Below are 71,018 nucleotides of genomic sequence, written 5' to 3' on the forward strand. Positions count from 1 at the left end.
GAGTTCCAGGCTCTGCTCTGTGACCATGCTGGCTGGGACCTCGGAAAGAATCCCAAGACCACGGCTGCCAGAGCTGGGTGGGCCCTTCCAGCTGATCTGGTTCAACCACCATTTTACAGAGGTTATGGGGGCTAGGCTGCCCCCACCACCAACACCCACCCACAACTTGGACCAGAACCTTCTGCCCCTCGAGTCCCTCCCCTCTCTGCCCCACAGAGTTGATGACGGCACCAGGCCCCCTGATAACTAACACTGGGCCCTTCCCTTTATCCCAGGGAACCCCCTACTCCCCACCCCCACCCCTACCCAAAGCAGTTTCTCCGTGGCCCTGGCTGAAACTGTCAATATCCCCCATGCATCCATGTTTAAGTTCCTCAAAGTCATCTCTTCTCCCTGAGCTGCCAACCCACACTGGCTGACTCCAGGGTGACAGATACAGCCCTGGAGGGAACTCATGACAGGAGCACCCAGGACCTGACTCCTTCATCTACTGTCAGCTCCCTCAGACCCCGGGACTCTGGCCTCTCTGTGGAGTAGGAGAAAGAAAGGCATGCATTTGAACGCCCGCTCTGCCCTGATTAGCTTTGTGCTCTGGAAAATGAGATAATGGTTACCTTACAGGGTTGTCGTGGGCATTAAATAACACAGTCCCTGTAAAGCACTTAGCATGAGGCCTGGTACGTGCCAAGTGCTCAGATTACGTGAGTTTTCTTCTCTGCCTCCGGGACGTAGCCCCCAGACCTAGCACAGACTTTGGCATGTGGCGGACCCTCAGTGCTGGGGACTGAGTGGCCCACCCCAGCCAGGACAGGGCTGTACAAGCCAAGCTGGCTGATGGAGGAGCATTCAACAGGCTTCGGGCAGATGCTTTCCAGGAACACCGTTCTCCTCGGCCTGCTCCCTGGGACACTTCTTAGTCCCCACTGGAGCCTCTGAGGTAGACCAGAGAGTATCACCCTCCTCCCTGGGCCTCTGGCAGCCTCGTTATGTCCACATTCTCCTCTCCCACGCACCGTTAGCTTTCGGGGTTTAGCTCAGTCCCTGCCCATGCTCCCTCAGCTTTACAAACCATCGGGAGATCGCAGGGCCTTTGCTCCTCTCCAGCGCAGACCTGCCCCACATCTTGGGCCCTTGTCCCTACCCCATGCTTCTGTAGCCCCTTAACCCCGTTTCTTCCCTGCCTCCCAGTCATGGACCAGCCTCCCTCTAGCGCCGTGGCCAGAAGTAGGGTGAATATTGTTTCTAACCAAAAGCCATGTCAGGGAACTATAGTTCAGAAGCAGCAGAGCCCATGAGGGCCCCTCTCAGAGACCAGGGAAACCCAGTATGGTTGGAGATGGTGAGGACTGAGCTGGTGTCCAGATGGGCCCAAGGATGTGCCTTCATGGGGCCGAGCGGGGATGGACAGGGGAGCGTCAGAGGGTCTCTTTGTACAGTGAGCCACAGATGTGAGGGGGTAGAAACTAGAAGGAAAAGAACATGGGAGGCACGATAGATGTCTGAGTGAGAGAAGACTGGGGGCCAGGCAGGCGGCAATGTCGGTGTGGATGGAGAGAAAGAGAGAGGTGTGTGGAAGTCTGCAAGGACCGCAGAACTGAGGACATGGGAGGTGGCTGTGCTAGCTGTAGTGGCTGGGCCCTGGGGGGAGGGGAGAGGGGGGGCCCAGAGGTGGGGGCGGGAGCTGGTTTGCCGAGAGGAAGAATTAAGTGGTGCTGGCCTCCCTTACTTTCCCCGAAGCAACATAACTCCAGAGGGTCCGAATTTTCTCCTGTGAACCCATGGGACTTTCACGAGCCAGAAAAAAATAACAAAAGCTGTTTTCTAGTAAAGAAACAATAAAAGGAACATCCTTGGCCCTTGTTTGCTTATATATATTATCTACGGAATGTCTAATACTCACCAAAAATAAAAAGCCCTTGTGGGCTTAGGGAAGAAAACGGCGAGAGGAGAAGGTGTTCTATCTAATTTGTAAACACCTGTAGGGTTGGGGAGCAGAACTGGGGAGCCTCTCCCTTCCCCACGGTGGGTTCCCCAGCAGGGTCAGCAGACCTCGGGCGTCCACACTTGCTCTGCCACTGAGCTGTGCTTCACAGAATGTGAGTCACGAGTCCCAGCTGTGGCCAGCTGGATGAGAGCCCAAAGTGGCCAGAGATGTGGGTGGAGTCGTGGCCTCATGCTTCCCCGACATCAGAACTCCCCATCCTGGGGAGCGGGAGCCACAGACTGGGTCTGGCAGTGCAGTCAACACTGGGGTCCCAGGCCATACCAGGGGCTGTGAGAGCAAGGATGGAACCCAGCCTTGGGGCTCCGGGGGAGGCTTCCTGGGAGAGGGATTCCCAGGCTGGCTTGTGGGACAAGTGAAAGGTGACTGAATGAAGAGGGTGGGGCTTTCCAGGCCATGGTGACCCAATGGGGACAAGGCGCTGAGAAGTAAGACTTTGTGGCAAATGAAACTCAGGCAAATGAAAATGGCGGTGGTTTGGCTTGACTGGTATGTGGGGTGTGTGGGGATCTGGGGCTAACAGGGTCAGGGAAGGACCTGTCTGCTGGCTAAAGACCCCAGGCTACCCAGGTAATGGGAACCCCTTGGTGAAGTTTACCGGGCAGTGAGGGGCTGGGAGTACTGTGATTGGTTTCACACTTCCAGGAGGTCAGGGCCACGGCCCTGAGCTGTTTTCTTAGTGTCATGACCTACCAGACGGTCAAGATGAGTTGGGTGTGTGCGCTCGTTTCCTACGGCTGCTGTCGGAACTTGCCACACAACCAGGGGCTTCAAACAATAGATACTCATTCTCCTGCAGTTTGGGAGGCCAGATGTCTGAACTGAGTCTGACACAAGTTGGGGAATAGTGGTGCCTAAATCAAGATGTTGGGGGGTGTCTGGGTGGCTCCGTCGGTAAGCGTCCGACTTCGGCTCTGGTCATGATCTCACAGTTCATGAGCTCGAGCCCCGCATCAGGCTCTGTGCTGATGACTCAGAGCCTGGAGCCTGCTTCAGATTCTGCGTCCCTCCCCTGCTCGCTCTGTGTCTCTTTTTCTCTCTCAAAAATAAATAAACATAAAAAAAAAAAAAAAAAAAAAGATGTTGCCCAGGCTGGTTTCCTCGGCTCTCCCAGCTTCTGGGGGCCCCATGCATTCCTGGGCTTGCAGCTGCGACCCTCCAGTCTCTGCCTCCATCATCACATGGCCTTCTCCTCTGCCAAGTTCAAGTCTCCCTCTGCTCCCATCTTTTAAGGACACTTGTCACTACATTGGGCCCACCCAATGTCCAGGATCATCTCCCCATCTCATGGTCCTTAACTTAATCACATCGGCAAAGTCCCTTTCTAAAGTAAACTTCACAGGCTCTGGATCTCCAGAGATTAGGATGTGGATGTCTTTGGTGCATTACTTAGCCAGCCAGAGCACTGCCAGTTACCAGGTACGACTTGAGTGTCGGCCTCCAACCGCAGGGGATTCAGCAGTGAACAGGCAGGAATAGTGCCAGCCCACATGGAGTCCCGGAGCTGATACAGGACCTGAGATCAGCCTCGTGTGTAGGAGTAGGATATGTCCATGGCATGCTCCCCCAGATGGTTCCTTGGTCACCTGGGTCAAAGGCATGCTGTTCCCACACGCTGGGGAGGAAGAAGAGTAGCTTGGGGTTTTAAGGACTGGCCATAGGGGGGATATTCGGCTGACTTAGAGGGCTGTGGGCACTGACACTGACCAGCCAGAAGAGACTTGGAGCTGGACCCAACTGTGCCAGGGGTTAACTCTCCAGTTGCTACAGCGTGGGGAGGTTTTGGGGTCCCGGGGAAGAGGCCAGGGCAGGTGGGTTGGCTCAGGGTTATCCATTAACCAATATGAAAGTATCTACGTATTTAAGTACCTAAGTAAAAATGTAAATATCTTAACCCACCAATATGGCTCTACTGGGTATCTACCAAGTAGCTATCAGCTCTGGGTGGGGGCATTTGGAAGTTTGCTTCACACTTGTTGGAACCGAGGTGGCGGCCAAGCTGCTGAGTGGAGCTGGGCAGGAGGCTGAGAACAGAGGTTTCTAGCCCCGGGGGGAGCAAGAGTGCACAGAGGAGAAGCTGGCATCCCATGCCCAGCCCCCACCTTATCCCCCTCCTAATACCTGGAAGAGTGCGTCATTGAAACTGGTTTTTCTTAGGCATTGATGGAGTGTGAACAATTCCATTGCCTTCCTTTCTCCCCCCCCCCACCCCTTAACTTTCCCCTAAGCACTCTGTATTTTTCTTAAAAGCCCTTTTATTATAGAATAAAATGTACTTGTCATCTAACTGCATTTGCTGGAGCCAGCTCTCAGGACTGCAGATCTGCCTGCTCCTGAGCCGGCCCCTTTGTCCCTCCACCTGGGGACAAAGGGGGCCGGAAGGGGGCCTCAAGCCCCAAGCCCCGGAGGCTTTGGGGGTGGGGGGAGGGAGGCTGGAAAGGGAAGAGGCAGGGATGGGAATACCAGACTGAATTCCCCTGGAAAGGATGATGGATGTGCCGGGCTTCAGGAGCCAGGCAAAACCACTCCCTTTGGAAGTTTCTGCCCATTTGTTGCTCTGTAAACTGAGACCAAGAGCTGTGGACGTGACCAAACACTCTAAAGCGTTTGTAATGAAGGACGGTCTTCTGGACCACGTGAGGTGCAACCTCAGTGTCCTCTCTCCGTTTGTTTATGCCTTGTGTTCATTCGAAAACCCATCTGAGCGGGGCGCCGGGGCGGCTCAGTCGATTAAGCGTCCGACTCTTGGTTTCGGCTCAGGTCATGATTCACAGTTTGGGAGATCGTAAAATAAAATACGGATCGTAAAACAAAATACATGTAAGTATGTGCAAGGCAGCCTGCCCGCCGTAGCCCCAGTTCACACACTTCCTTTCCTTCATTCTCAACTACTGTTGCACTGACCCCAGACTGTACGTGACCCATGGGCAGAGCTCCCAGGTACATTGATACAGCCTTTGTCACACTGATACAGGGTGTGAGCCTACAAGCCCGTGTCCCCAGCACACTGGAAACTAGCTCCTGGGGAGAGAGCTCATCTTGGATCCTGGGACAGGGCCCTGCACCCAGGGGGCACTCAACATGCATGCTCACAACAGGCATGAACAAGCGCCTCTTTGCAGTAAGACAGGAAATAAAATACAGAAGCCAAGTGCCTGCCCTTCTAGAACTTACTTTCTAGTAAGGGAGACAGACCTTAAGTGAAGAAGCGGCAGTGTAGGGATAAGTGCTATGAAGAAAACTACAGCCAGAGAGGGGATAGGTGGGGAGGTCAGGGAAGGCTTCTCTGAGGAGGTGACATTTCAGTGGACACCTGAACAAAGTAAGGGAAAGAGCTACGATAATACCTGGGGTGGGGAGTCGGGGGGAGAGGGGAGGAATGTATTCCAGAGGGGCAGCAAGGCGAAGGCCATGAGCGGGAGAGGGCTTGGTCAGCTACAAGACGTCAGGGAGGCCAGCGTGCCCAGGAACAGTGAATGAGGACAGAAGGCCACAGAGGGACAGCTCCAGAGAGCAGAGATAACACCATGAATGAATGCATGAAGGAAGGAAGGAAGGAAGGAAGGAAGGAAGGAAGGAAGGAAGAAATATGGAAGGAAGGAAGGAAGGAAGGAAGGAATAAAGGAAGGAAGGAAGGAAGGAAGGAAGGAAGGAAGATGGAAGGAAGGAAGGAAGGAAGGAAGAAATATGGAAGGAAGGAAGGAAGGAAGGAAGGAATAAAGGAAGGAAGGAAGGAAGGAAGGAAGGAAGGAAGGAAGGAAGATGGAAGGAAGGAAGGAAGGAAGGAAGAAATATGGAAGGAAGGAAGGAAGGTAGGAAGGAAGGAAGGAAGGAAGGAAAGAAGGAAGGAAGGAAAGAAGGAATAAAGGAAGGAAGGAAGAAAGGAAGGAAAGAAGGAAGGAAGGAAGGAAGGAAGAAAAGAAGGAAGGAAGGAATAAAGGAAGGAAGGAAGGAAAGAAGGAAGGAAGGAAGGAAAGAAGGAAGGAAGGAATGAAGGAAGGAAGGAGCCTCCGTTTGAGCCTCCGTTTCCTCAGCTGTAAAATGGGAATCACGGTGTCTGCCCTGCCGATCTCAGAGGGCTGTAGTCCGATCACTCGTCACGGCCCATATGGGGATGGTTTGCATGCGGCACCTGTCGTGCAAATAGAGGGGCTTGCTGGACACCGAGGGCCTAGGCCGACCTCTCCCCACCCCCTCAGCTCTTCCTGGGACAGCTCTTCCTCATCCATCCTTGTCCTCGGTGTTCTCTACCTCCTCTTTGTTCCTCAGCCTCTGTGCCCTGCACCATTCGCAGACCCCACTTGCCCTGTAGAAAACGGGGCGCCCAGTCCTTAGGGGAAATGGGAGCCACCTTGCTCTCCTCCATCTGCCCTCCCTCCACACTGTGTCCTGAAAGATCTTTCAACACGGACGCCTGACCCCATGTCTCCCCTGATTCCAACCCTTCCCTGGCTCCCCAAGCCCTCAAACAAACAGCTCAGCTCTCTCTCACGTCCCACAGGCCACTGGCCCTCACTGAACTTTCCAGCCCCCCTCTTGCTGGTCTCTGGCTACAAAGAACCAGTTTTAATTTCTCTAGATAGTATATGTCATTTGCCTTGCCTGGAATGTCTTCTCCTGTGCCACCAACTCTTACCCAAATGCCTGGAGAGCTCCTATTCATCCTGCAAAACCCCATAGAGGTGTCTCTTTTGAAGGTAAGCTTCCTGGGATATGTCCATGGAGCAAGCTCTTTCCTTCACAGATGTCGGCCCTTCCTTCTGCTGTGCTCCTCTAGAGCTTGTACACGCTTCCCTGATTATCCTTACACCACGATGCCCTTTGACGTGTCTTGTCTGTCCTGTCCCTGCACCAGACCATACATAAGCTCCGTGGAGACCGCATCCAGGGCACCCCTGCTGCCCGCCACCGATCACAGGACTTGGCACACTGTCCAAGATGGTCACGAAACTCTTATTGAGAGGACATGAAATGCACCTGGGGGGGTGCACCTAGGGGCCACAGCCCCTCTGCCCTGAAACCGGAAGCGATTTAGAGTGATTCCTCGAAATGGTACAGGTGTGCGCTGGGTCGTCTTGTCCACCCTGCTCTATGCGGCAGCTCCGAAGTGAGAGGAAGCCCAGTCATCTACATTCTGAACTTAGTGAATATTACAAATGACCACATTAGTGAGACAGGCATTTTAGAGGCACCAGTATTGACCCAGGTAAGAAAGGCTCTAAATTTAGTGCCCCAAACACGGAGGCGGGTGAATTTGTAGCCTCACAAATGACCCACGTTGGGTAGGAGGCTGAATTCGATTTGCATGTCAGAGGAGCGTTATCTGGTACCTGATGTAAGCCTAATTTTATTATTAAATTATCAACACTGATTTACTGAGAAATACGGTACTGCCGGGAGCTATTTTTAACCTCCCCGCCTCAGCCCTGCTCAGCAAACAAATCATCCTTTGAAGGACACTGCATTTGCAAAAGTGAATTAGGTGAATAAATATCCATCTATTCATGAAGTTTCTTTATTGAGAAATAAATAAATAAACGGCTCTTGAATGCCTTCATTGTCCCCCTGGCAGGTTTCCGCCAGGAGGGAGGGTGAAGGGGCCACCCTGTGAGGCATGTGGGAGGGTGGGTGGGAGACGCAGGGCCTGGGGCCCAAGGGCTCTGGAAGGTTCAGGGCATCGGCCAGGGCTGGGGGGATTGGCCTGGAAGATGCAAGCTGGGACTCTGATACCAGCCTGTGGTGGCTCTGTCACTTACTATCTCTGCAACTCTGGGCAAGTTACTTAGCCTTTCTGTGCCTCAGTTTTCTCATACATAAAATGGGGATGATTCCTACGTCATTACTGGGTGGCTGAGAAACGTCAATGAAGTCACACATGCAAAGTACTTAAACAGTACCTGGTGGGGCTCCTGGGAGGCTCAGTGGATTAAGCAACCGACTTCGGCTCAGGTCATGATCTCGCAGTTCGTGGGTTCAAGCCCCGCATCGGGCTGTGTGCTGACAGCTCAGAGCCTGGAACGTGCTTCGGAGTCTGTGTCTCCCTCTCTCTCTGCCCCTCCCCCGCTCGTGCTCTGTCTCTCTGTCTCTCTCTCAAAAATAAATAAACGTTAAAAAACAGATACATAATAAAAAGAGGAGTACCTGGCGCGTACCAAGAGCCCAGTAAGTTGTACATATTGGCACAGTCATCGTCATTGTTGGGACGGGAGAAAAGTAGAGACGGAAGCATCCAGAGACAGTCAGTCCTCTGATGTCTTAGGGGAGGCCTTGGAGTCACAGCTGGGTTCCAGCTTCAGCCTCACCCCCACCCGGCTGTGTCACTCTGGGTAAGCTGCTCACCCTTTCTGTTCCTCGGATCCTAAATCGATGAAATGAGCGTCATCACGCCTTTCTCTGCAGGGGAAAAAAGAAAAAAGAAAAAAAAAAAAAATATATATATATATATATATATATGACATCACCAATATAAAGTCTAAGCATGGTACCGGGCACTGAGGAAGTGCTCAATAAACAACGGATGGTTAGAAACAAGAGGGTTACTCTTATCAAGATTAATGCAGTCGATCATCCCATTCCTGAAGTCTCAGGGCTCCAGTTTCCCTCTGCTCTCCCTCCCCTTCCACAACCTGGTGCTCAGCTGGGATAAAATGAGAATCAGGAATCCACCCTGAAGGAGAAAAGATATGCTCAGTGTCCTGAACGGAGGGCACTTTTATTGAACATGTTGGTATTGTGGATCGTGGATTGCATTGATTCTGAGGTTTTAAATAGTATGTTAAAACCATTATTTACCTTGATTGTTGAGGTTTTTCGGCACCTCCCCCCCCCTTACATGGGTGCCTCACCCTAGTCCTGGGCCTGCACGGAGGCAAGAAGGAGCCCTCATGTGGGGAACAGCATCTGGCTGCAACGGAAGGGGAGAGGTGCGCCATGAGGCAGTGGGGCTGGATCGTGATCCTCCAGCCCCACCAGCTTTGGGACTTGAGGTCACCCTATAAATGCCAGAAGACGTGGCAGGTTTACCAAGCGAGGATCCAAGAGTGATTGGCCGCCATTTGATCGGGCTTGGACTTCCTTTGCCCCGTCTCCTGGAAGGGGAATAAGGGAGAATGAATTAGAAAATGCTGGGTGGGCCCCCGGCCCCAGCAACTGCCAGTAAATAGTTACGAAGCAATGGCAGTAAAGACAGTTATTTGTTGTTTAAGGGCTGGGGCCACAGGGTCCCTAACCTGGCAGCCCCATTATTCCAGTGATATAAAGGAGGCAGCTGGCAGCAGACAGGGACCTTAGCCAGCTGCCCAAAACACACGTGTTAGAAACATGCTCTCACGCTCCTCCGTCCTGAAGCTCAGCTGTGAAAGTGTCTCCTCCTGTCTGCCGGCCTCGTGTGCACCAGGCCAGGTGATGGGTGTGCTTCTTCATTTCCACAAGAAGCTCTCCCCGTCCTCTTAACAGCAGAAGTAGAGTAAGACACAGTCCTCAGTTTCTCCTTCAGCAGCCAGACCTCCCAACACAGTGGTGACCACAATGTGAGACTTGCGACAGGCCCCTCCAGAAATGGGGGTGTGCATGCAAGCACCCCTCAGCAAAGGTGGCCAACTAAGCAAAGGGTAACAGCCTGCAGCCAGGAGCCAGGTGAGGGCTCACGTGGCACATGACACAACCAAACTCAAGGCAGGAGGCATGCCATGCCCCAGACTCCCACTATCCTGCAGAAGTGGTGGGAAGCACCTTGGGTCGTGCCTCAGGAGAGGAGACAGATCCTCAGCTCCCTCACATATTCATAGGAGGCTGATCTTGCCTTACGATTTTGGCCTCACTGCTCGGGAACTGCTTGTTCTTTGATGCCAGTTGCTTTGGGAGTAGACCCATCAGAGGCTATCGTGCTTCCCTGCTGGGCTGGGTCACTGATGGGAGAGCTGGGCTCTCTCCCATCTGTCTTGGTAAGAAGCTGTTTAGAGAAAGTGAGAAAGGAGTGGATGGAGGCTTCTGGAATCTCTGCAACTTGACTGGGAGTTCCATTGGATAGAGATCATCTCACCTCCCAGCACCCACACAGGGCCTGGAACACAACCATGCATTGAATGCATGAATGATGGATGGATAGATGACTGGGTGGGTGGATGATGATGGATGAATGATGATGGATGGGTGGATGGATGGGTGAATGGGTGGATGAGTGAGTGGATGGCTGGATAGATAGATAGATAGATAGATAGATAGATAGATAGATAGATGTGATGGATGGATGGATGGATGGATGGATGGATGGCTTAATAGACAGGTAAATAGATGGATGACGAGGTGGATGGATGGATGGATAGATAGATAGATAGATAGATAGATAGATAGATAGATAGATAGATATAGGTGATGGATGGATGGATGGATGGATGGATGGTTGGTTTCATAGATAGGTAAATAGATAGGTGGATGATGAGGTGGATGGATGGATGAATGGTGGATGAATGATCTAGTAGTTATATCCAAGAGGTTATGGGAAGGTTGGGGTACATGCATGAAAATGATCTGCTCTAAACGGCCTGGAATAGGGGTGGGAATCTCTTTTACTCCCTCTCCCCTCAGGATTACCGCATCCAGACCTCTCACTTTGAGCCAACAAAAGCCTTAGGATCTGATAGGACTGACTGGGCTGACTATTTACCAGCTGTGTGGCATTGGACCAATCACTTCATTCACCTTAACCTATCTTCATTACTGTACCTTATCTTTTACTGATAAATGGAAAAGTAATAGCTGATCCACCCAGTGCCCAGGGTCATTACAGAAATAAAATGGGAGGAAGCCTTCTGTAATCTCACCAGGCCGGAGTGTCACTACAAATGAGAGAGAAAACAGCTTCCAGCGCACCTGAGAAAGTATCCAGTGAAATAAAAGTGCGAAGCTGCTGCTGGGCCACATCCAGGTCTCCGCACCCGTGTTTCCAGGGCGTCGCGATTTCAGGTCCCTTAGGCAACTCCAGCCCCCATCCTGAGATACCGCTTCTCCCAGTCCCTCACTCCATCATGCAGTCCTCAGGCCTGAACCCCACCCCACCCTCCAGCCCACCCCAGATACGAACTCCAAACACATTTCAAAGAGAGGCAGCCGCAAGTCTACTATGCGTGTTGGCGACGAGGGGACTGAACCAATGGCATAAAGTTCTTTCCGTTGTGGCGTAAGAAGGGCCCAACAAAAGAGGTGTTCTGAGCCACATAGAGCACTACTGCAATTGATGCTGTTGTCCACACCCCCCCCCCCGATATACACAAGCACCCACATACACAGACGCCCCATCCCACACAGAAGCGTCCTGGCCACAATAAACCTCCAGCACATTCGCCCCCAACACCCATCACTTAAACCACATCTGCCTCAACATATACACATTCTATATGCACACATGCACAAACACACTCACACTCACTCGCACACACGCATCCAGGGACCGAAAGGCTCCATGAGACCCCTCCCGGAGGCGAGCCCCACACCCATGCCCTTGCCCATGCTGCTCCCTCCCCTCCAGAAAGAGGGACCTCCGGCTCATGCCAGTCCCCACCTCCATGTGGCCCTGCAAATGATGGAAGCCTGCATGCCTCTGCTTCTCCTGTCCTGGCCCTCCCCTGGGCCCAGTCACTCCCTCCTCTGTGCTGCCTCCTCCCTGCTCTGGGTGACAGGTTCCCTGCCCTGGGCCCTGGTCTGGTTCCTCTCCTTCACTGAGAGCCTCTGCAGGACTGAGTTGAGTTTCAGGACGTTTTATACCTCAGGGCCCGGGACAGAGCTCAATGTAGATAAATCAATACATCCTTGGAGAAGGAGTACATAACCGGCAAATCTTCAGTACGTGAGTCTTTTCCGCTCAACCCCATTGTAACCTCACAAGGATGATGGCTATAATTTCAATGGCAGAGCCGGAATCAGAGGTCACCCCCTCCAGGAAGCCCTCCTAATCACTTAAGTCCTTCACAGGTCCTCTCACTTCCAGATAGAGATCCCCTATGCCTAGACCTGCCATCTTAGGACCCTTTCCCCTCTGAGCATGGTCTCCCCACACACCCCAGCATCTCTGTGGGGCAGAGGAGGGGCTTTGTTGCCACAGAGATCTGGGCTCGAACTCGGGTTCCATGACTTCTTAGCCGTGGGTCTGTAGTATAGGTCAGTTAATTAACTTCTCTAGTCTTAGTCCCCTCGGCTGTGAGATGAAAAGAATAACACCCACCTTGCAGGGCCGTAGAGCTCTAAACGAGGTCACGCTAGTCACTCGCACCTTCCAGAAGGTACCAGATAATGGAGGGAATGCTATCGCTCTTCTCGATAATTATTATTCCTGCCACCCGCCAGATGGAAAGACGGTAGCAGCCAGGTCCCCTGCCACAGTGCTGGGTGCACGGTGGATACCCACTGAGCAAATTTTTGAATAGAACCTGTGGCAAAGCTGGTTTGCAAAGTCTGGAGGCCAGCTGACCTCCCCCATCAGACTCTCTGCCCTCGAGCAGGGTCTGGGTCTCTGGGGTGAGCCTCCAGGAGCTAGGGAAAGGAAGAAGAAACCAGCCTTCCAAAGACTCGTAAGGTCCGTATTGATCTCGTGGGGGCAGGGCAGGCCTCAAAGGAGGCCAAGGCCTGGGCTGCGTGCCCTCAATATACCCTCTCCAATGGGCTGTGATGAACCTCCCCCCACCCAGCCCTGGGAGCTTTAGCGGGGATTAGTGGGTGTTCTTACTATGCATGGCAAGAGACCCTGAGCCACTGGGCTGTGCTTGTCAATTTGAAATCAGGCTGTGATAGAGCTAGGCCGTCAATGGGAGTTTGCATATTCATGCAGCAGAGCCCTGAGATTTAGTCATGGCTCCAGGCCCAGTTATGCAGGGGCTTATTAGCCTGGGAGTCAACAAGGGAGCCCCACCAGGATCTGCACAGGATCGTTGCAGACACAACCAGCGTGTGGGGACCAGGCCAGGCACTGCCTACCACGTGCCTCACCCTCTCTGGGAGGCCGAGACATAAACAGAGCGAGAGGCACTGGCTTGAATTCCGGCTTTGATATGACAACGGTTGAAAATGGCCTCTCGTCTCCTCATCTGTGAAATGGGTGCGACTGCGTTTACCTCACAGGCTTCCTGGGGGGATCGCAGCCATGCTTGGGAGATGCCGTTGGTGACCCCTAAGCCACTGACATGCTCATAGATACTGGCTGTTGACACTGACATCCTGCCTCTTCTCCTTCCAAGCAGCCTTGGAGCAGCCTGGGTTCGATGCTTCCTGACTTGTGTCAGCTCAGGACAGAAGGGAGCAGCCCTTAATGACACCTACCATCCCCAGGGCTCAAGCACTTACTCTGTGCCTCCTCCTACGTCCTGACATCTCATTAAATACTCCCAGCCATCCATGTGGTGGGAAGACTGGGCTCATTTTACAGATGGGGAAAGTGAGGCGTAGCCAGTTAAACATCGGCCGAAGTATAGCAGAGCCAGCTTATGGTGACGGTGAGTTTGAGTCCAAGTTTACAGACTCCTGTGGAGCTCCACTGGGTATCAGTAGCTTAGGAAAGTGGCAGGTGGCATAGGCGGAAAGTGACTTTTTCAAAACAAGTGTTTGAATGCAGATTATGACTTCCCATTACACATCCATTGACTCGTTCATTCCCCCATTAGCCTTATAAAATAGACAGCATTTTGTGGAAGAGGAAACCATAGCTCAGAGAGGTTGTATGACAAGCCTCAGATTATCAGTGGGCCCGCACGAAAGACAGGGCTTTGGATTATAAATTGCAGAGCCTAAGACCTAAGCTTCACATTTGGGGCACTACCCTGCTGTGTGATCTTGGGCAAATCCCCGGCCCTCTCTGTGCCTCGACCCTCTCCAGAGTTGTTGTGAGAACTTTTGAGCTATTTAACTTGCTGAGCCTCACTTTCTTCCTTGTCTAGGTTAGGCAAGATAACACAGATAAAGGGTTCAGCTCAATAAAAAAAAAAAAAATGGTTAAAACCACATTGTGTTTCTTTCCACTCTGCATCCATGACCTGGTTGCTTTTAAAGGGTTGAGCTATTTTCGTGCTCGCAGTTGCTGCCCACTGCTCTGTCTGGTTCCAGAGCACACGTCAGATGCCCAGTGTGGCCTGGCATCCCTCTGCCAGGGTCAGTCTCTTCAGCTGGCCTGGAGTCACCAGGCATCAGAGGAGAATGCCCCACCCATCCCGCCTTCGTCCCCCAGCCCCCGGTACAGGGACTAAGGGAGAGGCAGCAGCACCCAGCAGAGGAGAAGGCCATTCTCCAGACCTCAGGCCTGGGGAACTGGGGACACAGCTGAGTAGCCAAACGGGAGCCCAGGTCCTGTCTGTTTCGCAGACCGCCCTCAAAAAACTGTGAAACTCTGCATCTACCTGGAAGAAGAGACCTCTTAACTAATTCCCACAAAGACCCACAGGGGCAAGCAGACACACACCATTAAAAAGCACAGCTCTGCCGATCAGCTGCCCAAGAGTCACAACCAAGAGCAGTATTCTGTCTAGGAAATCCTCCGGCACCATCAGGGCCCCAGACTCCAGTCACCCTGCCTCCACGAACCTTCTCCCGTCCTCGGATATGCTGCATCTTTAACAAGGTTCCAGTGTTGGAAGGAACACAGGCAGCAGACAAGGACCGTCCTAACTGGAGCCCAGGAATCCCCGAGCTTGAGGTGTCCGGCATCTTCTCAGTCTCCTCCCGCCCCTGTCACCCATCGCACACGGTCACGAGTTCCCTCCCTTGTCCTTGGGCCAGCAGGAGCCAACCAGGGCTGGCTGGAGTTTATCTCTTTCCTCCATTCACCCAGTCCCAAGGGAGGGGCTGCTGGATGGGGATGATACACCAGGAGGCAGACGGTAAGAACAGGAGGGGAAGCGCTTGAATAATCTACAGACTGGATAAAGGCACCGGTTACATTGCTTTGAAAATAAGGTGGGGGGCGCCTGGGTGGCTCAGTCGGTTGGGCGTCCGACTTCGGCTCAGGTCACGATCTCACTGTCCGTGGGTTCGAGCCCCGCGTCAGGCTCTGTGCTGACCGCTCAGAGCCTGGAGCCTGTTTCAGATTCTGTGTCTCCCTCTCTCTCTGACCCTCCCCCGTTCATGCTCTGTCTCTCTCTGTCTCAAAAAAAAAAAAAAAAAAAGTTAAAAAAAAAATTTAAAAAAAAAAGAAAAGAAGGTGGGATTTTCCCACGCGAGGGTAGAACCCTGTATCAAAGTGGATGAGCAACTCTGTGAGCAGAGGCTGTTCCTCTGCCAGGAAAGGAATGTTTGGAGGATTTGTTTCCACGAGTTGAGTGCATTGTCTGTGGGACCATGAGGCATACCTTGGACAAAAGAGAAATGAGGCACGATGTGCCCCTGAGAGTTGCTCGGGAGTGATCGGTAAGGGAGAGAGCAGGTGCAGAACAGTGTTCAGAGAGTTTTATATTCTTCATGAGCAAAACCACACATAGGTGCGTTTGCGAAGTCCGGAAGAATACGAACCGAGCCGTCAGCAGGAATTACCTCTGGCGAAGGAGGCTGTATAATACAGGAGAGGGCGAGTTCTTAATTTCCGTCTTATATTTCTCTATACCGTTTACATTCTTCGCCAATGCCTCTTGTGTCAACAATTTTTCAAACTAGTGTTTCTCATGTGAAGAAAATAGAAGAATCCTGACAGTGGTGGGTGGCTCAGTCTGTTGAGTGTCTGACTTCGACTCAGGTCATGATCTCGCGGTTTGTGGGTTCGAGCCCCGTGTCCGGCTCTGTGCTGACAGCTCAGAGCCTGGAGCCTGCTTCGGATTCTGTGTCTCCCTCTCTCTCTGCCTCCTCCCCCCAGCTCATACTTACTCTCTCTCTCTCTCTCTCTCTCTCAAATAAATAAATAAATGTAAAAAAAAAAAAAAAGAATCCTGACAGAAAAAGCACCAATGGAGGGACCCCACTAGAAGTAAGGCTACTGCCCAAACAGTCCCAGACATTTGACAGACCTCCCGGAGGCTCTGGGGAGGGAACTTAAATCAGCCCAGAAGCCACAGTGTGTCAGTGGTCATAAATTCATGACAACTAGAAGGTTCTGCTGATTTCTAGAGCTGTAACCATGGCTTTGAACGTTGCAGTCAGTGCTTCTTTGTATACAGTCCTCCCCATTCATCCAAACCTTACAAACTCAGGGCCGCTGAGTGGACGCAGGTGGGGACAACAGCAGTATTCACCTTGCTGGGAAAATCCCCTTGATCCCACTAGGAAGTCAGACACCTGAGTGGAAGTCTTTTCCAAAATCAACCCTCTCAGCATCCTCCAGGATTCCCCCGTGCATGCATGCATCCATCTATCCATTGATCACATAAATTTTTATTGGGCATCTACTGTGTACCAAGCACAACTCTAAGTACTGGGCGAAGAGGGGAGGTTCAGTGGTGACCCAGACAGAGATTAGGTCTACCATAGTGAAGCCTGCAGTCCGTGGGGAAGACAGACAACCAAACCGTGGTATGGGCAGCACTGTGGCAGCGAAGGTCACGGTTTTGTGGACCCTCAGGGAAGGGGCAAAGAGGAGACCCTCGGGCACAGGGGGAGGCTGGGGGCCAGTGGAAGACCTGCCAGTTGAGCCCTGGAGGGGTAGAAGCCAACCCAGAGGGAATAGCATGAGTGGTGTATGGAACAGCAAGAAGGAGGAGAATGAAAAGTTCTGGAAACTAGCTGATTGCCGTATCAGGGGAGAGCAGACACATAGGCAGCCTCCACAGAAAGGCTCTGATGCAGCTTTACCTTCAGAGTGTTTGATGGGGAGGCTTGTTTGTATCAATGCACCCTGAGTATGGTTGGTCTTTAAGATCTCACCCCCCCTGCCCCGCCCATATCCCCCCAAAAATCTGGGGTCTGGGGTCAAACGGATCTCAGCAGCAGTCCTGGCCTTCACCTTGGGCAAGTCTCAAAAACCTCTCTGAGCCTGAGTTCCCCATCTGTAAAGTGGGGCTGGTAACAACATTTACTTCCCAGAGACATTTTGAGGAAACAGTTGTGCCCTAGCACCAATTCCTGGCACATCATAAGGTCTTAATAAATAAAAACTGTAGTTCTGCCTGGATTGGCCGTGATTTGGTGATTGTCAAAGCTCAGTGAAAGGCACACGAGAGCTCATTGTACTATTCCATTTTCTTATGAGTATTTCTGACATTATTATGGTAAAATTTGTTTTTAAAAACGACTGCTCGTATTATTTACTGCAATCGCTGCTATGATTCATGCTCCTCTGGGGAGCGTTCTCCTTCATTGAAGGGAATCAGAACATGGCAATAACAGGAGACCAAAACCTTCCTCTGAAATTCTTCATTTCCACCTGCCAAGTTCATTCTCCCCGACAGTCAGAGGGGCCCTGAGAGAGACCCCGCAACCCCTGGCCCATCCTGATTCCATGAGTTTGCTCCCATGCCAACATCAGAGCTTCAAAATCAGGTATAAAAAGGAACTATGGAAACTCGAATTTTATTTACTTTTAATCTAAAAAGAAAAATCAAGCATTACTAATACTTCAAATATGGATTGAAGCTGTGCACGCAGGGAATTAAGGTGCACAGCCTTACCCGTGACACATAAAAGAACATATTCTCTTGCCTAAGGTTCTGGAAAAAACAGCGAATCGAAGAAAACATATGGATTAACCCTTGTTTCTTTTCGTTCCAGTGAGAGGAGACCTTTCTCCAACTTGGTTAGCCCACTGAAAGAAAGTTACTGACTTCAATGGGTAGATCCGTTGATGAATATGAATACACAAAGATAGACTTCTTTTTTAAGTATGGATTGACAGTAATACACATAAATTATTCACAAGTCAAATACATAGATTGGGTGTGAGTGCTCAAAAAAATGTTTGTCCAATAGGACTCATGATCAGTGAAGTTTGGGGCAGCTGGTCTCCATAACATGGCCCTCCACGGCGTCGTTACATCTCCGTGCAGAGGGGGAACTGGATGCTTTGTCTTGGGCGCCCAAGAAGACCAGCTGCTCACATAGATAGGAGGAAAGTGTAGCAGACAGCGTAACTTCTCTCCAAATTTCCAGGGCCAGGTGCTTATCTCCCGCACTTCGGACAGTCCTGAAATAATTAGTCACATAGATGTAAACTGGGAATCAAGAAAGGGGCCTCTTGCCAACCAGGGACAGCCACGGTCACTGCAGCACAGTCCTCTGCACCTGCAAGATGCACCCCCCCCACCCCCGGCCACCACCAACAACAACAAAAGGGAGAAGGGAAAGCTGTTATACGAGAAGGTGATCAATAGACCCTAAGGAGAAGGGCGGGGGGAGGTTGCTGATGGAGACACGTAGATCCAAATAGAGCATTTGGAGTATGGAACCTAAGCGTCCTCCTGGACCATCAACACTGACCCCAAGGACAGAATGTCCATGCCATCCTCAGGAGTGGGAGCCTCTGTCTGGAGTGCTCTCTGCGGGGAGCCTGGGCCAAAGGAGCAGGGCTGGCTCCTCTGGTCTGACCCTTTGAGGGGGTGCTGAGACTCCCTACATCGGGGGATGTTAGAAAGGGTAGGAAGGGCATCTCACGCATGCGATCTCTTCCCAAAGGCCTGTGAACTCTGGGTGGTAGATGTGCTTGGTCTGTGCCATCAGGCAGAGGCTCAGCCTGGAGGTCAAGTCCTGGTGCAGCCTTTCAGCTTTGTGAACTTGGGCAAGCGACTGGAACTCTGGGAGCCCTCATCTCCCCACCTCCCAAAGGGACAGGACAAAAACTTTCCTACTTCCTGGTAGATGCCAGTATCATAATCCCAAGGACGAGAAGGGTAGGTGTCTGGGGCAAATGGTTTCTGGCATATTCCAGGTGCACCCCACGACTGATGGCACGCAAAGGCGGCAGTGGTGACAGGCCTGGTGTCCCCATCCCTCCCTGCCTCCTTCTCGGGGCGTCCTCCAGAGATTATAGCATCATGGACTTCAATGAGTCCTGAGGGACCTGCCCGGGACTTGGAGGATGTGCAGACACAGAAAGAGGTTGTCCTGAGCTGGTGAGCTCCTGCCTCCAGTCTGCCACCTCATCGATCTGTCATCCTCTTAGCAGCTGACACCTTCAGCAGCACCTCCCAGCTGCCTGGGCATTAGAATTGCAAGAAACCCAGCTGCGCTGGGGAATACAGATGAATCTCAGATTCAAATTCGTCTAAGTATTGTGAACAGCCAGACCCGGGCAAGGCGTTTCTACTGCCCTTCTACCAAAGGGGAGTGGTGGGGGTTTTGTTAGAAGTACAAATTGCTTCTTAATGCGGAGGATAAAGCTGGGCTCGGGCACCTCCTTAGAAATTCCTCCTGCTCCCAGGAAAGCCACCGCTGCATGTCAATTTTAATTTTTGAAATTTAAACCGAGGGCTTTGTGCCTAAGCTCCATTTCATCGGAAGAAGGGGAGGAATAAGTCAAAAAGGATTAAGGGCCCACGGGGGATTGCAGATCCATAGCAATTAGACTTCATTTGGGTCTCAGACATTTGGTTTTAATCGCATTTCTGGATGATACCATCGACAAAATATCAGAAATTGATACGGATGCAACTGCACATGGGCCCCGACTCTGCCCTCCCCTGTTCCTGGCTCAGCTGGGTTTGGGCTCCACAATTGGGGGTGGGGGGGTGGGGGGTAGAGCAGGGTGGGGTGAGGAACTGGGGTTCCTTCTGGGTCTGGAACTAGGGAGATGGTGGTGTGTGTGTGTGTGTGTGTGTGTGTGTGTATTTGTTTTCCCCAGCTCTCTTCGAGTACTTTATCCCTGGCCTCAAAGCAGATGCAATCATCACTAATATTCAAGAGAATGCCAATAAAACATTGTTCAAATAAAACAAGAGCCTAAAGAGGAATAGTGAAAGTGACGGGACTCAAGGCAGGGGTGTCATTGTCTTCCAGATGGGACTCACAGCTTTCAGCTCTCTCCAAGAACTAAAGTCAAGCACAATGTGATTTGGGAGCCATGAGACACCGTCACATACCACATTGACGTGGACCTGTGACTACGCGTGTGTGTGCGTGTGTCACCTGGATCAGCGATGACAAACACATCATATCCACATGAGGGGCGTGTGTGCACGCGCACGTATTTCCAGTTTTGCCCCGGGGGCACGCACTGTGGGGTCGCCTCTGCACACACACTCACATTTCCCTTCAAACCGCTGATCCCGATACGCTCAGTAAGACCTGACAGGTTGCTAGCTGGTTATTTTGTAGACAACTGACTGTTTAGTGGAACTCAGGGCCTTAAAAACAAAACAAAAACGGAAAAAGGAAAAAAAAAAATCAAAACCATGTGGGGTGTTTTCCTAAACTCGTGAGTACAGAATAGTTCCAGGAAGTAGAGAGGGGAGACCAAACAAATGCATTCGGGTTCAGAACAGGTGTCTCACCCCACCGTGCAAACGGAAGGGAAGCCCCCCAGAAAAAGGGTGTTCCTCCCCGATCGATCGTGTCTGTCTCACCACACGGTTCTGCGTCAGTTCAGGGAACTGATGGTCCACAGAACTGCCTCTGTTTACCAGCTCTTTTGAGAGATGTGGACCTAGCCGGCGTGTGAGTAAATGGACTTGTGCTGAGTATAGTATGCACCTGAGTGGGTGTATTTCTGCCGGGGGGACTTCTGTGCTTCCTTTTGGGGCAAACATCTCAAAGATCACCTGCTGACAAGTGCCTCGTTCCTGGCTCCCCCTCAAAGAGGTGCCTTCTCTTCCCCTTCCTCCTCCAGAAACGCTTGCCCCTTGACCTCCTCCCACAAGGCTATCCTCTCCTACAGCCTCTAACTACCCACCCCCCTTCTCTGGGCTCTTCCAGTTAAAGGCTGCCGTCCAGGGGAGGACATCTCCAAAAGGAGGGAAGCTGCTGCCCTACTCGCCACATCTTTTCACCCACCGAAGGTGGCAGGGCCAAGGCAGCAGCTGGCAAGCAGGACACAGATGAGGCTATGCAGGGCCCAGTTAAGGTCCTAATGTCAAGGTGGATGTCTGGAGGCCGGGTCCTGGGGCCGCGCAGAGAAAGAGTCAGAGCCCATGGTCTAAAAACATAATTTAATGCATCAAGGTGGGTCTGACCCGGGAGTGCGGTGGAGAGGTGAATTTTCCGTTTGCTGGGATTCTGCTGCGGGTGGTTTTGGCTGATGGACAGGGAAATTTGCACAGGTATTTTGGGGTCACGAAGAAGGATGCCCCAGGGAGCTCCTGCTCACTTTGGCCTACCTCGATGGCCAGGGCTCGAGCCCTCCGTCTCAGGGCACTCGGAGAGGGAGGAGGGCTGGAAGGGCAGGCCTCCCGCCGGGCCTGTCCAGTCCAATCAGGTTTGCAAAGTCTGCACTGAGCTGCCTCCACCTCCGGGGATTCAGGTTCCCGCTCACCTCGCCACTAGGGCATCCCCTTCTCCCTCCCCAGGTTGGGGACAGGGACCGGGAGGACAGCCCAGAGCTGAGCGAGCTTGGTGAGTTGCAGACACACTGAGGTCTGGAGGGGGGCAGGGAGGACAGCAGGGATGTGTCTTTTCCATAGATATCAGGAAGAGTTATGAAGCGAGAGTGGTCCTCTCCAGCCAGGGAACAGCTCTCCGCCACGGGCCCAGGGCTGCCCGAAGCCACTCCACCTCGCGCTGCCTGCGCTCCTAATCCGGGTACAGAAGAAAGCCGGAGAACGTGCTGTATTTGTTGTTATTGCCTCCGTGCGCCTTGCCGCCGTCCAGCTTCACGTACACCTCGTCCCCTGAATCGAGGTGCAGCACCACGCTGTTACTGGCGTAGTCGTAGTTCTGGTCGGCGTCCTGAGCGATGGCGCTGGCCCGGACCTGGGGGCGAGCCGCCAGAACAGGTGGGCCAGGGCACCTCTGTCTGGGTCTTACCCAACCCCCACACGGCGCCCCTCAACCCCGCCGGCCTCTGCCCCAGGCTCCAGGGTTCACACTCCCACCCAGGCTTCTCTCTCTCTCTCTCTCTCTCCCCAACTTGGCCAACTCCTTTCCGGTCCCCTCCTCTCTCGGCAGCCGGCAAGTCAAGTTCAGGAAGGAGGAAGAGAGGGGGCTTCATAAACCCTGACCCAGCGGGGAAGGGGCAGAACCAGGGGACAAGGGCCAAGAAGAAAGAAGGCTGTAGGGCAAAGGGCGACGGGGGCGCCAAGGGAGAGCTAAAGGAAAAAGGGAGGGCTAAAGGAGTCCGAGGAGCCCGCCGGACTGCCAGCGGTTACGCGAGCAGCTGGAAAGCGCACTTGGGGTGGCGGGGTCTCTGGGCGCTCCGGGCACAGCCTCCCGCGCCACCCTCGGACAAACGCGACCAGGGCGCGTTGGGAAGCGGGAGGCTGAGGCGCGCTCCCTCCCCGGGGCTCGCTTGGGCGTTCGCGAGTGGGGAGAACGGAGTCTGGTTTCCCAGGAGGTTTGGAGCGCGGGGTGGGGACGAGAGTCTGCGGGGGTTTGCGGGGGCCGGCAGGCGGTGAAGGGTTACTGACCTGCCCGTTCTTGCAGAGGTCCGCCCACATGCTGGTGCCGTCGCCGCCGCGCATGAGGATGTGGTAGGTGAAGAAGTAGATGCCGCGCACCTGGCAGCTGAACTTGCCGGTAGTGGGGTCATAGTGATTGCCGAGATTGGTGACCACGTCGTCAAACTTGAGCACCTCGTAGCCTTCGTGGGGGCTCTTGAGACCCACGTAGAAAGCGATCTTGGGACCGCTGAAGGCGGCGCTCAGCGCGCCGGTCACCTCGCCTTCAGAGTCGCCACCGCCCCCGGTTCCGCCACCGACCACCCCGACACCGCCTGCCGTGCCTGCCGTCAGCTGCAGCCCGGGCAGCCCGGGCCGCCCCGAGTCGCCCTTCTCCCCTGGGGGACCCCTGGGTCCCGGAGGGCCCGGCTCTCCAGGGGGCCCCCGCGGCCCGGGCTTGCCGGGTCGCCCCGGGTCGCCCTTGGGTCCCTGGATGAAAGGGGGAGGGGGGTTGGCGCTCAGGTCTTGCATGACTTCCAGGGCGGCAGTGCTGGGTCCGGGCGGCGGCGCCTTGGCTCCCGCGGGCCCCGCGCCGGGTGCGGCGCTGTACGGGTCGCAGATCATGCGGCAGGTGCCCATCATCTCGTAGTGCGCCGCGCCGGGGGGCGCCGCCTGCAGCAGCAACGGCACGGCGATGAGCAGCCCCAGAGCCATGGCCAGGAGCACGCCGACGGCCGCCAGGCAGGCGCGCCGCCGCCGCTGCCACAGCCGGGAGGCGACCGCCACCAGCTCCTCCTTGCCGCCCGGGGAGGTAATGGTGGGGCGGCGCGGGCGGCCCCGCTCCCCGCGCTCAGGGGCCGACTCCGCGAGTCCGGGCCGCGTCCCCGACGTGGCGACCCCCTGCTCCGGGCGCCCGACCACTTCTAGCGAGAGGCGCCTCGGCCCCGGTGCCGGTGCCCACCGCGCTGGGGCTGCTCGGGGAAGCCGCGGACCCCGGCGCGCATGGCGGGGGGCGCCCAGGCTGAGCCCGGCGCCCCACGGGTCCGGCCGGCGGCGGCTGGGGAGCGACGGGTGCGGATGCGGCGTCCCGCGCGGGCTCGGCGGCGCTGCCTGGTGCCCGGCTCGGCGGGGCTCGGCGGGGCTAGGCGGGGTGCGGCGCGCAATGAGGGCGCCCCGGCTCCGTGGCGCGCTCTGCTCTGCTCTCCCGCTGCTCGCTGGCTCCCGCGCGGAGGGGGGACCCAGCTACCCTGACGTAAGGAGTCCGGGGCTGAGCGGCGGAGGCGGCGAGGCAGCGCGCGCTGCCATCACTCGGGAGACGGCGCCCTCATGTCATCAGCCCTCGGTCCTCCTCCTATCCCGCGGCGTCCTCGGCAGAGGCGGCAAAGGCGCGGTCTCTCCTGCGGCGCCCGGGAGCCACAAGTGGGCGCAGCGGGCGCTGCCCGGCCCCCGCGCCTCAGACACACCCACCCGCGGTGGCCCGCACGCGCCTCCCACCCACCGCACACCAACGCCCACGCGCGCACCGCGCAACCACGGGCGCACCGCAACGCCTCACCGCCTCGAAGTATCCCGGAACCCCGGTGCCCGCAGGGTCCTTGGTGGGTCACCTAATCCACCCCCCTGCCAGCAAGCAGGGCCCGGCTTCCAACCACCGAGTCCAGGGGCAGCTCAGTCCCGTGAGGCCCTGGAACGAAGGACTTTCCAAAAGCCCTCCTGACTTACCTTCTTCAGAATGAAATCAATCTTGCTTCTGGAAGGTCTTTCACGCCCCTGGCCCGAGGACTCCAAAAGACCACCCCACCAACTCTTTGAATGACTCTTTGAAAAGCCCAAAAGCCCCAACACGAGTCTTTATTAGCCCTCGGCCCCTTTCTTCCACCAAGAAAATCACGGGCTGGGCCGTATCCTCTGCCTAAAGATCATTTAAATGCAGATCGCCCCGCATTTGGCGGTAGCCTTGGCACAGCCAACTCCCACTCCCAGGCAGATCCACAGACAGGTTCCTTTGAACACCCGCAGCTCCCTCCTACTGAGGTGGGTTTAGTTATATATTTACCAAAAAAAAAAAAAAAAAAAAGTCCAAAGCCAATCGGAGACAAAGTTTGAATAAGAAGTGACACCAGATTGAGAGAAGAATTCCCCATCTCTGGTGCAGCATGTGAGGAGAAAGGGAGGATGAGAGGTACTCCTGGGTACAGGAAGACCTCCAGCTCAGAACTCAAAAGCTCTGGTCCCCTGGTTCTGTTCTCCTCCCGAGCAGCCGTGCGACTTTGAACATTCGCTTCTCTGAGACCATTTTCCTAAAAGGCCAGCACCTGCTCCAGCCCTCCCTGACATGGGAATGCCTCGGGCTGGGCCTGCGAAGAAAGTCCAAGTGCTGGTGCCAAGTGCTTGGCAACCCGTCAGTATCCCTGGAACGACCGTGCGCCCTCCTGAGGCTATGGCTTCGAGAGGAACATTCATCTATCAGGTACGGTGTTCTTGTGGGTTACTTAAAAATCCATTTTGTTTCTCTGGTCACTCTGGGTCATTTCCCCGCCCCAGCCCACGTTGCTGCAGCCTCTTTCTTTGTGGGTGGATTTCCCTGGGTGTCACGTAGGATCTGTCACCTGGTCCATATAGGCCTTTAATGCATATTTGTGGAAAAGATGACTGAATGTAGGCTGGAGCAGACTTTTTACCCAGGAGAGAAAGGAGAATAGAAGCCCATTTGCTGGGCACCCACTTTGGTGCATCAGGTGCTTTCCATGTATGTGCCCCTTCATTTTCTCCTCCCAGCATCCCTACGGATTAGCAGTTACTCTCCCGTTATACAGATGAGAACGCAAAGGCTTTGAAAATGTAAGGTACTACCCAGTGTCCCCCATCCACACGACAGAGCTCAGGGCCTCCTCGTTCCCTGACCAGAGGCTCTGAGAACCTGGCAGTGAACTCTGTTGACAGCTAGCTCCTGGCCACTCTTCATTGGCTTGCTGAGTTTTGAGAGCCTTCCATCCCCTCCCTAGGGCCACCCCTAAAATGAGTGAGCCACAGTGATTCCAGGAGCCACACCGCCCAGTTCCAACCCTGGGTCTACAACTTTGTATCTGTGTGACTTTGGGCAATTGCTGCGCCCCTCTGAGCCTCAGTCTCCATGGGCGTAGAATGGGAATGCCAAAAAGCACCTGTGTCAGAGTTATTGAGAGATTAAATGGGTCGATTAATAGAAAGACCTGAGACTAGTAGCTGGCTCAGTAAAGGTTAGCTTTGTTATTAACTCTTGATAGCTTAGACCTCCATTGTCATGATTAAGACCCCTAAGATGAGGCATGTAGGTAGTAAGCAGAGTGGAGGGTAGATTTGTGATTTTAAAAGGAGAGAGGGGCTGCCTGGGTGGCTCCGTCCGTTAAGCGGCTGACTTCAGCTCAAGTCATGATCTTGCGGTTCGTGAGTTCGAGCCCTACATTGGGCTCACTGCTGTCAGCACAGAGTCTGCTTCAGATCCTCTGTCTCTCTCTCTCTCTCTCTCTCTCTTTCTCTCTCTGCCCCTCCCCCACTCACTGTCTCTCTCAAAATAAATGAATAAACTTTTAAAAACTAAATAAATAGGGGCGCCTGGGTGGCTCAGTCGGTTAAGCGTCCGACTTCAGCTCAGGTCACGATCTCGCGGTCCGTGAGTTCGAGCCCCTCGTCGGGCTCTGGGCTGACATCTCAGAGCCTGGAGCGTGCTTCTGATTCTGTGTCTCCCTCTCTCTCTGTCCCTCCCCCATTCATGCTCTGTCTCTCTGTCTCAAAAATAAATAAACGTTAAAAAAAATTTAAAGAAAAATAAAAACTAAATAAATAAAAGTAAAAAAGAAAGAGACCCAAGACCACCCACTTGCTCTACCCTTCCCCAGAGCAGAGAAGGCAGACCGGACCGTCCCTCCCACAGCCCCCTCAGACTGCCCTGCTCTGGCTGCCTGCCCTCTACCAAAACTGCCCAGTGTTTGCAGTCACCTGTTCCACCTGGACAAACATTTTCCAGGCAGACGCTGACTCGGTTTGAATTCCCCAGCCTTGCAGACCACCATCCCCGAATGCTCATGTTTCTGCCTCTGCAGAATCTGGGCAGGGAAGAAGCAAGGAGGGGCGAGTGTTTGAAACCCAGGCTCCCACCCTCGCAGACTCAGGCAAAGCAACGTTTCCTGGGGATCAGCATTCCTGGGAGCACCAATGGCCTTGCAGGGAGGAGGGCTTCTTCCCAAGACCAGCCCTCCACGAGGAGCAGGGAGAGTGGCAGCTAGAACAGGTGGAGAGCAGGCAGCCTCCTGCCCCAGACCACATGAGTTATCAGGTGCTTCCCCTGCCCCCCTCCCATCCTCCCTCCCGCCATGGCAGAGCCAGAGAGAGTGGCCTGCTGGAGCCATTTGACATCCCTCTTCATCGGCCTGGCTTCTGCTGTCCCTGAGTGATTCTCATCATCGGTGACTGTCTTCTCATTAATATTAATTATGACCTTTCTTAGCATATTGCCTTCCACTTAGATCATGGTTTTACATTTTAAGGCCCAGTAGTGACTCAAATCTGCCCCAAATTGCCACTAGTAATCCAGCCTGCGTTTCTTCCACCAACACCTCCACCTTCTCATAAAGCCCTTGTGGTCTGTGATATATAGTTTAACACTTGGTCACACATTGCCTTCTCTGGGACTCTAATGTCCCCCACCAGGAACGAGCCCCACTTTTAATTCATCTGTACTCCAGTGTCCTCAGCCTGGAATGCCTGTCCCTGCTTCTCTCTCTGGACTCATCCCTAATTACTCTTCAAGCTCCAGCTAAGTGTCACCTCCTTGTCCGAAGCCCTCCCTGACCCCTCCCCAAGCAGAGTTGACGATTCCTGCCCATATACCCTTAAAGCACCTTGAATATACACACCCCTGCCATCGTATGTCATACGGCCAAATATTTGTTTACTTACTAACCTCCCCCACCAGGCCATGAGCTCCAGAAGGCCAGGAATCGTGTCATTCCTTTGTTCCACAAATATTTATTCACCCCCACTATATGCCAGGCACTGTGCTACATGCCGAGTGCACGGTGGGGAATAGAACAGGTGTGGCCCCTTCCATTCTAGCTATCCTACAAGTCCTCCCTGACTCCTTATGCCTCTTTCTACTTGTGCCACTTGGGTTTATATTATATAGCTGCTATCTGGCATGGCTGTTTGTTGGCATGCTTTCTTTGAATTAGATCTGTGCCCCCCAACCAGGCTGTAAGCTCTTTAGAGACATCATTTTGAATGCATTGACCAATCTCCTGTCTCCGTCCCCAGGCGGAAGGGCAGTATGAGATAAGGTCGGAGAGGTGGGCGTGGGCCCGTTACATAAGGTCCTGGGGTCTGTGTTAAAAGGTGTGGATTTTGCCCCGAGTGTAGTTGAGACCCCTCGAAGGAGTTTAAGTAGGGAAGTGGCGGGATACCACCTACATTTTGCCAAGATCGGCCTGGCTGCTCCGTGGTGAATGGTGTGGGGGACGGAAAAGAAATAAGGAAACCAATTCGGGGGCTATTGTGTAATGCAGGCAAAAGGTAATGGTAGCTCGGTGGGGGATAGTCGCAGAGAAGTAGGTGGACTTTCCAGGCCATGGAATCCATGAGTCTTGCTCATGGATTCAAGATGGAAGTTAAGAGAGGAAGAGGAAGAGACATCAAGGTTTCAGAGCCCCCCCCCACCCCCCGCCCTGTTGCCCAGGCCAACCCACCCTGAGCCATGACCTGCCGTGAGAATTAACTCTGGATGGTGTTAAGCTACTAAAATGCGGGGGGTTATCTGTTACAGCAGTTGGCCTCACCTGACCGACACAGGACTTCAATAGGTTCCTTCCCAGTCGAGAGGCCGGGGAAAACACTGGACCACAGTGGACTGACGATGCATGTCAGGTGAGGGAGTGGAGACAGTGTGCAGAGACAAGTCTTCGGCAGCTTGAGAGGGAAGGGGACAGAGAGCTGCGGTGGAAGCCCTAGGCTGCCGTTGGATCCGGAAAGTGAGGTTGACCATGGGCGTAACTGAGGCAGGTTTATTTGCTAATGAAAAGGATATAGTATGAAGGGGGAGATCAGCAATCCAGAGGGAGCTGGGATAACCCAGTGCCTGAATTTCTTGGTAACCGACTCACCACAGAAATGCAATCAAAGTTTGATACCTTTAGCAATAATAACAATAGGTCATGTTTGATGAGCACCGACTACTGACCGCCAGGGCCTGTGCCAAGAGTTTTAGATACGTTCGTTCTTTTATTTATTTATTCATTTACTTTTAATTTTTTTAAGCTTTATTTATTTTTCAGAGAGAGTGAGGGGGGGAGGAACAGAGAGAGAGGGGGACACAGAATCCGAAGCAGGCTCCCAGCTCTGAGCTGTCAGCACAGAGCCCGACGCGGGGCTCGAACCCACGAGCCGTGAGATCATGACCTGTGTCAAAGTTGGACGCTTAACTGACTGAGCCACCCAGGTGCCCCATACATTAGTTCTTTTAATGTTCTATGAGATGTATGCCTCTGCTTTACAGATGAAGAAATGGAGACAAATCTACAAATTTAAAAATAAGAGTAAGAAAGGAGAGCAAGGAAGGAGCACTAACTTTACCAGCCAAGCAAGTTCCTGTTGCAAAAACCAAAATGGTCTTTGTTCCCTCCCTTTTTCCCTCTTCCCTCCCTTCCTCCCCCCTCCCTCTCTCCTCCTTCCCCCCTTCCGCCCTCTTTCTCTCCCCTCCTTCCCTCCCTTCTCGTCTTTCTTTCCTTCCTTTCTACCTTCCTTATGCACTCAATTATCTGCTCATTCATTCTCTCAGTAGGAATTGTATTGGGCACCTACCAAATGCAGAACACTGCTGTGCAGGGGTGGGATGGGGTGGGGTGGGTAGGAGCAGGAGAGAGAGAATTCAAGGTGATGACCTTGCTAAAGAGCTTACATTCCAGTTGGAGGGACAAGACTAAAAACTAGAAAGCACTCAGGGGTGCCTGGGTGGCACTTGATCTCGGCTCAGGTCATGATCTCATGGTTTGTGAGTTCGAGCCCCACATCAGGCTCTGCGCTGCTGGCAGTGAGGAACCTGCTTGGGATTCTCCGTCTCTCTCTGTCTGCCCCTCCCCTGTGTATGCGCTCTCTGTCTCGCTCTCTCTCTCTCAAAATAAATAAAATTTAAAAAAATAAAAATAAATTTTAAAAATAAAAACCAGAAAGCACTCAGGCAGCTATGTAAGACATCTATTTAGGTAGTGTAGACAAGGGGTGTAAACAGGAAGAGGCTGCCAAAACCAAGTCACGTGGTGAGTGGCCGCAGCATTTAGGAAGCCTGTCCAAAGATAAAGAGACAAAGCGTAACCTTAAAGGACAGGCAAGATTTGAGCTGATGAGAGATCTGCTGGGGAAGGGAGATGGAACCTTCCAAGGGGTGTCTGGGGCACAGTAAGAGACTGGTCTCTGTGGAGCAAAGGAATCTGTGCAGGGCTGGTGGAGACAGTGGGGTGCATGTACCAGCTTTGCTATCAAGCCCCCAGCCCCCACAAATATTGGTTACCGTGCCTCCAGCTCCGTTTTCCTTATGTACCACTTTTGGACTTTCTGGAGATATCATCGTAGTCCTTGCCCTGTAAATCCAGCCCCCAGCGGCTCAGCCTCCCTCTGTGTTTAGTGAGTGATCGTTTTGAAAGAAAGATGCTGGGCAGTAGGCTTGGCATCCTGTGGGGAGACGGGTACCAATACCCAGTCCTTTCAAGCAGGAACAAGTGCCCCACAGTCTTGGGCCAGAGGGTGGGTGAGGCTGGGCACATAAGCTCCCAGTGTTCCAGGAGGCTGGGCCACCGTGACCCAAGAGCTCCTTCTCATTTCCAGCTGTAGCTCCTGAGATGCTCACAGCTGAAGGGGGTGGGGGAAGAGCCCTCTAGCCTCAGCCCCTGCAGATATCCAGACAGTCCTGCTCGGTGACCAATGAGGAAGCGCCTGCCAGGCCCAATAGCCTGGAAGCAGCAGCAACACGTTTGAGTCGAGAGGGTCAGCCAGCCCTGGACAGCCCTCGCCTGGCCCTCTCAGACACTATGACTAGGGACTTAATTATCTCTTCTCCAAAGAGCTCGCCCCGGCTGGGTCTTTACAGAGCTGTGGATCTGCAGCCGTCCCCGGTCTGCTTTATGCAGAGCCTAAGTTCCCCGCAATACCCCCAGCTGCCAAAGACAGCTGTCTCAGAAACCCGAGGTGATGGTGAGTCAAGCTGAGTCTCCCTCCACTGAGTCAGCCTCACTCCCACAAGGCACCAGCCAGCCCTCTAGCAGGCAGGGTGGTGCAATTTACTTGTTCCTCCGTGCAGCAAATATTTGTTGAGTGCCTACTATGCGCAAGATAAAGGGGAATCCCGCTGAAAGCAGAAACATTCTGCTCCTTGCTGGCTGAGTAAGCCTGTTCAGATTACCTTCCCTTCCTCCTCTTTCGCCTCCCTGAGAACATCCACCAACATGGACTTGCCTCACCGGAGCCACTTACGCTCCAGGGCTGGGGTGATACATGTGACAAGTGACAATCTCAGATGGCCCTTGTATTATCCTGCTTTCTCTGAGTCACTTTTCCCCTTTAGGAGGCTGTATGCTCTTCAAGCAAAGACCCTGCCATTTGGGCTCCTTGTCCCCACAGGACTCGCCCCGGGACTGAACATTCAACATGCATTTAGGATATGAAGCAGAATGAGACGAGAGAGCCCAGTGCTGGGTGTATTTTTCCCTGGGCAGCACAGCAAGCTGCCAATAGCTCCAGAGGCCACCAGAAGCTTCTTATTTGTTTGTTTGTTTGTTTTGTTTTGTTTTGTTTTTCCTTGCAGGCTTTGTGTTTCTCTCGTGCTGTTAATAAAGTTTCCACGTCGTGAAAACACATCTATTGATTACAGAGGGAAGCAGGCTTTTGAGCCAAAAGTTCATTGAGGTCATACGATTGCCCCTAGAGGGAGACTCAGCCCTTTTTCAGACAGATGTGGAATTTAGCGTTGGAGAAGGGCCACCTACCACTGCACCATCCATGGGTAGCTACTCCAAGCTAGGCACTGAGGACACTTCCTGGCCCCGAAGATACAGACAAGGCAGGGAACCCAGCACTGTGCCACAGCGCTCCTGGGACCTCGGCCATCTCTGTGCACTCTCGGAGCATGTGGATACGTCTCCTGGTTCCACCACTCTTCCTTTGGTGCTGTCTTCTGGGTTCCCGGTAAGCATTTCTTTTCTCTGGGACCCCATGTCCATTTGTGGAGACATGAGCAGAGGAGGGTATAGATGACAGTGAGTCCAGCTAAGACCCCATCTGTGCAGATCAAAAATATCCTGTGATTCTATCAAAACCCAGTCCCACTGGTGAGTGCCTGCTTCTTGAGCAGGGCTCAAAGGCTCCCAGGGCTCACCTGGCAGGCCTGCCTCTGTCCGTGGTGCTAATGGCTGCGGCTGCCAGACTTCCTTTGGCAGGAAGGAATCGGGTTTCAGAAATCCAAGAATTAACTCATGTTCCCAGGCTTCAGTGTGAGACCACAGCTCTTTGTGGAAACATCGGATACTCCACATGTGCCCTCCCTCTCCCATCCTTACCCCTGCACAAGAGGCTTCCCCCGCTGGCTGGGGCAGAGGTTGGGTGGCTGAGAACTGTTCTTCCCTCTCTGCCTCCTGCCTTTCCTTCCTCTTGACCCCTTGCTCTGTGTTGTACCCACCCTGCCCCCCACACACAAACACATACACACACACACAGACACACACCATGAAACTCAGCTGTAATGAGGCAACCACGAACCCTCTCCAACAACTACTTTTCCTCCCAGTGAGGAGAGAGAGAAATCAAGCACAAGGCTAAAAGTGCGGCTGTAACACCACCAAATGGGCTTCCTTGAAACTCTAATGCTTTTTCTTTCCCTGCATTGTAGTGTGTGGAAGGAGCACACGGCCTTGGGAGATTCATTTAGGGAGGGTGCAGCTCTGTAAGCAGATGGCACCCAGCAGGCCTAATTGGAGATCATCAGGAACCAGAAAAGTCCTCCAGCCCCCAAACAAAGGGCCCAGCCTCCATTGGAGTCACTGTCAGGGACAAGACTGCGATTCCCAAAGGATTTTTCCACGCACTCATTCTTGAAAGAAAAACAAAATGTAATGCTAAGTAAAATTGGTTTGGAAAACTTTTGGTCAAAAAATGTGCCTGTGTGTGTTTGTTTTGCTGATGCATGTTCCAGAACCTTTACTAGGCCAATAGTCATTGTGCTATTTTTCTCTGACGTATTTGGCCAGATTTGATGTACTAACTGGAGCGTGCATTCTGGAACATTCTTGCTTGAGTTGCAATCTTGGCTCTGCCATTGACTAGCTGTCTTACTTTGAGCAATTTCCTGAATCTGTCTGTGCTACTGTCTCCTCTGTGAAATGGGGACAACAGCAGGGTCTACCTCTGAATGCTGCTTTGAATGGGAAATGAGCTAATACATTGAGAGCTCTTAGAATAGTGTCCAAAACAGAGCAAGCCCTACTCATGCCTGACATTACGCTTCGCAGGGGCACTAATATTTGTGTAACCCAATCTGGGAAATGCTGGGTTAAGGCATGGTCTCCAGAAGCTGCCACAGAAATGCCACACAGCCTTTGTACAGGCTGTCTCATTTTTTTCCTCGTGAAATGTTCTGACTACTTCAAACTCCTGATGAATTCCTTTTAGCCTTCAAAACCCAATTCAAAAGCCTCCTCCCAGGAGTAGCCTTCTGTGAATCTCTGAAGCAGAAGTTAGTCGCTCTAAAATCTTGGAGCAACATCTTGGCTTGTCATCGCCTTTGATTAGAGAATTTGCCACAGTCAATTGCCATAATTACTTTATATGCCTCCCTCCCCCAATATACTATGAACTCTTCGAGAGCAAGAGCCACAGTCTGTTTATGCCTAGGGCCCCAGTGCACAACAAAACACCTGCGACACCCACGGTGCTCATCATGGTCATAATTCATTAACTAACTCGTTGTGCGTGCCTGCACATGCCGGGGAAGGTGACGCATGAAGTCCTCCCCCATTCACTAGCCTGATGAGGTGAAAAGCATGAATGGCTCATGCCTCCTCCTTCCACTTGCCAGCTGTGTGACGTTGAGCAAGTCACTTCTCTTCCCTCAACCTGTTCCTCGCCTTCGGAAGTTAGCAACGCTCCTTACTTCTTGGGGTTTGAGGAAGGTTTGAAGATAAATGTCAGCCCTGCCCATCCCCCTCCCCTCCGCACACGCGCGCACGCACACACACACACACACACACACACATCTTGGGGGTTTCTGGGTGAAGAATAGAGAGGAAAAGGAAAGCAGGATCCAGGGATATGCAGGAGGAGGTGTGGCGAGGGGCAGGTATGGTAATGGTCCAATTTTAAATGCCCTGATAGCTTCCCCCTAAGCACACCTAACCTGACTGGTCTATTGACTCCATGCAAGATTCTGGAGCATGCACTGAGAAGAAGGAAGCTTGTGACTCACAAAAATGAAGGCAAGAATTCACAACAACGTGGCCGGACCGTCACTTATGCTAAGTGAAATCATTCAGACAAATGCCATATGAGCTCACTTATATGTGGAATCTAAAACACAAACATGAACCAACAAAAACAGAAACAGACTCAAATACAGAGAACAAACTGGTGGTGGCCAGAGGGGAGGTGGCAGGCGGGGATGGGCAAAACAGGTGAAGGGGATGAAGAGGCACAAACTTGCAGTTATGAAACAAGTAAGTCACAGGGATGAAAAGTACAGCCTAGGGAATATAGTCAATAATATTGTAATAATGTTGTGTGGTGACAGATGGCGACTACATTATCATGGCGAGCACTGCATAATGTATAGAACTGTCCAATCGCTATGCTGTGCACCTAATTTAATATAGCATTGTATGGCAATTGTACTTCAATTAAAAAAGAAGTGAGGGCAAGGAATTAACATCACCAAAGGAAGCCCTCCTCCCTCCCACTGTCCTCCCTCCTGCAAGTCTAGGCCCAATCAAGAGTCCACAGTCCCTTCTCTTGCCAGGCCTTGGATTTCCCCTCTGTCAAATGGGTGTGATCACTCAAGCCCTGTTGAATCTCCCTGGACAGATCCTGGGAGGCAGACCAGGAGCAGGGACATTCTCTCAGGGCCGTAACTCCTATCCCCTGGTCACTCAGCCAGTCCCCAAGTCACAGAATAGAGACACCTCCCCTGCTCTTCCTTCCTCCTCCTGCCAGTGAAAGCAAAAATGGAATCAGAGCTCGAGGCTGGGGTTCACTGGCCCCTGCCAGGAGAAGGGGGCTCCCCCCAGAAGGACCTACGGCTAGAAGACAGGCCGGTGAGGACAGCTCAGTCAAAACAGTGTTTCAAGTGGAGTTGGGCACGGTGGTCTCCTGAACACCAGCTGCCAACGATGGTCTCCAAGCTCTCAGCTCCCACTCAGCCCAACCCAGACCTTGCACCTTTCCTGTCCTCTAACACCCCAAATAATCCCGCTCAGTCCCTGTACCACACAACAGAGTCTGACAGTGAGCATAGCTACCTCCCTGAAGCCCTCGTCAAATGCAGATACTCTAGAGGGGAGTAACCTGTTGTGTCACTAACACTTTAGTCTGAATTAGTATGATAGAGACTTTCTGATTGCTAAGACACCTGCGCAGCCTGAGAGCTGGGTACCAGGGAGGGGTAAAGGCTGGCCAGGGGAAAGCAGCACGTGAGGTGGAAAGAGAATGGATCCTGGTGCCAGTGCCAGGTTTAGATTCTGCCCGCTTACTGCTGGGCAACACCTTCTCTGATCAGAACTTCCTCGCCTGTCGAATCTGTGCCATAGAAGCACTTCACAGGCGTGAAGAAGAGCAAAGGAGATCATGTATTCAAAGTGCCTGGCACATAATGAGCACTCGGGGCATTTAGTCCCCTCTCCCCCGCCTTCCTCCCAGAAAGAGAAATGACATGAAATGGGGGATGGGCAGAGGTGGGAGCCAGGCTAAGGCCATAATCACGCAGTCATACTGGGAGATTTCTTTTTCACCAGGGCTGGTTTCAGCGGGAGGGAGGTAGATGTGGGGTGCAAAGGGCCTCTCTGGCTGCTGTTCATGAGGTTCCCTCTCCAGCAGTGGGAGGAAAGATGGGCTTGGCCCTTAGTCCTTTCCTTGCTCTCCACCTGGAAACCCTCTGCCTGGCCCTTCTCAGCTACCAGTCAGCAAAGCTACTCTACATGCAAGAGGCTACGCCAGCTGGCTGAGTGTGGCCCATGTTGACACAAACACGGGAAGGGTCTGCGGGAAACAGGGGTGGCCACGGCCTCTGTCTCCAAGAGAAACAGCGAGGAAGCTTCAGGGCCAGGCATCCCCATGACACCGTGGACGTGCGGGGAATGCAAGCGGGCCCAGGACTGGGGCCACCAGTGCCAGAGCAAGGGTGAGCTGACCCCCAGGGGTTGCAGGGGCTGAACTCGGCCCGGGAGTCATTCCAGCTGAGTGTTTCCTCCTCTGGAGCCCTCCCTCCTCATGCCTCTCCGAGTCCCAGAGTGGAGAAAAAGGAAGGCATCTCTGCCTTGTGCCTTCTGTGCACCCGGGCTTTGCTTGTGCCCATGAACTTGATCCATTAAAATCCCTGCCAAACAGGCACCCACCAGGTGGCAAAGTCTGCCCTCCAGTCTGGGATTAATAAGGGGATCTGTGAATTTTGATGGGGGGGAAAAACACATCTTTATCATCACTCTAATTGAAATTTAGCATTTTCTTCCATTAGGAAGGTAAGCAAGGAACCACAAGTAGAGGTAGCAACGCTTGTGACTTTGTCACCAAGAAGAATCATAGATATTCCCATGGCATAGAACAGAAATTACAGATCCTAGGACATAGAGTCGCATGATAGGTAGACCCCACCAGTTTGGTTAAAGGAATGCACTTACAGGGGTGCCTGGGGGCGCTCAGTCAGGTAAGCGTCCAACTTTGGCTCAGGTCACGATATCACGGTGCGTGGGTTCGAGCCCCGCATCGGGCTCTGTGCTGCCGGCTCAGAGCCTGGAGCCTGCTTCTGATTCTGTGTCTCCCTCTCTCTCTGCCCCTCCCCCACTCACGCTCTGTCTCTCTCTGTCTCAAAAGTAAATAAGCATTAAAAAATTTTTTCAAAAATGCATTTATAGAAAAGCACACCTATCAGCCCATCGTAAGTTTGTGCTTTAAAACATTTTGATAATTTAAAAAAACTATGTCCTTTCTAACTTGTGCATTGTATTTCATGCATATGAGAGAATCTTTCAGAGGAGGGCTCCATGGTCTCACCAGGCAGCAAAAAAGGGTCGTTAGTACAAAGGAGGTTAGGAACTTTTCCTCTGAAGCCAGTTTTGTTTTGTTTTGTTTTTAAAGCTTATTTATTTATTTGGAGAGAGAGAGAGCATGTGGGAGGCACAGAGAAAGCGGGAGACAGAGAATCCCAGGCAGGCTCCACACTATCAGCACAGAGCCTTGACTTGGGGCTTGAACTCAGGAAGCTTCAGATCATGACCTGAGCCAAAATCAAGAGTTGGATGCTTAACCGACTAAGTCATCCAGGTGCCCCTGAAGCCAGGAGTTTCTGGCCCTGGTCTGCAGCATGCTGTGTGACCTTGAGCACATAACTCCTCTGTGCCCCAGTTTCCCGTCTATAAAATGGGGATAATACTGGTATTTGTGATATATGATGCTTAGAGGGCTCAGTGTGATAAAAGTCTTAACACACTGCCTGCCATACAGTGAGTACCCTGATATCCAAACAGCCTATCACCGCAATTCATCCTCCCTTCCCAGGCACAGGGCACCTGCTCAGCCTATCTGTAACACATAAAATTCCACCAGAGAAACAAAACCAACAGACCATCTATATTAAGGGATTTGTTGCAGGGAATTGGCTTTAAGTGACTGTGGAGGCCAGGTAGGCAAGTCCGAAATGTATAGAGTAGGCCACCAGGGAGGCCAGGCTGGAACTTTCTGGCACAGGGGCTGAAGCTGCTGTCTGTCCACAGTGGAATTTCTTCTCAGGGAAACCTTAGCACTGCTCTGGAAGTGTTCATTGAATCAGGCCCACCCAGATTATTGCGGCAATCTCTATTTAAAGTTCACTGATCAGAGACATCAATCTCGTCCGCAAAATATTTCACAGCAACCCTACATTAGTGTCGGATTAACTGGGAACTGTAGCCTCATCTAGTTGACATGTAAGACTGACCATCACACCAGCCAAGGAGAAGACAGGGAGGTCCCGGAGAGTTTCATGGAGAGGGAGGGGACTCGGTGGGAGGGCTAAGGGTGGACCCACTCTATCAACCCACCAGTGCTCCACCCGGCTTTTCATTTAGACGCTTGCTCAGAGAATGGCCCCTCACCTTTTTTTGGGTGGGACATCTGCGGCCGTCCAGTGTGCCCACAGAAGATGTGGGGAACTCTGAGAGGTCCCACGAGGCATTTACAGGATGCGAACTTGGGCCGGGCCTCACCCTGTGAGTAAGATGTGGTTTTGAGGGTCTCCGCCTGGAGGGCATAACAGGTAGGGGAGAAGAGCTGCTCAGAAGTACACGTTAGGTGCAGCCTCCACCCAGGAGATGGGAGCCTATCAGGATGGACTCTGGGGAGGGGTCTCCTGGGCTGGTTCGACCCGCTCTGGACCGGCATCTTGACTCTAACTGCCAGGTAGACTTTACTCTCGGCCCCACAGCCACAGACTTCCGGAAGAAGCAAAATGTGTTTTAAGCATCACTGATCCCACCTCTCCGCTGAGAATCCTAGATAAGCTCCTGACAGGGCACATTCTCCTTCAGGGAAGGGGAGTGGGAGGCCCTGAGTCTTTATCAGTTATTCTATGAACTCCAGGTGCACGTGGGGCCACACCCCCTGTCTCTCTGAGGACAGTGCCTAAAGACACCCTTGTCCCTTTGGTCCTGTGTCCTATGCACACTGAAGCAAGGGTCGCTTCCTGCTTGGGGTCCAAACTGGAAGGAGACCCAGAGGCGTGCAGCCCTTTATGCTTTCTCTGTGGACGCCCCCTGGTGGCAGCAGGCAGTTATTACGGGCCAGTCCCTTGCTCAGGTTCACGCAGGTTGGGCCTCAGCCGCCAGGCGGGTTGGTTCTGTCTGGGGAGGCCAGGGCAGGGTTTTCAGAGAAAAGGGGACAGCTGATCCTCTAAACCAGAGGATAAAGAAAGAAAGGGCTTTGGGGGCCACATGCAAAGGCAGAGCGCATTAAGGAGAGGGTATCTTGAACCCCACAGCCTGGTAAACCATGGGAAGGCTGAGAGAGGAGGGGGTTACTTCCAGTGGGTAGAAAGAAAGTAGGAAAGAGGAGGGGCATGAGAGAGCCCGTCGGCAATGCTGAAAGTGGGAACAAACCTTTGCCAGATCCTGGGTCAATCTGGGCCCTCATTAATTTGGAAACTGGAGAGTCAGATCCTCTAAAGACAGTGGAAATTTTTGTTCTAAAGAACCCCTGTCAAGTCCCCATTTCTGTGACTCATAAAGTGGCCTTCCGGCAGAACAAAACAGCTCACCGGTAACAGGAGGGCTCCAGGGACCAGAAGGGAACTGGGCAGGGAGCTACCACCCACATCAGGCACAGGTTCATTCCCAGGGGTGAGGAAGCCCCTGCCCCCACTAGCACTACCACCCAGAGAGGAACCGGGGAGTTTACACTCCACACCTTGCTATAAAATTATGACAAAGGTTGAAGGGTGCAAGGCATGCATTCAGCCCTCGGTCACCTGTTTTCTTATACAATCCTCCTGACACGTCCTCCAGGAATATGTCATTAGCCCCGTTTTACAGATGAGGAGACTGAAGCTCAGAGAAGTCAAGCAACTTCCCCAAGGTCACACTGCAATTAGGTGGCACAAGTGGTCTTTGAACCCCGTTCCGCATGTAGCCTTCACATCCTTTTTGCTGCCTTCCGCAAAGCTTTGGACATTAGAAACAGGTGTGCAAAAGCCGTCACAGTCTGCCCTCACAAATCCCCTGGGCAGGTGGAGGGCATGGCCCTCATGGCTATGACCCTAGGTATCATGAGCTCCATTTGACACACGGTAAGACCGGGACCTCGAAGAGTCAGACCTCGGCAGAGCTGTCGCCAGCCGGGGGACCCTGGACAAAGGACCTCTGTGAGCCTGTTTCATCATCTGGACAGTGGGACTAACAGTACACAGCAGACACCTTGAGTCCGTGACCACTCTTCCAACAGCCAGCCCTGCATCTCTGTGCCCGAGGTGCAGAAAGTGCTGACTGGCCACCAGAGCCCCCTCTACACTCCTCTGCCCAGGAGGAAAGAAGGAACCTGGAATCAGAGCAGCCCGTAACCAACAGGCAGCGGGAGCTGCTATAGAAACGCTCCTTTTAGAGGGACAGCTCCAACACGCATGCGCACGCGGCACACCTCTCCCAGCCCAGCCCCGCCTCGCTTCTCCGCTCCTGGCAGGTGTCCCCTGGCCTCACCTCCCAAATGGACCCTGGCGCTTGTGCTGCTGTCTCAGGTTCTGCTCCCTGGCAGCGTGTTCGAACTGCATGAGACCGCGCAGGTACCCTCATGGCTTGCTACTCTGTGCCTGGTTGAAGGGAGCATTAAATTGATCATACTTTCAGGTCAGGCGTTTGTATCTCCTCTGTCTTCTGATCCTCAAGGATATAGTAGGTCCCTGGCTTCTTCCTGCCTCTGTTAAGCCCGGCTCTGGAGCAGCCCCAGCGGGCTTCCATTCTTCTGACGACCAGGAGCACAACTCCAGCCCTCACCCAGCATCCCGTTGGTCATTTGGCACCTGTGAGGTTGGGGACAGAAGATCTAGGTGGCCCTGGCTCCTGATTAGGATTCTATTGGCATCTCGGCTGGCTGGCCCTGCCCTCTGACATCTGGAAAGACCCAGAGATGGGTCCTTCCGTGGCCCTTTATCCCGCTTCAAGCAATCTAGCAACAAGATAGGCTGGCTGACAATGCCGGGCACAGCCTGTCTTCCCTTCCTGACAGCCTTCTCTGTAGCTACCCCGCTCCCTACTTTCAGCCCAGACCCCCACTCACCCCACCCCACCCCCAAGTGACATCCACACAGCTTGGGGTTCCCGCCCCGAACAGATGAGCTTTCACAAATATTGAGAATTTGCACTTTCTTAAAGAGGCTAGAGACAGTAAAGCTTAAACCAAGGCGGGGTGGGGGGAGGGGGGCACAAAAGGTGGGCTTTCCAGCATTAGCCACAAGATACTACAGAGTGTCATTCAAATGCAGAAGGGACAGTATTCTGCCCAAAGGCAGGCCTCTTGGGGTGGGCAGGTCAGACTCGCAGTGGAAAGTCCACACACATGCTTTCAAATTCCAGACAGCCCCTCTCCTCCAGACCATTCCCCCCCGGATTCAAACTCAGGCTAGTCTGAGTCCAAAATCCATGGGCTTTTCCTCAGAATAGGAGTAGGGATGACGGTGGAAGAAAATAAAGTAGACCCCTCTCCCTGCCTCCCCACCTCCTCTCCACACTTTTGCCTTGGAGTCTGGAGAAGACACAGAGGCAAGGTCCCCCCTCTCTCCTACCAGCTCTAGCTCTGTCCCCTGGGCTGGATCGCGTGTGCTGGGCCCACTGGGGCTCCCGTGTGTCCTCCCCTGGCGAGCAGGCCCCGGGCAGCAGTGGTCAGAGAGCCCAGCCAGCCCCCTGCCCACCCTGGGTCCTGCTCAGAGGACAAGGCTGAACTGATTCTGTCAGGAAGGGTTAGACTCGTCTCCCGGGCTGGCTGGATTCGGGGGGATGAGACAAATGCATTTGGACAGCCTGGATCCAGAGTACTGTGTGTCAACCATGCTGGGCCACCTCTCCGGCAGGCAGTGTGCTCCCCGGAAGGACCAGGCAGACTCACATCCATCCTGTCTTGAGAAGGCTGATGTCAGGGCCCGAGGCTCCAGGAGGAGAGAGGAGGAAGCAGGTGACTGCAAGCCGAGGATCCTTGGGGGAAAGGTGTCAGGACTGCTGTGTCCAGGCCACTGTGGAAAGGCCACCAGCCAGCACTTTTGCCCTGTTCCAGGCGGACGCTGACGGGCGCCCGATTCCAGGATACGGTTATAGCAGCACCAGCCCTGCCCGGTTTTCGCCCACTGGTTGGGTGGATGAAAGGAGGGCTGATGACTGGGTGAGCACAACAGGCCTCCCTCGCTGGGAGAGGGCTCTAGATCACTCCCTGAGGAGACTCCTCCTCTCCCTACCGCCTCTCAGACCCCACATGCCTCCTACACAGACCAGCTGGCGTGGCCTTGGGTGGCAGGGACGCTGGATAGAATGAGCGAGAATGGAGTCCTCAAGCCTCCGAGCCACCCCACCCCCACCCCCCAGATGAGCTTACAGAGGCAAATTCCACGAAGCTGAGCCCTCGCCAGCCCTCTGCCTGTCAGCGCCCCCGTGGATAGCTACTCCCTCATCCCAGACTCTCCGCAGCCTTCCCCTGATAAACGCAAGAACCGAACACTGCCCTGAAGTGATGGAATCCCACTAATAAGAATTTCCATGCATTTGGTCGTCTTGAGGACACAAAACAACTGAGCGTCACCACACAGCATCGGGCAAAGCAGATTTCTTGTCAGTTAGTTCAGCTGGTTGGAAGCTGCAGCCGTGAACGTCGTGGCCACGAGTCTGAATAACATAGGCGGGTGTTACTAACTGAACATGTCCCCCCCCCCCAAAAACTCATGTGTTGGGACCCTGCCCCGCAACATGATGGTATTAGGAGGCGTGGCCTTCGGGAGGTAACTGGGATTGGGTGAGGTCTCGAGGGTGGATCCCCAGGAATGGGATTAGCAGAGCTCTTACAAGAGTCATAGGAGAGCTTGCTTCCTCTCTGCTCTCTGCCACGTGAGGATACAACGAGAAATTGGCCATTTGCAACCCGGAAGAACTCTCGCCAGACACCAGATCTGCCAGAACCTTGATCTCGCCGTCTCTAGAACGGTGAAAAATACACTTTGTGAAAAATACCCGGTTTGTGCTGTTTTGTTATTAGAGCCTGAGGCAGGACAACAAGTGGGAGCAGGAGAATTAGACTAGCGTGAGAATCGTTCCTGGCCATGATCCCTGGCCTGGCCTCTAATTGGCTGTGTGATTTGGGGCAGACGCTGAAACCTCTCTGAGACTCGTCTGCCTCCTATTTGTCTGTTTTGCCCAAAAAATGATTTGGGAGCAGCTAGAGCCAGCCTTCCTAACAGCGCCTCCTAGGTGCTCATTTGTCTTTTTTCTCTTTAAAGTTTATTTATCTATTTTGAGAGAGACAGAGACAGCGCGAGTGGGGGAAGGGCAGAGGGAGAGGGAGAGAATCCCAGCAGCCTCCGCACTGTCAGCACAGAGCCCGACGCCGGGCTCCAGCGCATGAGACCGTGACATCTCGACCTGAGCCGAAGGCAAGAATCGGAGTGCTTAAAGGCACTTGCAAATATCGGAACTCTTCCTCCACACGTCCCACTGAGAGCCACCCCTCGGCGTGAGAAGGTGCGTAAGCGCCCAAGTGCTGCATGAAGCAGGCCTGCCCTGTGCTGACTTGCGAACGAGCCAGGCAGTACAAAAGGGACAGGAGGTGGACACAGGCCCGAGGCAGTCGTCCCCGGTAGACCCCTTAGCTCAGTGCCGGGGCCCGCACCTGCTGTGGGCCCGTCAGCACCACAGAGGCTTGGGCCCTTTCTTGAGCCCTCTTAACTGCTTCCTCCAGATGTAGAGCCTCCGAGGTTGGCCCCGCGAGCAGCTCAGAGGTGAGAGGGTGCTGCCCCCACCCCAAGGCCTTCCATCCTTTCCTCTGATGGTTACCTTGGTACCAACAACCCCCAACCCCACCTCATGAGGCTTTAAGTCCTGCTTCTCCTGTGAAAACCGGCCAAAGGGTAGGCCCAGAACCTTTCCCCCAAATCCCCACCCCCATGACATGAGACAGCAAGACTTTGAGAAAGAAATGGAGGCCTGGAAAGGGGGTTAAGGAGCCCTGTGCCCTCATAATCCAGCTTTCTTCCTGCCACCTTCTTGGCCACTGCCAGGGCCCTGCCTCAGCCAGGACCACCTCTGGGTGCTCCCTGAGCCCCTCAGACAGCACCAAGACTCTCAGACAGCACCAAGTCCAGTTGGGAGAGGGAACCCACGCAGCACAGCCGCGGCCAAGGGAGCTGGGCTGCGGGGGTGCAGCGAGGGGCCGTCTCCCCTCTGTGGAGAAGGCGTGACGGGGAGGTGAGCAAGGTTAATCAGATGGTTCCACAAGGCTGAAGGGAAGCTCTGCCTAGAACTTCTCCACCTGGGCCACCCACCTGCACTGCCCAGAGGGTTCTGCTCCCCCAAGGCCCCCCAAGCTCCCCAGCTTTAGCAGCTGTTTCCCTACAAAGCCAAATGTGTGTGCAATGTTTCCTAATGAATGCAAAGGCTGTCTGAGGCACTCCAGCCCCCTCATTTAGCTCTGAGGTGTAATTAATACATAAATTAAGCTCCTGCAGACTCACAAATGCCCAGGAAAAAAAAAATGAAAAATATAATTAGTTTGCCCATATGACTCCATCTGTCAGCTCTGAGCTCAACGCCACATAGCAAATCCAGAGGGCTTTGGCCGCGTTGGCCATGCCAGGCGCTGCTCCTGTCCTGCTCTGGGGGAGCCGGTTCTCTGTGGCAGCCGTAGGGAGCCGGAGGCTCGGGTCCTGAGCATCCCGGCCAGCAGAAGCCTCTGGAACACATGCACCGCAGGCTGGGAGCATCCGGAGACCTGTCGACGTGGCCCTGGGGTGGCGAGGGGTGGTGAGGCAGCCACGGGGAATCTGTCTTTGTGTCTTCTCGCTGTGTCCTTCTCTGCGCAGAACCGGAAGTCGGGGGAGTGGGGAGCAGAGAACCGGAATGGGTCTAAGATTCGCCTTCCTCCAACCTGTCATCCCTGTCACATACTATCTACAAGAAAGACAAGCCGGAAAGGGTAATGGGAACTGGAGGGGAAGGAGACAAGAAGGCAGGGGATGTGCAGAGGGGGTCTAATTGAAACCCACATATGCGGGAAAAACTCTAAAAAGTGAAAATGGAAAAAAAGCAAAATATGCGATCATATTTATAGATAATATAAATGGTATATAACAGGGGCGCCTGGGTGGCTCAGTTGGTTAAGTGTCCGACTTCGGCTCAGGTCGCGATCTCCTGGTTCATGAGTTCGAGCCCCACATCGAGCTCTGTGCTGACAGCTCAGAGCCTAGAGCCTGCCTCAGATTCTGTGTCTCCCTCTCTCTCTGCCCCCCCCCCCACGCTGTTTCTCTCTCAAGAATAAATAAACATTAAAAAAAAATTTTATATTCTAAAAAAATAAATTAAATAAATGGTATATAATATATATATGTGTGTGTGTGTATATATGTATGTATATATATGTAATATACCAAGAACTTTCACATATAGCATATCACCAGATTTACAGCACTTTGGGAAAAGGACAAACAAGATTTTTTTCTTCCAAAAATTTATATTACATATTTATTTAAAAACATGTAAGTAAGAGACCCCTGGGTGGCTCAGTCAGTTAAGCATCCGATTCTTGATTTCAGCTCAGGTCATGATCTCAAGGGTCACGGGATTGAGCCCCACATCAGGCTCTTTGCTGAGCATGGAGACTGCTTGAAATTCTCTCTCTCCCTCTCTCTGCCCCTCCCCTGCTCGTGCACACACTCTCTCTCTCAAAATAAATAAACATTTTTAAAAAAACATTTAAGTAAGAGCATGAAGTAAAAAAACACCCCCAAATATTTCTCCCCCTCCCACTCAGTCCCCGGGGGATTATATCATTAATAGTTTATCTTTTAATTGCATATCCTTTTTCAGTGCATTAATATTCAAGGCAATGACTGTTAAAATGGTTTGGCAACTTACGTGCTCTCAGTCGCATGTACCATCACGTGTGCATCTTTCCACGTGTACAAAGCTCACCCTCACTGTTTTGAGCAAACACACAGTCTTCCAGCATATGAAGTGGTTTATGTGTGTTTTATTTCTATTTACCACTTAATTTATGTAATCTTCTATTGATGGATTCTGGGCTTCTTTCTAAAATTTCATTCTCGGAAATAAAGCCGCAGAGATATTCAGGGCTGGTATTATTTTTCTCGTGTGTTTTTAAAGACTTCATCTCTGGACCAGTTTTCAGTTCACAGCAAATTTGAGAGGAAGGCACAGAGATTTCTCATATGCCCCCTGTCCCCACACACGCACGCCCCCCCCCCTCCATTATCCACATCCCCCACCAGAGTGGAATCTCTGACAGCCGGTGACATCACTGTCACCCAAAGTCCACAGTTTACGTTAGGGTTTATTGTGGGTGTTGTACATTCTATGGGTTTGGACAGATGTTTAATAACCAGTACCCATTGTTATAGTATCGTACAGAGCATTTTCACTGCCCTAAAAATCCTCTGGGCTCCGACTGCATTTTTCTTATTTTTAAAGATAGAAAGAAATAAAACAAAATCTAGGAAGATCAAGGGACCCGCCTGAGAGCTGCACAACTAGGAAGTGGTAAATCCCACCTGTAGGAGAGGGGAGAAGGGGAGGAAGGTTCAAGAACAGAGGCAAAGAAAATCAGGGAGGGGCAGAGGGTTGGATAATTAGAAGGCCAGCAGATAATTACGTTTAAAAAAAAGGTTAAACTGTTTTTAAAGCCACCTTTGTTAAAGCGGTTCCTTGCAGCCTTGCACAGAATTGTGAAAGATTGGACCTCCCTAAGTGTCCAGCCATCTAGGGGAGGCTGAACACCTAGGGCCATGATTGAAGACCTGCCGGGGGGGTGGAGGGAAGCACAACAGCATGGTGGCCATCGCGACAGTGACAGAGCAACACAGAAGAGGCCATGGTGTGGTCTGTGGCAGGTAGAAGAGCAGCATTCAGAATGGTGTGTGGCTTGACCGAATCCCGGTGACGGCACGCATGTGAACAAGAACAGGAAAGATGGGCAAGATGTGGCAAGTGGTTGTATTAGGGTGATGGCCCCATGGGTATGCAGAGTTTCCGTTCTGTGGTGATGAAGCATCCTTGCTTGCCCCCGGGAGGTCTCGTCCAGGACCTGTAGCCACAGACCCCAGCCAGGTGCATCACCCACCGTGTTCTCAGAGCCTGAGGCAGGGATTGGGATGTGGAGCAGTGGAAGAACCTTCCCCTCTCTGAGCTCATCTCTGTCATGGAGGGGAAGGGGGACATTTAACATTTAACTTAGCTGGGCTGTCAGAAGCTAGGATTGGCCCTTCACATGGACTACCTCCTCCCAGGTCCCAGCTGATGCCCCCCCCCCCCCACCTTTGCTGCTAGCACGAGCAAGGAAATCCAGCGACTAAGGAGTCCAAGGAATACAGCTTCCCTGCCTGGGGCAAAAGAGGAGTTCTGCAGTGACAGGGGTGGGCTAACCCCAGGCCAGGTGTCCTGGAAAGGAGAGGTGACAGGAGAGCAATGTAGGGAATTCTAGGAGGCTCCCAATTTTTGCCATATACTTACACGACTTGTACTAGTGCTCATTTGATGTTTAAACCCACTCCTTCTTCAGGTCCTAGAGGAGAAAGCAGGAAAAAAACCTCTCTGCCCTCAGCCACAGCAATTTCTTACTTGACACATCCCCCAAGGCAAGGGAATTAAAAGCAAAAATGAACTATTGGGATCTCATGAAGATAAAAAGCTTCTGCACTGCAAAGGAAACAATCAACAAAACTAAAAGGCAACCAACGGAATGGGAAAAGATATTTGAAAATGACATATCAAAGGGCTAGTATCCAAAATCTATAAAGAGCTCACCAAACTCCATACCCGAAAAACAAATAATCCAGTGAAGAAATGGGCAGAAAACATGAATAGACACTTCTCTGAAAAAGACATCCAGATGGCCAACAGGCCCATGAAAAGATGCCCAACGTCGCTCCTCATCAGGGAAATACAAATCAAAACCACACTCAGATATCACCTCACGCCAGTCAGAGTGGCTAAAATGAACAAATCAGGAGACTATAGATGCTGGCGAGGATGTGGAGAGACGGGAACCCTCTTGCACTGTTGGTGGGAATGAAAACTGGTGCAGCCGCTCTGGAAAACAGTGTGGAGGTTCCTCAAAAAATTAAAAATAGATCTACCCTGTGACCCAGCAACAGCACTGCTAGGAATTGACCTAAGGGATACAGGAGTGCTGATGCATAGGGGCACTTGTACCCCAATGTTTACAGCAGCACTTTCAACAATAGCCAAATTATGGAAAGAGCTTAAATGTCCATCAACTGATGAATGGATAAAGAAATTGTGGTTTATATACACAATGGAATACTACGTGGCAATGAGAAAAAATGAAATATGGCCTTTTGTAGCAACGTGGATGGAACTGGAGAGTGTTATGCTAAGCGAAATAAGTCATACAGAGAAAGACAGATACCATATGTTTTCACTCTTATGTGGATCCTGAGAAACTTACCAGAAGACCATGGGGGAGGGGAAGGAAAAAAAAGAAAAAAAGAAAGGTTAGAGAGGGAGGGAGCCAAAGAGACTCTTAAAAACTGAGAACTGAGGGTTGATGGGGGGTGGGAGGGTGGGGAGGGTGGGTGATGGGTATTGAGGAGGGCACCTGTTGGTATGAGCACTGGGTGTTGTATGGAAACCAATTTGACAATACATTTCATATTTTAAAAAAATAAAAATAAAAAAATAAACCAACTCCTTTTTAATTGCTTTTAGTTTTTCTTGTTTTCTAATTTTTAAATTTTTTTAATATTTATTTATTTTTGAAGGAGAGAGAGACAGAGCATGAGCTGGGGAGGAGCAAAGAGCGAGGGAGACACAGAATCCAAAGCAGGCTCCAGGCTCTGGGTTGTCAACACAGAGCCCACTGTGGGGCTGGAAGTCATGATCTGCAAGATCATGACCTGAGCCAAGGTCAGACACTTAATCAACTGGGCCACCCAGGTGCCCCAATACCTTTGGTTTTTCAAAGATACTATCATAAATGGAAAACCAGTGCGTAACGATGAAAAGAAAAAATGTTCTCCCATCATCTTCTCACATACCTCCAGAGGCATGGGCACCATGCTGTGGGAATTACTCGAGAACTGGGAAGTGCAGAAAGGGACCTTGGAACTCAGCAGATTGGAGCCAACCGCCAAAGAGCTGTGTGCCCCTGGGCAGGTGTTGGCTTCTGGAGACTCAACTTGCACACCTGTAAAGAATACCTTCTTCTAGAGAATTCGTGAAGACAATGGAAAGCTCCTGTCTCAAAATGATAGACCTACTGCAATGTCTCTACAAGGAGAACTCGGGACAAGTTTGTTGTCCGTTCCTGAACCCGAGGGACTTCACGCGTGGAAAAAGGAAGAAAGGGTGAGGAGTAGAGAGGAAAATGGGGGGAGGGGGTAGCTCTCTGGTTCCCAGTCCAGGTCTAAAGGACCATCAGGCATCTACAAGACAGGGAGCCTCAGGCTCCCCACGTAGAACAACCCTAGGGTGCTCCTGGCATGACCTGAAAGCCACCGTCATTCCCCACCTCAGGCCTTTGTAAGGCCCCACTTGAAGGCTTTTAGCTTCGTGATCCAACGCCCGGTTATCTCCTCTTTCTCTGATGCAATTTCCAGAATACGCCCAATTTCTCTTCCGATGTTTTACTCATGTTATATTAGGGACAAGGGCCCTTCGTGAGGCTCCTGGTGGGCTGCCCTTCCCCCACCCCTGGCCCAGCCTTTACCTGCTGCTTTCCTGGCTTGAGGTTCCCCTCAGACTCAAGGAGAGAGAGGGGCTGGTCTGTGGTCTTGTCTTCACCTCCTGCTCTGGCCTCAGCCCGCCCTGTGGCTCCTGCCCCTTGATACGTGGAAATGGCTCCCACCAAGGTCATTAGATTTGCAGGTAAAGCCAGCCCAGTGCACACATCCAGACCCTCGAGTTCTCTGGATGGCACACCCACTTGTCACATGTGATAGCACACCAGGATCTAGGCTGCTCTCGCCTGGAAGTGACCTGCCCCAGGGTCACCTCCTCCAAGGTCACAGGGGCTGACATCCCATCCATCAGGGGCACTGGATGGGAAGCTCTGCTCTGCAGCCCTCCAGGTGCTCACCTCCACCTCCTTGAAATGCTTCCCTTTGGGATGGCTGTGGCCTTGTTCTTCCGCCTTTTTCCAGGAAGGCAGAGTGATGTCATGAGCCTCCACCTTTCATGATTATGTGCATTTCTAGGCACCTCCAAGATATGCATACTTACTTATTTTCTGTCTAAGAACTAGATTGGGGCACTTGGGTGGTGCAGTTGGCTAAGCGTCTGACTCTCGATCTCAGCTCACGATCTCACAGTTCGTGAGTTCAAGCCCCGCATCAGGCTCTGCGCTGATGGCATGGAGCTTGCTTGGGATTCTGTCTCTCCTTCTCTCTGCCCTTCTCCCGCTTCTGCGCGCTCGCTCTCTCTCAAAATAAATAAACATTAAGAAAAAGAACTAGATCAATCATAAAATACATAGATACATTATAAAGCACATGCAAAATTCTACTTTAAAGGGGAAGATACGTTGATAAAATATTTTCAAGAGAATATTTTGATTGTACTCATTAATAGTACCCAGTAAAAGCCCTTTCGTGTTCCCGCTAAAAGATATCAGCAATAGCCCTGTTAGTGAGAGCAAAGTGATTGAAAATGTCAGATCTGATTAGTGAGTCACATTTTTTCCCCTTCCTGTGTCTGACAGAGTTCCTCCCAGGAGCAGAATGTCAGGTCTGACACGTTTCTTTTCGTCCACGTGTGCTCTCCTGATCGGTATCCTTGTCAGTCCTTGGTAACTTTGCAGACATCTTTCTAAGCTGGTGCTAACGTCAGGAGGTTTGTTTGGAGGTTTGTTTGCCCAGCATGTGAAACTGCACGTTCGGATAGGCTGGAAAGGGTTTTCTTATTTCTGTTAAAAAATATACACACTTGGGGCGCCTGGGTGGCGCAGTCGGTTAAGCGTCCGACTTCAGCCAGGTCACGATCTCGCGGTCCGTGAGTTCGAGCCCCGCGTCAGGCTCTGGGCTGATGGCTCGGAGCCTGGAGCCTGTTTCCGATTCTGTGTCTCCCTCTCTCTCTGCCCCTCCCCCGTTCATGCTCTGTCTCTCTCTGTCCCAAAAATAAATAAAAAATGTTAAAAAAAAAAAATATATACACACTTGTTTCATTTAGCATAATACCCAAGTTAAAAAATATATACACTTGATTCATTTAGCATAATACCCTCTGGGCCCGTCCTTATTGTCACAAATGGCAACAGCTCATTCTTTTTAGGCTGCGTTACATTCCACTGGGTGTGTGCAGGGGTGGGGGTGGGGGTGCCATATCTTCCTCATCTACTCATTTATCTGTAACACTTAACTTGCTTCATATCTTGGCTACTGTAAACAATGCCACAGTAAATATAAGGGTGCATGAATCTTTTTGAATTAGTGATTCTGTTTCATTTTGTTTAATGTTAATTAGTTTATTTATTTTGAGAAAGAGAGCACGAGTTGAGGAGAGGCGGAGAGAGGGAGGGAAATGCAAGCAGGCTCCGCGCTGTCAGCACGGCGCCCAACACGGGGCTCAATCTCACAAACCCTGAGATCATGACCTGAGTCAAAATCAAGAGTTGGATGCTTAGCCGACTGAGCCACCCAGGTGCCCCGTGTTTTTGTTTTCTTTGGGTAAATACCCAGTAATGGAATTGTTGAATCGTATGGTATTTCTATTTTTAATTTTTTGAGGAATCCCCATACTGTTTTCCACCGTGGCTGCACCAATTTACATTCCCACCAATAGTGCGTTGAGGGTTCCCTTTTCACCACATCCTCGCCAACGCTTGTTATTTCTTTTCCTTTTGATTTTAGCCTTCTGACAGGTCTCAGGTGATATCTCATTGCGGTCTTGAGTTGCATTACTCTGATAATTAGCGATGTTGTGCCTTTTGGCCATCTGTATGTCTTCACCAGGGGTGTGTGTGTGTGTGTGTGTGTGTGTGTGTGTGTGTGTTGAGTTGTAGAAGTTATTTATGTACTTTGAATATTAACCCCTTATCAGATATATCATTTGCAAGTATCTTCTCCCATTCACTAGGTTGCCTTTTTGTTTTGTTGATCGTTTCTTTCTCTGTGCAAAAGCTTTTCATTTTGATGCAGCCCCAGTAGCTTATTTTTGCTTTTGTTTCCCTTGCCTCAGGAGACATATCTGGAAAAATGTTGCTATGGCCGATGTCAGAGAAATTACTGCCTGGGCTCTTTTCTGGGATTTTTTTTATGGTTTCAGGCCTCACATTTAGGTCTTTAATCCATTTTGAGTTTATTTTTGTGGGTGGTTATGGAATGAATAAGTCATGGGAATAAAAGACACACATAGGGAATATAGTCGGTGGTATTGTAACAGCATTGTACGGTGACAAATGGTAACTACACTTGTGGGGAGCACAACATAATGTATAGAGACGCTGAATCACCATGGCGTACCTGAAATTAATCACCTGAAATTAATGTAACATTGTGTGCCAACTATACTCAAATATAAGTTTATATATATATATATATATATATATATATATATATATATATATATTCTAGTATTTTCTTCCTGGCTCCCAAGGGTTTTCTCACACACACACACCCCGCAGACCCGCAGAACATGCCCCCCACCCCACTGGTGAAGTAATTAAGAGCTCAGACTCCAGAATCGAACTACTTGGGTTCTGCCACTATATTAATATTCTAGCTCTGTATAACACAATACCCCAAACAAAATATCTTAGAATAACCAGTACCACGGATTATCTCCCACAGTGGCTGCGGGTCAGGAACTGGGGAGTGGCTTGGATCAGGCCATTCTGACTTGGGGACTGTTAGGAGGTCACGGTCAGATGTGCTCTGGGGCTACATTCATCCAGGGCTTGACCAGGGCTGGGGTTTTCCTTCTACAGAACCTCACTCACAGACCTCGCTCACACTCACGGCTGACAAGCTGGTGCCGGGTGGGGGCTGGGGGGCCTCGCTTCTGCACCACGGGCTGTTTGAGGGAACTTAGGGCATGGTGGTGGCTTCCCCCACAGCAAATGACGCGAGAGGCCAAGGGGGAAGCTGCAAGGCCTGTCCTGACCTAGTCTGGGGACAGGCTAGTTCTGATTCATTGTGGGAAGTGGCTCAGGCATGGGTGAGTATAGGAGCTGAGGGTCACTGGGGCACTTCCTAGCTGTGCGAGCTCAGGGAGGTGTCTCTGTGCCTTGTCGCCTTATCCACAAAACAAGAGAAATGACGCCTGGAACTAGTTTATTGAACACAGTAAACTGCACCAAAGCATAAAATGGTTCTATTTTCTCCATCCCTGTCACTTTCCACCTGGGCGCTGTCCCCAGAGGAGGTTCTAGGCAGGTGTCCAGTCCAGCGCTGTTTATAACTTTCTTCTCATCTCCAATCAATCACTTATTTCTTGTGCCCTTGGCCAGCCCAGGCCAGGCCTCTGGGCCCTGCAGCAAGGTGGCGACCCTGGATTTGCCTGTGGCTCCCTGACCTTCCCTCTGCCAAGTTCCTTTGTCCCCCAGGTGGTTGGGCTGGAAGGAGGGGGGACCCAGAGGAGTGACCGCCCAACCGGGTACAGCTCTGCCCTCTCTCAGCAGACCCCGTCAGGCTGATGAGACCATCTGTGTGGTCGATGCCCTAATGTCACTCACTGGGGCATGAGCGGATCCTTTGCTAGGTCTTCTAAGAACTGAATGACTGCAGAGTCCTCTGACAGGGGTGACCTCCCCCCGTACCCCTTTCTGCCATCCCTCCCACACTCCATCCCAGAGCGGATGCCAGCCTGCTCCTTTCTATCCACCTGTCTCCCACTAGGAATGAGGTGCCAGTTTGCCCTACTTGCGGGCACCCCAATGGCTGAAAGGCCTTCTCCTGGGCCCCTTCTGGCTTCAGAGAGGCCAGGACCCCCTTCCCTGCCCCAGGAGGAGAGCAAGGACACTGCCATGCTCTGTCCCAGGCCAGCCCTCCCCACCTGCCCCATCTCTAGCTCCGTCTCTGCTTGCAGAGTCTGGGAGAGGCTGTTTGACAATTTTATCACCTTGTTAACAAACTTGGACGGGTTCTGGTGCCCTCGTTGTTTTCTGCTCTGTGTAGAGTGGAGCCCTCTGTTCTCGGCTTCTATTCGCAGGAGTCTCATTTCTGAGGTGAGATTCCAAGTCCCATCGCCTAGTGCTGCCTGCCCACCCGAGGGTCCAGGCGTGAGGGATCAGTGGGAGGAAGCTCTCACCCTGTGACGCCTTGATGTCACTGTCCCTGGGCCTCTGTGCTCTTTCCTGTGCATACACATTTGTCACCTCTCCCTGTCCACACCTTCACTGACTCTCCTCTCCTGTCTGTCTTCCAGAATGACTGTACAGAAAGGGAACCTGACCCTGCCACTCTTGTGCTTAAAATGGCGCCTCTCAGGGTAAGTGCAAACTGCTAGGGATGATTGCCAAGGGCATCCATGTGAGGGCAGAGGACAGGGTTAACTCCCGATGACCCTAAAAGGCTCTCCAGTTTCCCCAGCAAGGAAGGGACTGCAGGGGCCCCTACCCCAGGCCCCCTGGGTCTGAATACAAATCACCCTACAAAGCGAGGAGCCACGGGGTTGAGGCTGCCCTCCTGGAGCGCAGTCCTGTTGTGAATACAGCTGCATGGGGTTCGTGGAGCAAGCCTCTCCCCGGGACACTCAGACAGCACCCCAGTCCTGGCTGCGCCTGTGCCTGAGGGGGTGAGCCTGCAGCCACTGTGCTATGGGTTGCTAGCTCCTTGGCTCAGCGCCCAGCACCATCTCCCAGGGCATGTTGCCCCTCTCCTCCCCTCCACGTGCGACACTCACGCGCCCACTGCCCTCTGGCCACACCTCTGCTCACACGGTTCCTTCTGAGCGGAGTGTACCTCCATTTCTTCCCCACGCTGGCCCCCGAAAATCCTCACTCCCTAAGTGCACCTGCCCTGCTCCACGGAGGCTTTAAGCGCAGCAGCAGGAAGGTACTTGTCCCTGGGCAGCAGGTGCAGTCCCACAGAGAACCTTTGGCTCCTGCCTCAAGGAGCTCCAGTGAGCAGGTGACGCACACGGGTCAAGGACACAGCGGGATGCTGGGAACACAGTGTGCACGAGGCCGCCTGCAGTGCGAGGAAGAGGAACGGGTTGTGCCAATTGGTAGAGGGGAGGCTCCCCCACCCCTGGTGATTCTTGCTGAGTGACCAAGGAAGTGGGTGCTTTCCTCTGACACAATGACCCAAGGCGGGACACTACAATCTCCCCACGCCCATGGCACAGGTAAGCGAGGCTGGAGCTTTCCAATAAGTCTCTGCTGGAGGCTGCCAGAGGCACAGAATAACAACGACACACCTAACATCGATTAAGCACCTACTGTTTCCATACACTTCTACACACTTTCTACACATTAACCTACTTAATTTTCACTAATAACACTATGAGATGGACACTGGTATTGTCCCCATTTTATAGACGAGGAAAGTGAGGTTCAGAAAGGTTGAGAAGCTTACCTAAAGTCATGTGATTGGTGCAGCAGAACCAGGATAGGAGCCGGGTATGAGTCTGGTCCGAAGCTCTCCCTTTTCAAATTTTTTAAAACTTTTCTAAAGGAAAAAAAAAATCAAATATACACAAAAATAGAATAATATAATAAAAGATCCTGTACCCTTCAGTCAGCTTCAACAATGATCAACTCACGGCCAATTTTGTTTCACATATATTGGCAACCTCTTTACTCCTCCTCTGTTATTCTGAAGTAAATCGCAGGCATGATATTATTTTATTGGTGAATATTCTAGGACAATTTCCTAAAAGATAAGAACTCTTTTTAAAAAAAAAAAAATATAGCCACAATATAATTATTGTGCGTTAAAAAATTAATAATTATTGCTTAATGTCATCAAATATTTAGTTATCATTCAAATTTCCAATTGCCTCACCAATACCATATTATTATCACAGTTTGTTTGAATCAAAATAGAAATTAGATCCATGCACAGTTGTTGGATCTATATTTTTTAGGCTTCTTTTCATCTGTGGGTTCCCTAAACTCCCAATGTCTCGGGACGCCTGGGTGGCTCCAGTTGGTTAAGCATCTGACTTTGGCTCAGGTCATGATCTCCCGGTTCATGAGTTCGAGCCCCACGTCGGGCTCTGTGCTGACAGCTCAGAGCCTGGAGCCTGCTTTGGATTCTGTGTCTCCCTCTGCCTGCCCCTCCCCTGCTCTCTCTGTCCCTCTCTCTCAAAGAATAAGTAAACATTTAAAAAAATTCTGCCTCACTCTCTCTCTTTCTCTCTTTCTCAGTGCTGTGATTTAATTGCTAAAAAAACTGGATTGATTTCCCTCTTAAATTTCCCACAGACTGGATTTTCTTGATTGCAACCCCCCTGGTGAAGATTACTCATTCCTCTGTCTTCTGTATTTCTGTAAATTAGTCATTGGATCTCAATCAGGTTAGGGTTGGAATTCTTGGCAAGGCTACTTCAAAGACGGCGTGATGTTCTCCCAGAAGAGAGAACCTAACTGTGGCTGATGCTCAGTGCTTGGATACCTAATTCACCAGAGGTTGTGACCTGGTGATATTCCAATGCTACCATTTCCTCCTCATGTGCTTTATCAAGAGACACTTCCTCTCATGTGCTAGTTGGCTGCCCAGCGGTGTGATTTCTATGGGAGAGGCAGAATGGTTCCTTCTCTCCTTTTATTTACTAGCTTTCAAAAACAATGTATTCATTTACTAGCATCCTCTGTAGTGACCAAATAGATCTGGGTTTCTTGGGAATTTGTTTTTGTTTCTGAAGTATCATTTTGAACATGTGGATTATCTGGCAGTTTTCAATTCATTGTAGTTACCAGGATTAATGATACTCAGGTTAATCCTGTCTTTGGCCAGGGGAACCTCCTAGCCAGACCTGACTCCTGAGCCCTTGTGACACCGTCCAGTAGTGTTTGGAAATGTCCTTGTGTTGTGATATGACAGGATGTTCCAGGCCCCCAGCCATCTCCTGTAACCCCTACACGCAAAGTCAGTGATGGCCCCCACATATCTCTGTGGACGTCTAAGCATCTAGAACATCATGATTGTGCACCTTGTGGCAGAGCGTGAGGGAGAGTCCTGCACTGGGACACGGACCGCTCAGACTTTCTCGGAGGCAGAGACCAACCTTCCATGCCTCATAACTCCCACCTGCCCACCCACAGTGTGCTCATGTCTGCCAAACCTAGAACAGAGATTCCCTAAGTCCACTGGATTATTGGGCCTCACAAGCCATGTGGCAGGACCTCCAATCTTCCCTTCTTCCAAATTCCTGCTCTTATTGTGGGGCTCTCACCTCACCGTCTCTTTGAGCCACCGTTGGCATTCATCCGTTCCTCACACAAATGCCAGCTCCACTGCTGATATACCTTCTGGCCCATCCATTGAGAGGGCTGTTCACTTTTAACCCCCATGGTTGGCCCTGCTTTTGGGGCCTCTGCTCTCTCTGTGGCTGCCCCACCTGGGGTCCCACTGTCTGCTAGCCTCTAGGCTGTCCTCCTTATCACCCATTCATCTGTTGGGTCCAGCTCTTGTCTCTCTAGGAACTGTGCTCTCACTCAGTGGTATGATCTGAACTTGGCCTCTGACACCCCTTAAGGCTGGTCTCCGACCACTATCACCCAAATGTCTTCAAGCCCCGAACACACCTGACTTTCATCTTTCCTTCTCTTGTCCCGCTCCTCTGCAGAGGACCCACTGGCCTGCCCAGCTCTCTGCTGGGACAGGAATGCATCTAGAAGAGGCTGAGCCACGGTTCCGGGGAGGAAACTGAGCAAGGCCATTCTTTTTCTTGAGGCTGCCAGGGGAAGTGCTAGGGGACCAGAGGGCTGAGGCAGCAGGTAGCCTGCTCACATCACTTGTGAGCATTCTCAAACCCTGAGAAAGGTTGGATTAGGTGGCTCTGCCCGCCAGGGTGTGACCAACATCTGGCTTTTCCACTTTGGCAAGGGGTGAGGAAGGGTCTATGGGCCAGCATACCACCAAACTTCCTGCCTCCGGCAGCAGGCTCGCGATCCACAAGTTTGAGCCCCGCATCGGGCTCTGTGTTGACAGCTCAGAGCCTGGAACCTGCTTTGGATTCTGTGTCTCCCTCTGTCTCTGCCCCTCCCCTGCTTGTGTTCTGTCTCTGTGTCAAAAATAAGTAAACATTAAAAAAAAAAAACTTAACAGCTAATGCACAGCAGAGGAAACAATCAACAAAATGAAAAGACAATCTACAGATTGGGGGGAATAATTGAAAACCATGTATCTGATAAGGTGTTAATAACCAAAATATGTAAAGAACAGATACAACTAAATATCAAAAATATAAACAATCTAATTAAAACATTGGCAGAGAAACTGAATAGGCATTTTTCCAAAGGAGACAGCCAGGTGGCCAACAGGTACATGAAAAGATGCTCGACATCATTAATCGTCAGGGAAATGCAAATCAAAACCACAATGAGATATCACCTCACATCTGTTAGAATGGCTATTATCAAGAAGAGGAGAAATAACAAATGTTGTCAAGGCTGTGGAGAAAAGGGAACTGTCTTGTACTGTTGGTGGGAATGCAAACTGGTGCAGCCACTGTGGAGACCAGTATGGAGGTTCCTCAAAAAATGAAAAATAGAACTACCACGTGATCCAGCAATGCCTCGTCTGGGTCTATATTTAAAGGAAATGAAATCAGTACCTTGGAGAGAGATCTGCACTCCACGCCCACTGGAGCATTATTCACAATAGCCAAGATACAGAAACAACTTCAGTGTCTGTCAGTGAATAAATGGAGAGAGAAAATGTGAGATTGATAGATAAATGATGATAGATAGATGATAGATAGACAGACAGATAGACGGACGGATAGATAGATAGATAGATAGATAGATGGAGTATTATTCTACCCTAAAGAAAAGATTGCCATTTGTGACAACATGGTTGAATGTGGAAGACACAGTGCTAAGTGAAATAAGCCAGACACAAAAAGAGAAATACTGTATGATTCCACTTACCTGTGGCACTTGACTCATCAAAGTCCTAGAAACAGAAAGTACAAGGGTGGTTGCCAGGGGCTGGGGGGAGGCAGAATGGAGAGTTATTATTTAACGGTACAGAGTTTCAGTGTTACAAGATAAAGAATTCTGGAGATGTATTGCATAACAAGGTGAAGGTACTTAACACCACTGAATTGCATTCTTAAAAATAGTTAAGATGGTAAACTTCATGCTATGTGTGTGTCACCACCACAACGACAACAACCATAAAAGTTGAACACGCTCCAGCACTGTAACTGGCCTGTGAATTCCCTGGGGATGGCACCCTTTCCCTGGGATCTTGCCATCAGTGATAACTGTGCCCCCCAGGTTGCTACTGTGCCCGTTCCTCTTGCCCCCAGATCCAACCCAGAGTGCGATCCCTGGATCTAGAGGGGGTGGGAGGGGGGTGGTTCTGCCACATCGCTGGCTGGGCCCTGGGCCTTCCCGGGCTAATGCTGCCTCGGTTCTAAGCAGGTCTATAGAGTTCCCGCGGCCAGCCTCAGCAGCGCGACCGTAGCCCCATATGGGTGGCCCGCCTGCCCAGAGCCCCAGAGAGGAGGCCAGGGCAGTCCCCTAACAGAGGGTAGAAATGATTGTGAGCAGAGAAAGTGGAGATGGAATGTTTTAAGAGGCTTGGTAGGTAGGTTAGGGAAGGAGAGGAAGGAAGGGGAGTAAGCAAAGCAAAATGTGTTGCTTGATTTTATTTTATTTATTTAAAATTTAACATTGTATTTAAAATAAAATTAAAATTTTACTTAAGATGAATTTATTTTACCGAGCAGACCGACGCCCATGTGGCTCAGTCAGTTAATCGTCCAACTTGTGATCTGGGCTCAGGTCATGATCTCACAGTTTGTGAGTTCAAGCCCCATGTCAGGCTCTGCGTTGACAGCACAGAGCCTGCTTGAGGATTCTGTCTCCCTCTTTCTGCCCTTCCCCACCCCATCTCTCTCTCTCTCTCTCTCTCTGTCTCTCTCTCTCTCCCGCCCTCTGCCTCTCTCCTGCTCACATGCCCATGCACACACTCTCTCTCTCGGAAAATAAAATAGAAAAAAAAAATAAAATAAAATAAAATAAAATAAAATAAAATAAAATAAATGGGAGGGTAGAGGAGGGAGGGAGGAGGCTATAGAGATCCACAGGAGGGGACACTGAGGCTCTGATGAGCGAAGCAGCTCCTGGTCCAGGGCTCTCCCCATGCCCAGTTGCCCCCCTGCAGACCCTCTGGGTGCCTCAGGCTAGGGGTGGAGGCACCCCCAGGAGGACTTGGCTGCAGGCTGCCAGCTTCCAACCACAGCGCTGCCCACATCCCCCTCTGCCAAGAAGCCTATCTCCCTAATTAGCCTCATTGGAGGGAAATCGCAGATACTTGTTTTCTTAATTCTATAATCATTTGACAAGAAAAAGAAAAAAAAGGGAGGAACCTATGATATACGATGATACATTTGGAAGTGAAGTGTGCTTGCGTGGGCACAGAATATTTCTAGAAGGATATGCAAGAACTGGTAATGTGTTGCCCCCGGAAAGCTGAGTGGAGACTGGTGGGGGCAGGGGGAGCCCGGGCGCGGGCGCGAGGAGGCCGACCTTTCATTCTAAGTACTTTCGTGGTGTTTTTGTTTTCTACCTCCGAAGGGAGCTTGTTTTTGTTTTGGTTTGCTTTGTCGAGGAAGCAAATTTTATCAGTTAAAAACCTGACAATGACAGTCATAGCGCCACCTCATGTCAACTAATTTACGCGCAGATTAAATGCAAATGGGCGGGGAGGGGGGCGGCCCTGGGGCTGGTTATTGGGCAGCTCAACCATATAACCGAAGACGGGGTTCTTTCCACCCCTCCGCCCTGTAGCCTCAGTGTGTGGACTTGGTCCTCAGGCTTCCGAAGTTCATGGCGATGAAAGTCAGGCAAATGATGAAATACGACGATGCCCAGAGGTGGAAAAGAAGCCATGTCTTCCGTGGGTTTATTTTCAGGACTAAAGAAACCTCTCCCCGAAGCCCTTCGACAGATGTAGCCCACATATCTCCACTGGCCAGAATTACGTGACATGTCCATGCCTGAACCAGGCACTGGGAAGGGAAGGGACGAGTTTGACCATCTTAGAGCAAGCCATGCACCTCAACCCGTCAGAGGCAACTAGCGCTCTTGAAAACGATTGTTTCTCTAACAACTTCCTTTCAATCCAGAAACAAAATTCATAGATAACATAACTTACCTATAAATACAAAGTATGCTTTAACTGTAACATAAAGGAGAAATTTAAAGTACATTTATAATAAAGGAATATACCCTTGAATAAGCCGATGCCCAGACGGTATAGTATATAGAACGAGGTGGAGTCATGACATACTTAGCTACACACGGAAATGCCAAAGCTGTGACAGCTACAAATGCAGACAGACGCAGGAGATGACTCAACCAGCACAAGGCCATTGCCACACAACAGCGCGATTTTCCACAATGGTGAGGAACTCTCGATAAAGTTTCAAGCAAAACAGCATGCAATCTTCCCTTGATTTATATGGCAATTGTGTTCTTAGAGCAGCTGGGCTATACCAAAGATGTGCAAAATGATAGTTTGAGTTTAATGTCAAATGCAGTGAAGTTCTAGGCTTAGAGACAGTTGTTGTTGTTGTCATTGTTGTTGTTGTTTTTGTTTTTAACCTCTATAAATGTCTCATGGGACATCAAAAAGTCACATGGGACATGGGACCATTTTCTCAAGACCGTCCCACACACTATTGGATATTCAGCATTGCCTAGACCCCACTCCTGCACCCCAATGCATGTAGCAGCATGCCCCCCACACACACACGCCACCACCAATTTCTAGAACACACTTAGGGAATAGCACCAGCCCCTTTGAGAACTGCAGGCTTAGACCACCCAGTGCCCTGACCACGTGACTTCACGGAACTGGGTGCCTGAACAAAACTGGGTTTTTATAGGAAACTCACAAGGCAACTGGAGGTTAAATAGACAGTCAGCAGTCTACTAATCACAGGTAACATCTGGATATATTTGCTTCTAGGGTTTCCTACAGTATGCATATTTTAAAATATGAATAAGAATGTCTCACTGACTGAATGGGCCCACCTCATTGGGAATAAATGAGAAATGGCTCTATTTTCCCTCCCGTCGCTATTTTTTGGCTTGGCTCCGTCAGTGCTCCTTTCCTAGTCCCGGATGACAGCTCAGGCAGTCCTATAGCTTTTCAGTCACTTTGAACTCCCATGACCCTAGTGGTGTTTTCAAGCAATGAAAGTGCAGTCTTGTCTACATTGAGACTCAGTCTGGCAAAAGCTTCTTACTCCCTCCTGCTCGGACCTGACCGACAGCTAGCACAGGAGGAGGGGGTGGTCCTGTTCTCTCGCTCCCTGTCTACCTCCCTCCCCGAGAAGTTCCTCAATGTCAGTGATGCGCCGATCTTCTGTGACACCCCCCTCTCTAGTCCCCAGTGGTTCACCCTTTATAGCCTTTTCCCGGGGAACTTTCTCCCACACAGTAGGCTGTTCTCTTGAGTGGGCTTTTTTCAAAACAGCTTAAGCTCAACTTCTAGGGTCTCCCTTTGGTTCCTGGAAAACATGTGCATCTTTGTCTTGCCCAAGTGCATTTTCCCAGCAACTGACTCTGCCTCCTCACCTGACATCCAGCTCCAGGTCTGTCTCCCACCTTTAGAATTCTCCAGAGAGGAAGCAAAAGCCCTTCTCTGCTCACCTTCAGTCCTAAACTGCCATGGAGCCTTGCCACGCAGTAGCCAAAATTTCCTCACTGGCCAGCGACTCAGGTGTCCCGGGGCAAACATGGAGCTAAGGGAGAAATGCCATTCTCTCCTTCCTGTAGGAACCCCACCCTCCATGAGCTTTTCTCTTGGAGCCTCTTTTCTTGGCTCGGGTGTGGACCCCCAATCTTGTCCAATGTGAAGAAAGGGAACAAACTCTACAAATTAACTCCAGTGAATGTCTTTTTGAGTTTCTAACCTTTGGTTTGTAAAGCTTGGGGAAGAAAGAAAGGTTAGGAAATTACAGAAAAACCTAAAGTTCTCGTAGATGACCCCCCCCCCCTTTGCAATCCAGATCTCTTCCCTTGTGTGTGTATCTCTGGTGTGTATAAATCCAATACTTTTTTTTAAATTTTTTTAATGTTTTTATTTATTTTTGAGATAGAGAGAGACAGAGCATGAGCAAGGGAGGGGCAGAGAGAGAGAGGGAGACACAGAATGCGAAGCAGGCTCCAGGCTCTGAGCTGTCAGCACAGAGCCCCACGCGGGGCTTGAACTCACAGACTGTGAGATCATGACCTGAGCTGAAGTCAGATGCTTAACCGACTGAGCCACCCAGGCTCCCCAAACCCAATACTTTTTAATAGATTCACTTGTGTGTATACTCAGAAATTATATACTACGCTGGGGCGCCTGGGTGGCTCAGTCAGTTAAGAGTCCAATCCTTGGTTTCAGCTCAGGTCATGATCTCCCAGTTTCTGGAGTTCAAGCCCCACGTTGGGCTCTGCGCTGGCAGCATGGAGCCTGCTTGGGATCCTCTCTCTCTCCTTCTCTCTGCCCCTCCCCCACTTGCTCCATCTGTGCCTCTCTCAAAATAAATAAACAAACTTAAAAAAAAAAAGAAAATGTATACTATTCTCTGGGTGGTTTTGTTATTTACATAGATGGCATCTCGCTGTATGTATTATTCTGCAACTTGGTCCCCCCGCATCATGGGTTGAACATCCTTTAGACCCCATCTCACATTCTCTTGGCCTGCCTTTTGTGCACGGTTGCTGTGGCAACCAGCTGCTCCCAGGTGTAGCCTGACAGCTTCACCTCAGCTGCACCTCGAGTGTCTTCCTGCCTGCCCCGGGCATTCTGGTGCATTGGTAAACCCAAAGGTGCCCCTGAGTTCACCCTCCCTGGAGCAGTCCTTGACCAATGGGAGATGGGAACCTGTGAGTCAATATATTCCACACTTCTGGGTCTCAGGCACACAATACGATGGCATATTCGACATGGTTTCTCAGGGGGCCCCGATTACACTGGATCCCAATTGCCCACAGCAGTCATCGGCTTAATGACTCACACGCTGACCTGCTTTCCCTGCCCCCCCCATTTCACTCAGCCTTCCGACACCTGATCCCTGAAATCACTTCCCCAAGTAAATGACCTGCATCAGGCTTTTGGTGGAACCCAAGCTCAAACACTGAATAAAAAATATTGTTAAAAACATGGGGCGCCTAGGTAGCTTAGTCAGTTCAGCGACTAATTCTTGATTTCAGCTCAGGTTGTGATCTCACGGTTTGTGAGTTCAAGCCCCAGGGAGCCTACTTGGGACTCACTCTCTCTCTCTCTCTCTCTCTCTGCCCCTCCCTCCCTCTCAAAAACAAGAAACAAATCTACATTGATCTATTTGAGCGCTTCTCAAAATGTGACCCAGGGACTCAGTGCCTGAGACCGTTTCTGGTAGCAAATCCCTTCCCTAATCACAGTGAAGTGATTTGTCTTTGTCACTCTTACTCCAGCATGAATCCACAATGGAGTTTTCAAGAAACTACATTCAATGTTGAGGTGTAATAGTCTGAATGCAGAAGCAGATGTAAGAATCCAGCTGTCTTTCTAGTAAGCCGGAAGTGAAAGAAATTTGCAAAAAGATGCAAAATATCATACTCTTCACTGAAATATTTTCATTTTGGAAAATGTAGCTGTGTTTCATTAAAATGTTATTCATATTAATATAAGTATTATGTTAATATGTACACTTGACCCTTGAACAACATGGGGTTAGTCCTGTGGATTCACTTGCACACAGACTTTTTTCCAATAAATACATATAATACTGTAAATGTATTTTCTCTTCCTTAAAATTTTCTTAATAACCTTTTCCTTTCTCTAGCTTATTTTCTTGTAAGAATACAGTATGTAATACATATGGCATACAAAATATGTGTTAAGCAGCTATTTTATCAGTAAAGCTTTCAGTCAACAGCAGGCTATTAGCAGTTAGGTTTCCGAGTGTCAATTTTTTTTTATTTTTTTTTTAATGTTTATTTTGGGGCGCCTGGATGGCTCAGTCGGTTAAGTGTACAACTTCGGCTCAAGCCATGATCTTACAGCTCGTGAGTTCGAGCCCTGCATCCGGCTCTGTGCTGACAGCTCAGAGCCTGGAGTCTGCTTCGGATTCTGGGTCTCCCTCTCTCTCTGCCCCTCCCCCACTCACCCTGTCTCTCTGTCTCTCAAAAATAAATAAATGTTAAAAATGTTTTTTTTAATGTTTATTTTATTTTTGAGAGAGAGGGAGCATGAGTGGGAGAGGGGCAGAGAGAGGGGGACAGAGGATCTGAATCAGGCTCTGAGTTGAGAGAGCCCAGTGCAGGGCTCAAACTCACCAACCGCGAGATTATGACCCGAGCTGAAGTCGAGAGTCAGATGCTCAAACCGACTGAGCCCCCAGGTGCCCCTCCGCGGGTCAAAATACATACAGAGATTTTCAACTGTGCAGGGAGTCTGTGCCCCTAATGCCTGCACTGATGAACGGTCAACTGTAATGGATTTTTTTTAATGAATTGATAAGTATTTTTAAAATTTCTCAGCCTTAGAATTTCTAATGCTATAAATATCAGTAGATATAACCCACATTAAAAAAAAAAGGTTTTGAGGTGCTCCATAATTTTTGGGATGGCAAAGAGGCCCCGAGACCAAAAAGCTTGAGAGCCACTGATCTGGTTCATGATTTCACTTCTAAGACCAATGAATTCCTTCTTATCAGTTTATGTGCCCTATTGATTTTACCTATTCTCTTCTTATTAAAAAAAAATAATAATGCTTATTTATTTTTGAGACAGAGAGAGACAGAGCATGAGCAAGGAAGGGGCAGAGAGAGAGAGGGAGACACGGAATCCAAAGCAGGCTCTGAGCTGTCAGCACAGAGCCCCGGGGCTTGAACTCGTCAACTGCAAGATCATGACCTGAGCTGAAGTCAGACGCTCAACCAGCTGAGCCACCCAGGTGCCGCTACCTATTCTCTTCTTGCACATTTAGGCCATTTCAATTTTCCTCTGTCACAAAGAATGCTGCATAAATACCCCTGGAGCTGCAACTTGTGCATAAGTGCACATGTTTCTCTATGGTTAATGCCCGAAAATGGAATGAGCATTTTTACAGGGTGTGAGCATTTTTAGTTGTAAAAGTAAAACTGTCCTCTGCGTTTGCCTACACAATTTCCATTTCCTGTATCAGGATACAATGTACTCGTGTATTCATGCCCTGTCTCACCAACACTTTATATTGTCCAACTTTGATTTTAACCGGTATGATAGTTGCACGCAGAATTCTCTGCCCACTATTCGTCTTTGGATTTCCCTGATTACTAGCGAGGCTGGTCACCATTTTCCATGATTATTGGCCATTTGTACTTCCTCTTTTATGAATTACAGATTCCTACCCTGTGCCCATTTTTCTACTGGATTGTGCCTTTTTTCTTTTTGATTTGTGGGAGCCCTTCATGCACTCTGTATATCAAACCTCTGTTATATCTATGACCCATATGCCCTTTCTTTCTATTACACATCTTTTAACTTCATGTTTTCTTTCGTCGTGTCCACGTTGCGGCTTTTGATGTCAGATCGATCAGTTTATTCCCATACATTTGTTCTTCATGTTTGTTTAAAAATCTTTCCTACTCCCAAGCCATAAAAAATATTTTCCCCCATGTTATCTTCTAATACTTTTTAGTGTTATTATCCATTATTAAGTCTTTAATATACTTTGAATTTTTGTTTGTTTACAATATGAAGTAAAGATCTAATTTCATTTTTTCCAGATCAATAGCCAATTATCCTAATACCATCTATTACATACTCTCTTTACCTCATTGATTTATGACACCAAGCTCTAAGATCTCACAAGTATCCATGTAGACATAGGCTCTCTATTCCATTCTCTATTTACCTAAACCTGTTCAGTACCTCACTGTTGGAATTACCAGTTTTAAACCGTGTCTTCTTATATGATAGTTATTTTCCCTTATAATTTTTCTTTTTCAGAATTATCTAATAGTTCTTGCCCATTTAGCCTTCTGGGTTAATTTCAAAATGAATTTGCCAAGTTGCATTAAAAATTTTGCTGGCAGGGCGCCTGGGTGGCTCAATCGGTTGGGCATCTGACTACAGCTTTGGTCATGATCTCACGGTCTGTGAGTTCGAGCCCCACATCGGGCTCTGTGCTGACATCTCAGAGCCTGGAGCCTTCTTCGGATTCTGTGTCTCCTTCTCTCTCTGCCCCTTCCCTGCTTGCTCTCTGTCTCTGTCTCTCTCTCTCTCAAAAATAATAAACATTAAAAAACTATTTTAAAAAATTTGCTGGCAATCTCATTAGGATTACATTAAACTTATAGATTAATTTAGTAAAAAAATGATTATTTTTTACAGTAATGAGCTTTCAAATTCATTTATCTGAGTCTTCTTTCAATTTCTTCAAAGACTTTTATAATTTTTTGCATAGGGTTATTATACATTTTTGGCTAGGTTAATTCCAAGATACATTGTAGGTTTTCTGTTTGTTTGTTGCTGTTTGCTTTCATTATTATGTTTTACATTATAGTTTTGTTGTCTTTTTTCCTATTGTGTTCCTAATTGATTATGCTGATTTTTATAGAGATACAATTGGTTTTTATATGTTGGTTTTATATCTGGTCACTCTTTTTTTTAAGTTTATTTATTTTTGAGAGAGAAAGACAGAGCATGAGTAGGGGAGGGGCAGAGAGAGGGAGACACAATCTGAAGCAGGCTCCAGGCTCCAAGCTGTCAGCACAGACCCAACATGGGGCTCGAACTCACGGACAGCGAGATCATGACATGAGCTGAAGTTGGACGCTTAACTGTCTGAGCCACCCAGGCGCCCCTATCTGATCACTCTTTTCATCTCAAACCTTGTACTTCTTTTAACAGTTTGCCAGTTCATTTGTTGTGAATTTTGCATAGATGATAATATCACCTATCATTCTGATACTTTGTCTTTTTCTTTTTATTTCTTTATTTCTGTATTTCTTTTTCTTGTCTTATTGTACCATTTAGCACAATTTTCAGTAGTAGTAGTGATAGAAGATATCATCCTGACTTTAAATCTGTTGTGTGGCGAATATCTTTGGCAAATATTTTAATATTGGACCATTTTTGCATTGCTGGGATAAACCTCACTTGGTTATGATGTGTTAATATTTTAATACACTGCTTGTTTCAGTATAGAAATATTTTGGTTTTCAATTTTTACATCAATGATCATAACTTAATCTATAATCTTCTCTTCCTGTTCTATCATAATTGAGTCTGATATATTAGTGGGTTGAAATGAGTAAGGTAGCTTATCATAGATTCTGCATACTCCAGGAAACAGTTTATTCTTTGAACACTTAATAGAATTTACCCACAAATGGTATTAACCAAATGCCTTTTGCAGGGTAGGGCTGAATCTAATCCCAATTCATCTCACTGTTACTGGTATGTTTTTAGTTTTCTTTTCTTTTAGGACAGTACTGATCATTTTTATTCTTCTTAAAATCATCTTGTTTTGGTTTCATTTCTATTGACATCAAGTTATTCATAGTATTCTAGTATTTAAATCTCATCAGTATTTGTTATGCCCCCTTTCCATTCCTTTCACTTGTCTGTGACTTCTTTCTTTTTTTATTGGTATTATTTTCTCCACATTTTTCTAGTTGGGTGTCTTTTAAGGATCAAACCTTTAGATTTATCAAGCAATTGCATTTTTGTTTGTTTTATATGTTAAATTTTACTTTTTATCTCTGTTACTTTCCTCTTCTTTCCTTTATCATTTAAAAATTTTTTTCTAGATCAGGGCGCCTGGGTGGCTCAGTCGGTTAAGTGTCCAACTTTAGCTCAGGTCATTCGAACCGCGGGTCAGGCTCTGTGTTGACACCTCAGAGCCTGGAGCTTGCTTCAGATTCTGTGTCTCTGTCTCTGCTGTTCCCCGACTCACACTCTGTCTCTGTCTCTCTCTCTGTCTCTCAAAAATAAACATTAAAAAAATTTTTTTAATTAAAAAATTTTCTAGATCTGTATTCTCCAACAGAACTTTCTGCCATAATGGAAATGTTCTATATCTGCCACTAGGTACTGAGCCTTCAGAGTCTGGCTAGTGTGACTGAAGAATTAAATTTTTAATTTTATCTAATTTTAATTCATTTTCATGTAAATGGCCACATGTGACTAGTAACTTCTTATACTGAACAGTGCAATTCTTTGTCTGAAAGTTGAAGTCAATGTTCAATTTTTCTTATTCCTAATAAATGTTTTTATGTCTATAACTATTTATTTGGGAGAAACCCACAGATATTAGAATGCAAGGTTTTTATTGCTATTCAGCCCCAAAGTTGTATTATTTCTCTTTAGCTCTAAAATTCTGGGGTTTTTTCCAGTTGAGATTAGAAGTGTGCTTTTCCTTATATAGAGAAGTGTGAGGACAATGGAATTTTTGTTATTAATGTCTACTTTCCAATTTTCATGTGGTCAGTAAACATGGTCTGCATCTTACTGGGACTGAGTTTATTTGCATGTTTGGGGTAACTAGAGATTTAGAACCTTGTATAACATCAATGTTAGTAAATATTCCATATGTGTTTGAAAAAATGCATACCCTTTTCACACACAATCCCCAAAAGCAGCGCAAATACTTTCCTGTTGCCACTGAGGCCTCCCATGCACTTCTTCTGGTGGAGACACTGGGCATGATGTGAACCAGGAAGACTCTTTTTCGGGGGGCGCCTGGGTGGCTCAGTCGGTTAAGCATCCGACCCTTGATTTCAACTCAGGTCATGATCTCACGGTTCGTGAGTTCAAGTCCCGCGTCGAGCCCCACTTCAGGCTCTGCATACACAACACAGAACCTGCTTAGGATTCTCTCTGTCCCTCTCTCTCTGCCTGTTTTCCACTCTCTCTCTCTCTCTCTCTCTCTCTCTCTCTCTCTCAAAAATAAACAAATAAACATGAAAAAGAAGAAGAAGACTCTTCTTTTCAAGTGTCCTTACACAGTTGTCATCTTTTCTGTCATTTTTTTTTCTGCTTATGGCCCAAAAAGGGAAATGTCTGTCCATGCTCACTCTACCGTCTTGAAACAATTGATTTTCAGGCTCTCTAGTTCAAGGTCAAAGCTCTTCTGCCATGCCCAGGAGTCATGGAGGAGTTTGCACCTGCCACTGTCCCAGACACTTTGCTTTAATAACCACTTGGGGGAGGCAGGTTCTGCACGTGGAGGAAGGAGGGTGGAGGCTGGCTGCAGGGCTCACCCGGAGGGGCAGGGAAGGCATGAAAAGGTGATGGTAACTCAGGAGAGCACAAAGGATGGCACAACCTCTACTTTTGAAGTGGTGGCAGGAGGCAGGTAACGAAAAAATAAACATCAGTCATTCTACGTCTGCCATCAATGAGAAAGAAAAGGCAAGGGCACAACCCATTTGTTGAATCTTGCAGGAGCGTAATGACATCCGGAGTACCGATTGTCTTGGCAGGGTGGTTGCACGTCCGGCGGCCAGAGACACCCTCTCTGCTGCTCACCAGCTGTGTGACCTTAAACAAGCCACCCAACCCTTGTGGACCTCATCTCTTGAAACCTGGGGACATTAATACCCATATCGCAGTTTCTAATGAGGCTTTCCAGTCCACGTGTTTATTGTTCAGAACACAGCTTGAAACATCTAGACCTTCTTTTCTAATCTAATCCCCCTGTCCTTCACAAGGACAAAAGCTGAGTCTTACCCACCCGTGAATTCCCAATGCTTAACACAGGGTCCGGTGCTCGAAGGCATTCAATAAACGTGAGGCGAGAAAATAGCACATAAACACCAGACGAGCTAGTTCTCCGTCATTGGTAAGTATGCCAGGTGCACGGCATTGGCAATACTAGCAATGATAGTGGCCCGGGCGGCGGAGAATGAGTGCCTTCAACTTGGCCACTGAAGTCCCAGGTGCCAACAGGGCTGTCCATCAGGAGGCGCCCTCAGAGGACCAAGAAGCAGATATCCGCTCTGACCATTAGCAACACTGGGGCCACTGGCTCAGCAGCCTGCAGCAAGAGGAAGGAGGTAACCAGCACACGAGAGAGTTGTCACAGACACGGTTCGCCCCCTGGAGACCCCAACCCTGGAGAAATCGGAGTGTGAAATCTGTTCTTACTTCACGGACCGGTCTGTGGTCTCAGGAACAACAAATGCAGACATCTAATGAGTATACGTCAGTGAATGGTTACTGGACTTTGTGGAAAAGATGGCTAGCTGCCCATGAAGACCGGGAGGCATTTCAAAATATCCAGAGAGGATGAGGGTTTGGGAGCAGTCCTTACCCCTTTCTGTATCACCTTAGATCTTTCTCCTTCCTTTGCCCTCCCCTGCAGGGGCTGCTTCTCTGCTCAGCCTATTGTCCCTGCCCCTGCCGCAGGATTCACAGGCACCCACTGCCATGCCCCCTTGAAGTTTTGTGGCCCTGATTCAGTCCCCGACCAGTCCCTGAAGTTTATTTCCCTGATTCTAAGGAAGCTGGGTGTAAGGTCCTGTTTCCCCTCTCCTTGTTCTTCA

General features: G+C 50.4%; 1 protein-coding gene and 1 long non-coding RNA gene across 2 annotated transcripts; one reads left to right on the plus strand and one right to left on the minus strand.

Annotated features, from left to right (window-relative positions):
* Positions 1–21,034: 21,034 nt before the first annotated feature.
* Positions 21,035–23,843, minus strand: C1QL2 (complement C1q like 2). The gene is made up of 2 exons (XM_060625240.3): positions 22,456–23,843; positions 21,035–21,802 (listed from the first exon to the last, which is right to left on the minus strand). Exons 1-2 carry the CDS (start codon positions 23,137–23,139, stop codon positions 21,623–21,625), a joined length of 864 nt encoding a protein of 287 aa, XP_060481223.3. The 5' UTR covers positions 23,140–23,843; the 3' UTR covers positions 21,035–21,622.
* A 660-nt stretch (positions 23,844–24,503) lies between these two features.
* Positions 24,504–31,626, plus strand: LOC132673406 (uncharacterized). Its single transcript, XR_009608045.3, has 3 exons — positions 24,504–24,895; positions 28,223–28,323; positions 31,069–31,626. It is a non-coding gene; the product is annotated as an uncharacterized LOC132673406 (long non-coding RNA).
* The last annotated feature ends 39,392 nt before the right edge of the window (positions 31,627–71,018 follow it).

The sequence above is a fragment of the Panthera onca genome, chromosome C1, assembly GCF_046562875.1.
Source record: "Panthera onca isolate mPanOnc1 chromosome C1, mPanOnc1 haplotype 2, whole genome shotgun sequence".
Classification (NCBI taxonomy): domain Eukaryota; kingdom Metazoa; phylum Chordata; class Mammalia; order Carnivora; family Felidae; genus Panthera; species Panthera onca.

Coding starts and splice junctions, on each gene's coding strand:
- C1QL2 (XM_060625240.3), bottom strand. CDS start 23,139: ATGGCTCTGGGGCTGCTCATCGCCGTGCCGTTGCTGCTGCAGGCGGCG. Junction 21,803..22,455: donor ACCTCTGCAAGAACGGGCAG/GTCAGTAACCCT, acceptor GCTCGCCCCCAG/GTCCGGGCCAGCGCCATCGC.